Source organism: Nuphar pumila, chromosome 4 (genome assembly GCF_984573655.1).
Source record: "Nuphar pumila chromosome 4, dmNupPumi1.hap1.1, whole genome shotgun sequence".
Taxonomy (NCBI): domain Eukaryota; kingdom Viridiplantae; phylum Streptophyta; class Magnoliopsida; order Nymphaeales; family Nymphaeaceae; genus Nuphar; species Nuphar pumila.
In genome coordinates, this window is record NC_143252.1 from 16,705,485 (window position 1) to 16,777,573 (window position 72,089).

The following is a 72,089-nucleotide window of genomic DNA, read 5'->3' on the forward strand; positions in this document are numbered from 1 at the left end:
GATGACAGTGGACCGGGGTGAGCGTGGGGGACAAGGTCTCCACCCCCGCCCCCGTTTCAAAATCCGAACCTTCATCCCCGCCTTCATCCTTGCACGGGGATGGATTTCAACCTCCACCCCTGTTTCATGCCCTCCATCCCCGGTCCAAACAGGGGTGAGGCAGGGCGGAGCCCCGTTTCCCCTTAGTCTATAGTCATCCCTTAAAGGATTGGGGATGGGGCGGGGCAGGGCTAGGCGAGGATTGGGACGGGGATGGGGCGGGGCGGAGCGGGGAAAAGCTTAAGTCCATCCCCTCCTCCATCCCCGCACAGAGATAGATTTTAACCTTCATCCCCGCCTCCATCCCCGTTTCATGCCCTTCATCCCCGGTCCAAACGGGGTGAGGCGGGGAGGAGCCAGGTTGTCCCCTGGTCCACTGCCATCCCTATTTGGGGTGGTTTTCCTGTTCCCTATGGAAACAAGGCCTGATATTAACACAAAAATATATTCATACATATTTTCCAACATTTTCTTCAGAGAAACTACTTTCTAAGATATCGTGGGATTTTTTCCTTGGTGATATTTTTTTCCAATAACAAGATTTGTGAATTGTGAGTACGAAGAAAAAGCAGAAAACCAATCCGAACACACGCCTAGCTCAAGATAGGTGATGGAAACAGCCATGTATTGAGTGTATTTACTTTTCTACCTTTATATTTATCACGTGTAATCAATGAGGACTGTCACACTGAAGGGCAGTCTATTTCATAGGATGAAAATAAATCCTACCAAACACAATATTCTCAATTCGATGGAGAGATCCAACTGCCAACGAAGTCAAAGTTGCGACGACTCACATACCATGCACCTTCGTATACACGCTTCCTTTATCAACAAAGACCACACTAGCCCAGTGTAATCGTTTCATGTAGGGTTGCAAAAGTGTCAGATATGGCACTACAAATCCTTGGATTTGAGATCCCCCGTTTGGGAGGGAGTCGAATTAAGGTGTGGGCCCTACAAAGCACTCAAACGCCCTTGAAATGACGTGGCCATGTTTATAGATCTTACGTGTTATTTTGTGCTTGGTTTCACCATCCATTATGGAGATTAACATATGTTCACAATATGATCTTGAGTAAATTGTACAAAATCGGGATCTGGGTATTTATAAAAAGCCACCCAACTTCTACGGATATTATGCTTAATGAGTCAGGATCTGGTGCAATCACATGACACAAAATTTGTGCATTAATCTCCTGATTGCCCTCCATCAGGCCTTGGGCCCTACAACTGACAGGCCTGTCTGAGGAGGTGCTTAATGCACAAATATTTGTGCAATCATATTGCACCTGATCTTTTCAGGTGTTTTAATGGCTGCTTTTTCTTAATTCGTTTAAAGTATTTGCCTGGGGCACTGAATTACATTTTCCTCTTTCGTTGGTAAGATGGCTTACCATGTGCTCATTAATTGTTAAATAAATACATGAGGATATTTTAGACTTTTTGTTTGATGATTGATGGTCAGTTGAGTAATATATGTATCCATGTCTTTGAAACGAAATTGCAGGGCGATTAAACATAGCAGTTAATAAGTTGGGTAAATTTTTTTAAATAAATAACGGACAAGTGTGATGCCTTCTATAATTTATTCCATGATTCTTTTAATAGCGAAGCAGGAGTTAGGCAGATATTACCCATTCATTAAAACTAGTAAAAGTAAATAATTTACAACCGTAAGCCATTCGGATGCTAATCTTGCTTTATGTTACATTGAAAACTTAGGGGCTTGTAAAGGAAGGGCTATAGAAACTTACACGGGAAAGTGATGAACTAGCAGCCTTGACACAAACTAAACAAATATCAAATCATCGATGGAAAAGTGTCATGATCGCACAAGTGGCCTCAGTTTTTACAGCACCTACCGTTTATTTAGCTGATATTATTTTTTAAAAATCAATGCTCATTCAAATGTAAAGCCTTTCCTTTACATGAAAATGAAACAAACGAAGCTAAATGCTATAATGAAAAATAACAAGTACTTAGGCTCACTTGTGCCAGTTTGGCGCTTTCTCATCATGATAATTTGATGTTTGTTTCAATCACGGTAGGAAAGAGAGGAAAAGGAATGTCAGGTCAGCAAGTTTTTATGAAAATTACTATTCTTTTAGGAATTGGTGGTTGCCTGGTTGGTACGGGAGTTTATGCATTTGGTAAAACTTAAACTATTTTAGGGGTGGTCTTTTTTTTTGGTGAAAGATATCAGGAAGAAAGTTTTTGAATATTTTGGATCGGGTCCAACAGAAGTTGACCCTGTTTGACACAAGGCACACTAAATGATAAGCATAAGTGGGGAGGGGGTATATAAATGTGAATAGTTAAGGGTTCACATGCATGTAACTTCCACTCTTTCTGCCTTATATAAAGAGAGACATGGTTATTTGATGAGTGCAATCAAGGAGCTATCTCTCATTTGGGTTCAAGGGTCTTGCTCACCAATTGATCAGACAACCTAGGCTCATTATGGGCATCAATAGGTTGAGGAGAACGCCAAGCACTCGCATCTACGCAAGCTTTGTCTGAATTGACTATGGTAGCTTCTCATATGTTTTTGTTCTCCATGTTGGTTTTCATCGACGTTGGGTTATGGCCCCTACACTCCTCGTATCCACTGTGCATGAAGGCACGTTGGCGTTCACGTGGCACTCGCTGGAATATCGGTTTTCCCTGGTGTTTTTGTAGCCCCTACTAGCAGCCCTCGCCACCAAACACAGACATCTGCTAGCCACTCTATTGGCTGTTACAACTAACATATGGTCGACAGTAGGCCATCGGAGGCCTACGACCGCTGTTTGGTTGCAGCTGGGAGGGGGTCAACCCCATCTTGCCTAGGGCATCGATGGCTGGCCATCACCGGCGGCATCTGGGATCGACTGTCGGGGGCTGCCACTGGCAGTTGATGCAAGGGGGGTTGGGGGGGGGGGGGGGGGGGGGGGGAGGCAAAACTCCATCTTTCACAACCCTCCACCATCGCAGCTGTCGGTGATCGGACCAGGGAGCCGACAACATTCGGGACCTACCACTAGAGGCGGCCGCTGGCGGTGGTGGTTGTAACGGTAGGTGCAGGGAATGAGGAACACCATTCCCTATCGGTTGCCTTTTCGCTGCAGCCGTCGATGGACGGTGATGGCCAATGATGGCTGGTGGCCATCGACCGACGATTGCCATTGGCTGCAGAGGCCATCCGTCGATGGTGACTATAGCCGGTGGAGGTGGCCTACAAATTTTTTTTAGGGTGGGTGGTGGTTCGGGACCCAAACCGAACTTGAAATTGTTTCTTGGTTCTAGGTGGATCGGATATGCACCCATCCCAAGAAAACCCGATCCAGACTTGGATCTGTTGAGTGGATCGGGTCTGAACCCAACCTTGGGGACTCAATCCAGACTAGGACCCGTTTATGGTTTCGGGTCTAGTTTTGAAACAAATTTGATCCTAAAATTGGGTCCATCATATAGATTTGACCCAATATCCGCTTTGGGTCAGGTTATGACCAGGTTTGGATCTAGATGAGGTTTGGATTATGAGATCAAACTCGAGATCGAGATTCAGTTTGGACCGAGTTTCAATCTGGACCAGGTCTAGATCATGGGATCCAACTTGGGATCCATTTTTTAGCAAGTCAGGATTCGAATCATGTATGGATCATGAGATCTAGCCTAGGATCCATTGAGGCAAGAGTTAAATACAAACTAAATCGAATCCGTTCTCAATGGTGTACTATCATGTTCATTCTTAGTACATGCACCTTTATCAAGTGTATTGTCATGATCGTCTACCTCATTATCAAATTGTATTTTTTCTGCTGGAATATTCAAGTCAAGAGTGAATCCAATGCATGCACCCTTCTTATCATATGCATCACTAGTGCACATATTCACTTCTCCATAGCTTTCCAATGATTGAGATAAATCATCTTCTTTGCGACCAGGTGATAAGCTCACCACTGTCATAAGCAAGATATCATTTTGCGTTAGCCAGCGCATACGTTTACTATGATTTATTCAAGATGCATATAACAACGGATACCGATAAGGTTAACCAAGTCAAAGAAATGATTGAATGAATCACAGTATAAAAGCAACATTGATTTGTTATTTACTTATATTATGCATCAAGTTGTTACTTACGATGCCAATAAAAGAAACGATTTGTCGTATATGTGTGTTGACGATAGCGGTTTACGTGACAACAATTTAATTATATCTATGATGTTGTGAAGCGATTTCAATAAAAATCGCTAAATGAGCATCGATTTGAATACAAAAATCGCCACCACAAACGCGTAACAATGTATTTTTGCACGCACATATTTTATGTCTTTTGACAAATATCTTACAAATCGATACTAGAAAACACATAATATCTTACAAATCGATATACATATCGCATAATATATTATAAATTGATACAACAATTCAGCATAATAGCTTACAAATCGACACTACAAAACACATAATATCTTACAAATCGATATACATATCAAAAATTATATTATAAATCAATACAGAAATTCAGTATAATAACTTACAAATCGACACTACAAAACACATAATATCTTACAAATCGGTATACACATCGCAAAATATATTACAAATCGATATAAAAATTCATCATAATAACTTACAAATTGATATTAACAAACAAAACAATATCTCACAAATCGGTAGTATGTTACTAAAATCGTGATTTGTGATACATTGCATATACTGAGTGAATGAACGATACCGGATGGGGTATAGGCCCTTCCTCTCATCTGTAAACAAACATTCTTGTCAATAGGTCTTAGTGCCTTATAAATATTGTTAAGTTTTCATCCGTCGAAAGGACAAGATCCACCTGCAATAACAAAACAACGCTTTAATGGCACTCACGACGACATACGTTCTTCAAAAATAGCATGATGACATGGAAATGTACTCACGATGCCTTAATGACACTTGTTGGAATGTTTGCACATTATTGATTTCTTTCATACTGCCTAACAACAACAAAAAATAAAAGAAGATTGTAAAAAGAGATGGCCGCCAAATGCCCCTATGACGCCCACCAATGATCAAACTAGTCGATCGCGAACTTGAGAATGTTTTGTAACACAAGGTAGGAACGAGAAGGCGACAATGTGTTGTAACACAACCTAAAAAATGATGCGAGAACCTAGACTCGAGACAACAACAAAGGCTACTCCGGCGGCAGCAGACGACGGTAAATGGTGCATCGTCAAAGTGAGCTCCTGTTACAACAGATGGTGCAAAAGTTTACTGCTTAGAGCGAAAACAAAATGTTTGAACTTTGAAGAGTTAACATCATCCTCGATTTTATGGAGAACATTTTTATCCTTTTCTCGAACCGTCATTTTCATTTTTTGGATTGAGGGCATTTCTATTTTTTTTTCGAACCGTCGTTTCATGACGAGAATAGCAAAAAAAGGTACTTAAGTCTTTGCAACTGCACTGGAGAACAAGCAACACCCTCCCTTACTCCACCAAAAGTAGAAATCAGGGAGAGCGTCTCTCTTGGCCACCAAGTTGGCATCTGGTCTTTCAGAGTCCAATGAAGAGGTAGACCCTTTCCACATCACTTTGTCCTCCTTGTCCTCAGTGAGCATTTGGCATAGAAAATTTGTAGGTGAAATCCTGCAAGGAAAGTTGGGGGTGACAGGCCTATTATTGTCATATCTCACCAACGGCGTGGTTGGTAGTGAGGAGTGACAGGAGCTGTCACTGCACATCTCGCTGTGGTGGGACGTTGCAGGTTCAAAACCCCAGTGATATGCTGAATAATAACCGGTGGGGGGTCTGCCTAACCGCAGCTTGCCTTTAAAAAAAAATGTCATCTCTCTCACGGTATACCTGAGTTGCCGCTCATCCTCAACATACCTCTATAGGATCGACCTTCTCCAAGGATCAGTCCAAAATCTGATCAGTTTGCCATTACCAACATTCCAAGATTTCATGGCGTCCCTCAGGGGTGACTGATTAGAAACTGGCAACTGAAATGAGAGTTGGAAAGGAAGTGAGATTGTCTCCCATTTGTAGTTGACCAGGTTTCCCTGGATCCCATACTAGAGCATTTACCGCAGCTGTGATAAATGCTGGAACCTTAAGAATGGAGTCGACATAGTAGCAATTTGGAGAAGTATTGATGTCGATCTGCTACTGCACCTTGACGTTTCTCAGACTGTTGTACAACACTTCTTGAGTGCTCGCTGGAAACAGCTGGATCAAAGAACTTTGTTGGCACCATCATTAAAGGATTAATAAATGCACAATTGATCTATTATATCACATGCGTTAGGAGTCCAATAAAAAAACAGCAGCAGCATTAATGCATAAATTTAAAGTAGCAATTATGATAATTAAGTCAATATAATATTGCTTTACATATATATATATATATATATATATATATATATATATATTCCATTCTCTTCTGTTTCTATATCGTCCTAATACCTCAAAGATAATGTAAGCCGACCCTAAATTCCTGAATTTCATTGTGTTAAGCATCCATGTTGTTTAGAATGCTGGCTACGTATGGGAAGTGATGATTTGTTGGACACATCCAAATATTGAATTAAGTCAATAATGATTAAAATAATGCAAATGAATGGGAGTACCTTAAGGGTTATAGTTTAAAATAAAAAAAAAATCTTAAGCCTGTGTTTTAGGAACAAATTAGTAAGAAAAAATCCAGTCTTTTGTTCTTCCAACTATTAGTTGGGATTGCTTTTGAAGGGGATTTAGAGTCCATTCTTATTCTACATGTCATTTTACTAATCAAACACTTGAAAATAAATTTCTATATATTTTTTTCAAATATCCTATTTATCTAAACACCTTTCAATATCTCATAATATCCTACATTTCTGAATAAGTGCTGTATTTGTATACCTTCTAATTAAGACTGTGATTGGATGTCATTTTGGTCTATTTGGTTTCTTATAGTATGGATGTCAATGGGTCGGATGTAACCCAACATTTGATCGGAATATGAATCTGATTAGTTGGATTTGCTATACAATATCAGATCTGATTAGTGATTGGATTCGGGTTTGGTATTGAGTTTTGCATTCCAATCCTAACTCAAATCTGAATAAAACTCAAATTTGATTAAGTGTAAATATCGGGTTTTAAGCTAGTCAGATCTGGATTGGGTTTTATATAATTCCATCTGATTCTGAAGTTGATTTGGTTAGAACCGATTGGCTCGGACTTGATAGTAGTAATACCTAGATCTGCCCTGAGTCTGACCCATTTACATCCGTACTTATAGAACACGTCTAAGTAACCAGCTTCATGTTGTAGTAAAAGAAAGCTTTTCTCAAGTTCTTATGATTACAAATCACAATAATAAAATTTTATTTGGAAAACACAAACACATGAAAGTTAAGCTTGTGTAATTGCTTTTTCATGGGTAAGCAAGAAAAGAAGGTTCCCAATCAAAGGCTTTCCATGTCGTGCCTTATTTATACAGTTGCACTTTTGCTTCTTGTCACCTGTGATTCTATACACTGGTCAGGGTGTGAATTCTGATCAGCTTTCACAGGTCGAGGAATCATAATCACAATTGTAACCAAAACAAACTTGTATGATTATATGGATTTATATTTATTACAATCAATTGTACTTACAATAGAATTGAAATCTCATGATGCGAGTTGTTTTTGACTTAATCTAACCTGATCAGTGGTGTAGGAAACAACTCTTGGATCATATATATATAACAATCATGTCTCTATGAGTTAAGAAAAATTGATACATTCATAATTGATTTTTGAATCGCCAAAAAAATCTGGTCAGGGTCAAACACTGGAGTGCCAAGTTCGTCCATTAAATCTCAGGTTTTTGCATGCCCTCGATCCGAACGAAAGCGCCCCCGCTGCTGAACGGTTGTGTCATGGCTATTTGACAGCATTTCATGTGGGGGCCGCTGTGAGCCCATACAATGCTGACATATGATTGGTTAGTAGGGGTGTCAATCGTGTGGGGTTGGCGGGTCAGCATACCTCAACCCGAACCCGACCCATTTATTAAACGGGTCGACTGTGGCAAACACAAACCCGGCCCGTTTAATAAACGGGTAACCCGACACGACCCACCAACCCATTTAATAAATGGGTTGGGTCGGGTAAACAGGTTCTCAGGTTCGCGGGTCAGGTTGACGGGTTGGCGGGTTGACCCATCCACCTAACCCGTTTATTAAATGGGTCATCCGGGTTGGCATACCCCTAACACGAACCCGACCCGTTTAATAAACAGGTTAGGCGGGTCGACCCGTTTATTAAACGGGTTCATTTTTTCCAAACCCGAACCCGCCTAAGAGGCGGGTTGGCGGGTCGTGTCAGGTTTTGCCACGTGGTTAGTGCCGCCCCCTTTGATCTCAACTCGGTAGGAGCTGGCCAGCTCAACGAGCTGACTCCTCTCCCTCTTACTTTTCGCACAACCCCCATTGCCCCTTCATTTCCCTTTTTCTCTCCTCCTCTCTTTCCCCTTTCTCCTTTTCTTTTTTCCTTCTTCCGTCCCCCACTATCCTCTCTGACTTCCCCTCTCTCTCTCTCTCTCTGGCGTACTGCGCAACTCACTCCGTCGCGTGTCTCGTAGTTAAGGTTACGGAATCTTCAGCAGTTATTCTTCGTTTCAGTATCAGCAGGTCGGTACGCGATCGTCTGCACCAATTTAGATATTTTTCTCGTTTAATTTAGTTTTTTGTTGTTTTTGATGAGTGCATGTTATGAAGAAGATATATTTTCACGTATTTGCGTACTGCTTCCGACTGGTTGTTTTCTCGGTGAAATTCTGATCTAGATGTGGGGTTTTCGCTCGGCTTCCTTCCGTTTTTTCCTTAAAAAGCTTGTCTCATCTCTCGCGCTGTGCATTCCACTCGATTACTGCGTTTTCGTGGCCGAGATTGCTTTTTCTCTTCGTTTTAGTGTTGTCTCTGCGTGTATATATATATATATTCTGTCGGTGACCTCAAAATGATATTTTGCCTCTTTGCTGGGTTTGAGGTTGGTGAACGGTTAAAGTTTGGAGTTTTGTCATTTTTCTACCGTAATTTATGGCGTCTAAGAAACTCGTATTGGGTTTCTTTTGGTCAATGGATGGATGTGTAGGGTTAGGTTTTGGTTTCTAGCATTTCCGTCATTCTCCTCTTGATACAGTGTAAGTCCGTGCGTACATTGCTGTCCGGGTGCAGCTGGATTCTCGGCTGTCTTCTTTTTATTGATTCAGCTGCGGCGATATACTTTTCTTTTTCTTTTATTTATTTTTTTTGAAAATCATGTCTTTGTGTTGAGCTTGTGGTAAATTCAATCCTTCCTCTTGGTCGTGCTCTTTTGTTCCTCTTATCTGATCTATGCTTGAATCCTTCTAGTTGATCTTCAGAGCTCGTTGCTCTATTTTGTTTTGCATTTTTTCCTTCTTGGTTCACTTCTGCGCTTCTACAACACGCGTGGTCTGTTCTGCGTTATATTTGTCGTGTGAATCACTCAGCCACGGTCTTTTTGAGTTGTTGAAACATGAAATGTCTAGCTTTTCTGTTTGGCTGCGTCAGTTAGTTTCCGTGGGCACCTCTCATCTGAACTTTTCCATCCCTTCACTTTTATTTGTTCGTTTAATTTTTTAATTCTTGCATTGCTGAGATGATGCGAAACTTAATTTGTATTTTTGTAACTCATCATGTATTTGGAGCTTAAGTCTTTGTTTACCTCGTCTTTTTCTCTTTAAATCTTTGACAATATATGATTTTTCTTTAATTGATTTTAAAATTAGCTATTTTAGCTTACTTTTGAATTTTAGCATGAGATATCTTTTGATTTCTTATGTTTGTGAGTATGGCCTTTTAAAGTAACCATTTTTGTTTCGTTTTTCAAGAGTAGTTGGTGCTGGGAGGAAAAGAAAGAAGCTTATCCTCCAAACATGGGCTGCTTTAGCTGCTGTTCTGAAGATCCTATCCAGAAAACAGCTGATAATGGAAGCCCGTTTGCTGCAAACAATATTGCAGGTAATCAGTTTTGCTGAATGAATGTGCTATATTGTTGTAGATGTGCAAGGCTTCTTAATATCTTGTCAAGCTTCATTTGGAAGCCCCTGCTTTTCCTTTTATTTTCTGAACCTGATTTTATTCGCCAGTTTGTTTTCCTTTTGGAATTTGTGTTGAATATGGATGGTGGTACAATTTCATTCTACATAACTCGCCTCTGATTCAGAACCCTGGCGAAGCAGACACTTTGTATGATTTTTGTTCTCTCACAATGCTGTACGGTTCACATGTGAGAATTTATCTAAGTTAATTTTATGAAGATGCTTTTGGTAGATTATGTCCTGTCATAAACGGATACTTGTCCTTTCTCTGTGTCCATCAGATGTCACCTATGATGTATGTTCAGCATCTAAGAACCAGGTATAGTCACCTAAGATGTATGGATTTTGTCATTTCTATGTGTCCATCAGATGTCAAAGGACTTTGTAATGTAAAATATGTTTTGCTCAAATATATTGTCATGGGTGTTGGATAGCAGTTGCATTCCGAAATGGTTTCCCTTGTTCATTTTTGCTATTGGTATAAAACAAATATGACGAATATTACATGTTGTTTTGATGGTAGTTGCACAAAGAATAGTAGAGATTTTGCAAATCCCAAAGGCAAAAATGAAAAAAAATATCATATTGGACTATAATCAGATGATAGATTCAGTTGGTTGAGTTGCAATCGTCTTATTGAAACTATAAGAGAAGACAAACTTGCATCATAAGCTGGGTCTGTGAAGTTCTCCGCTAGAACTTGTCATATGTTCTGTTTCTAAAATATCTGGAGACTCCTTTGTTGTGGAGAATAGTTTTATACCTCGCATAACATTTTCTTCCCTCTGCCTGATTCAAGCTTGATTTTAATATATGTAAAATCTTGCCTTGTAGGAAGTTGCTTAGAACCTTATTAGACCCATATTCATATAAAACACTCAAAATAGAATGCTCACTTTTTCAGCCAATGACTACTATTTATCTCATATATCTAGTGGCTTATGGATTTGAAGATATTTACCGCCAGTCTCTGAATAAGCATCCACTAAATTTAGATAATGTTGGTTATCTTTATGTTAGTAGCAAATTTATTTATTTTGGATGGCAAGGAACCTTCCTAGGGACATGGGTCACTTAATGGGCCTGCCTCCCTATGAAGTAAACCTCAGGTAGTCTACCAACTTGCTGGCCATGTGTACTGTTTTCGGTATACCCATGCCTTACAGGGACTGACTGGAGAAAGCCGTGGGGTACATCCTAGAAGTAATGGAGTTTGATCTATCGTCCTTCAATTTGAATACTTTCACCCACCCTCTGCTAGCCAGGTGTGCTCAATGCAAGGTTGCCAGAAACGGAAACAGAAATGGGAAACGTCTTGGAAAATGAAAACGGGAAACGAAGTTTTTTAGATGCATGTGATGTTGGATTAACCACCACGATTGGCGTGGTGGTTATCCACGATGTGGATACATCCCCACATCAGGGATGATCCATCCGATAAATGTGCATGCGATTAGGGGGAACGGTTACGCAAACCGTTCCCACCGTATGCTTTATAAAGACTGGGTATCATGAGCGACCCAAGTCAAGAATATACAGAAGGGAAATACAGGTCTACTCACCGACTGCATACGGAAGCCTGGGCTCGTGGAGGGCAGCAGTCCGGCTGAGCAGAAATTCCGGCGACTAACTCCGACGACCTTCGACCTCCGTAAATGGCAGCATCAGGTACACTGTCTATTGTTTTTCTTCTGTTTTTGCTTTTGCAGGGTCACTGCCATACAGTGACGCCGTCTGGTATGCCGCCTCGCCGGACCCAACATTGGGTTATGGGCCCACACCCCGCTTCCGCCGCGGGGTGTGCTCCGGTTTTGACCAGAAACGCATGTCACCGTGGGGTGACCCTGCTGCTGGTCACCGGCGCCTGTCGCCGTTGGGCGACAGTATAATAATAATAAAAAAAAAAGTTCTTACCTCTGTTCATGGGGTTTTTTCCTGTCGGCGAGGATCCCGCCGGCGTCTTCATCTTCATCCGCCATCAGGAGGCTGCGGGAGTTGTCGCCGGCGATTTTTTAAGTCGTCGGATTTCTGAAATTTTCTGCAGCATCGGGTTTTTGGCCGGCGGATGGAAGCTTTCGCTGGAGAAGGGCGCCATCTGATGGCGGCGTTGGTCGCCGGTGAATGGTGGCGTTGGTCGCCGGCGGACGGCGGCAATGATCGCCGGCAGGCGCCGGCGTTGTTTGCCGGCAGGCGGCGGCAACACCCTGCATTTGGTTTTTGAAAAAGGGCGAAATGGATTTCTGTAAACCCTAATTCGACCCTTATTTTTGTTTTTTTTTTTTCGGGTCGGGTTCATTTTCTGAACCGGACCCGACCACCCGAAACCGATCCATAAAGTGATTCGGATCGGATCAAGGTTTCGGGTGGGGACCCGCTCGGGTCCGACCCGGATAAGGTAAACCCCGGGTCAGACCCGGATCCAGCGGTTACCGGGTCCGACCCGGATTCGGTCTTAACCGGATCCGGTTGTAACCGGGTCTAACCCGAATCAGGATTGTACCGGGTTCGACCCGGATCCGGATAACCTCGGGTCTGACCCGGATCCAGAAGGGTCCAGGCACTATTTGGCCTGAACCGGATCAGGGACTGACTCAGTCCCCTTCCGGGACCGGTTCAGAGCCGTTTTTGGCCGGTTTCTTCCAGTTTCTCACCGGTTCCGAGATGCTAAGACCCTGTTTTCTTAAATATAAGAAAATATAGGGGTTTTGGCATACGGTTATAGGGTTTTAATGAACTTTTGTTCATATTTGACCCAGTTCATAAGGTTCAGAACCGGTTCGGACCCTTGGATGGCCGGTTCGGGGCTGTTTCAGACCGGTTCAGAGTGCTTTAAGACCGGTTCGTGATACATATGACTGGTTCATTCAGTTTAAGAACCATTTCGAGGATCATATGTCTAGTCCATTCGGTTTACGGACTATTTTAAGATATAATTTTGCATATTAGCATTAAGGATAGTTAAATGAATCATTGTTTTCATGTCACCAAAGTGACTGAATACACGTGAGTCATAAATGAATTTTATACTATCATACAGTTCCTAAGCCGATATGCACATTGTACTTATATTCATGAAACGATAGACGACCCAAAGGTAGTTTTATCGTGTTTGGAATTTAAGTAGGGTAGAATAAGGTAAATGTGTCGAGATACATCACACATGAGTATCCAAAGGTACCTTGTGTTGATGGTCTATCTTCACAAGAACCTTAGTTTTACCGAATATGGTCGGTAGGCGAAGTGGTTTCGCGTGTCGGAGCTCTTACCAAAGTAGGACTCCGATGACCCCCTTCACTCGCCTGGAAAGAAGCATATCAAGGGCCTTTATTATTTTGCTTTTTTCACTAAAGTTTTAGTCTCGTATGAATGTTTCCTGATACATGTCTTTTGTCATGCAGTTTCTAGTTCTGTGATTTTAGATGGCTCTAGCTCAATTCCTTTTCTAGATGGATCTAATTTTAGTGATTGGAAAGAAACTGTTTTATTTGCATTAGGGTATATGGATCTAGATCTGGCCCTAAGGATAGATGAACCCGCTGCCCTCACTGATCAGAGTACTGCTGATCAAAAGATTGCTTTTGAGAAGTAGGAGCACTCGAATAGACTTAGCTTATTGCTTTTGCAATCTAAAGTAGCTAAGAACATTCAGAGTGCTATCCCACAATGCAGAACAGTGAGAGAATTCATGAATGCCATTGAGGCACAGTTTGTGAGTTCAAACAAGGCCAGAGCCAGTACCCTGATGTCAAAACTGATATCTATGAAATATACTGGAGGGGGAAACATTCGCCAACACATTTTGGAGATGAGAAACATAGCGTCTCAGCTGAATGACATGAAACTCACTATCTCTGATTCTTTCCTAGTGCATTTAATCCTTACATCCTTACCTTTGGAATACGGACCTTTCAAAATCTCGTACAACACACATAATGATGAATGGACATTTAATGAACTCATGTCCAAGTGTGTTGAAGAAGAAGAAAGGATGAAAGGTGAGAAGGTGCAGAGTGCACATATGGCTTCTCATACGTCCAAAGTAGGACCAAGGAAGAATGCATTTAAGAGAAATGCTAGGAAGAAGCCAACTGGGGATAAATCATCCCAAGATAAGCAATCCAACTCTGCTCCCATAAAGTGCTTCTTTTGCAAGAAGAAGGGACACATAAAGGCAGATTGCATAAAGTACAAAAAGTGGTTGGAAAAGAGAGGTAATTTGTCATTTGTTTCTCATGAATGTAATTTATTACAAATTCCTGAAAATAGCTGGTGGATTGATTCTGGTGCTACTGTTCATATTTCCAACTGTCTACAGCTGTTTCTGAGCAGAAGGGAACCAACAATGCATGAGAAAAGCATCTATTCGGGAAACAAGATGCGTTCACATGTGAAGGGTGTTGGAACCTGCAGGATTACTCTGGATACGGGCGTAGTTTTAGATCTTCATGATGTCTTTTATATTCCATCGTATAGTAGAAACTTAATTTCAATTTCAAAGTTGGATAAATTTGGATATTGTTTGAAGTTTGAAAATTCCAAATTGTTCATATTCAGAAATTCAATTGAAATTGGTTTTGCATCTGTTTATGATGGTTTATATAGATTGAATGTGAAGATCCAAACTCAGGAGTCTTTGATTTCTGAATACGCATTGGTTGAAAATAAACGTAGCATGACAGATAATAAATCTTACATGCTTTGGCATCGAAGGTTGGGTCATATCTCTGAAAAGAGAATAAAGAGACTGGTAAATGAAGGGATCTTGCAATCTCTAGATTTTACTGACAATGACCCATGTGTTGATTGCATAAAGGCTAAGCATACAAACACATATAAAGAGGGTGCCAAACGCAGTAGTGAGATATTAGAAATAGTCCATACGGATGTATGTGGACCATTTTCCCCCTGTTATACAGGCGAAAAATATTTCGTTACCTTTATTGATGACTATTCTCGGTATATGTATCTTTACTTGATTTTCGAAAAATCTGATGTTTTTCAGATGTTTAAGGAATTTAAGAAAGAAGTAGAGAAACAAACCGATAAGGTTATTAAAATAGTCAGGTCTGATAGAGGTGGCGAATATTATGGTAGATTTACTAAGATGGGGCAAAGGGAAGGACCATTAGCGCGATTTCTTAAAGAGGAAGGCATTGTGTCTCAATATACCATGCCTGGTAGTGCCTATCAGAATGGTGTAGCTGAAAGGAGAAATCGTACGCTTAAAGAAATGGTCAGGGCTATGTTGAATTATTCAACACTTCCCATAAAGTTGTGGGGTGAAGCCTTAAGGACAGTTGTGCATATTTTGAATAAGGTTCCTACGAAATCTGTGCCTAAAACTCCTTACGAGTTGTGGACAGGTAGGAAACCATCACTGTCTTATATGCACATATGGGGATGTCCTGCAGAGGCTAAACTGTATAACCCCCACATTAAAGCCTTTGATCCAAGAACAACCAGTGGATATTTCATTGGTTATCCAGAAAGATCAAAAGGGTACAAGTTTTATTGCCCATCTCACTCACCACAGATTGTTGAAACGGATAAGGCTAAATTCCTAGAAGATGGTTCAATAGGATTAAGTGCACTTCAAAGCATTGGTTTTGAGGAAATACAGGATCCAGTTTCATCACCTGTTAAGGAAAACATTGAAAGATACCACATTGTTATTCCTAATGATGGTGTGGTTGATAATTCGATTGTTAATGCACAAATCCAAAGTGAACCTATTGTGGACAATGCGGAAGAGCACGAACAGGATGATCAGGTTCCATCTGAGCCTGAGGAACGACCTGTTTGGAGATTCACAAGGATTAGGAGATCTGCCATACATCCTGATTATGTGGTGTACCTTCAGGAGCCTGGTGATTTCATAGATATGGATGATGACCCGTTGAATTTTATGGAAGCTGTTGAAAGCAAACAATCTTCGCACTGGATTGAAGCCATGAAAGAAGAGTTAGACTCTATGACTAAAAATCAAGTGTGGGATCTTGTCACGTTACCTAAAGGAGTAAATCCCGTAGGGTGTAAATGGGTCTTTAAGACCAAGAAAGACTCCAAAGGTAACATAGAGAGACATAAAGCAAGATTGGTTGCTAAAGGATTCACCCAGATGGAGGGGATTGACTATAATGAGACATTTTCTCATGTCTCAACTAAGGAGTCAATGAGGATTATTCTGGCCCTCGTAGCTCATTATGACTTAGAGCTACATCAGATGGATGTGAAAACAACGTTCCTCAACAGGGATCTGAATGAAGAGGTATACATGGAACAACCTCTTGGTTTCTCTGAAAATGATCGTTTGGTTTGTAAGCTTAACAAATCAATATATGGACTTAAACAGGCCTCCTGACAGTGGTATATTAAATTTTCCCAAGTCATTGTGACTTTCGGGTTTACAGAAAACATTATTGATCAATGTATATACCTTAAGGAAAGTGGGAGTAAGTTCATTATATTGATGTTGTATGTGGATGACATCTTACTTGCAACCAACGATATGAAGTTACTTTCAGAGACAAAACAGTTTCTTGCATCACATTTTGATATGAAAGATATGGGTGAGGCTGCTTATGTTCTTGGCATTGAGATTCGTCGAGACCGAGCAAAAGGGTTTCTAGGCCTCTCCCAAAGATCCTATATAGAAAAGGTGTTAAAGCGATATGGGATGGAGAATTATTCTCCTACTTCAACACCCATATCAAAAGGTGACAAGCTGAGCCTAAAGGATTGTCCACAGAACGATATTGACAAAGCACAGATGAGTGCTTATCCATATGCATCAGTTGTTGGCAGCTTGCAGTACGCGGAGACATGTTCTCGACCAGATATTTCTTTTGCAGTAGGGGTACTTGGCAGATTTCAGTCTAATCCAGGTTTACCCCATTGGAAGGCTGCCAAGAAAGTCTTGCGGTATTTGCAAGGGACAAAAGACTATATGTTAACGTATCATAAAGTTGACCACCTCGAGGTCATTGGCTACTCAGATGCGGATTTAGGAGGATGCCTTGATAGTAGAAAGTCTACTACTGGGTACGTCTTCTTACTTGCTGGGGGAGCGATCTCTTGGAGGAGTGAAAAGCAGACGACCACTGCTGCCCACACCATGGAGGCAGAATTCATTGCATTGTACGAGACTACTTCGCAGGCTATATGGTTAAAGAACTTCATATCACAGTTAAAGGTGGTCGATTCCATTGGGAAGCCACTGAAGGTCTATTGTGATAATGAAGCTGCTGTGTCCTTTTCGAACAACAACAAAAGTACTACGTCATGCAAGCATATGAAATTGAAGTATTTTGTTATTAAAGAAAGGACGGAGAATCATTTAGTGCATATTGTCAATATTGGTACCAAAGAGATGATCGCTGATCCTCTTACTAAAGGGCTAGCACCGGGATTATATTCCGAACATGTAATGAGGATGGGATTGTTAAACTCTTTTTGACATATGCATATAAATAAAGTGATCACTTTCAGTCTTTTGATTCTCATTATGGTTGTTGTTAATCTCATAAGGATTAAAGATTCAATTAAGGACCTTTAGAATAGAATATAAAGGCCATTCTATTCATCAAGTTAATTCCCATAAAGTTTTTTCTGGTTAAAGAATTTATCGTCGGATCAAGTGGGAGAATGTTGGATTAACCACCACGATTGGCGTGGTGGTTATCCACGATGTGGATACATCCCCACATCAGGGATGATCCATGCGATAAATGTGCATGCGATTAGGGGGAACGGTTACGCAAACCGTTCCCACCGTATGCTTTATAAAGACTGGGTATCATGAGCGACCCAAGTCAAGAATATACAGAAGGGAAATACAGGTCTACTCACCGACTGCATACGGAAGCCTGGGCTCGTGGAGGGCAGCAGTCCGGCTGAGCAGAAATTCCGGCGACTAACTCCGGCGACCTCCGACCTCCGTAAATGGCAGCATTAGGTACGCTGGCTACTGTTTTTCTTCTGTTTTTGCTTTTGCAGGGTCACTGCCATACAGTGACGCCGTCTGGTATGCCGCCTTGCCGGAAAATCCTCGTCGGACCCAACATGTGAAACGGGAAACGAGAAACGAATCAGGAAACAAATTGGGAAACAAACCGGGAAATGACTAGGGAATGCATCGAAAACGTTTAAGAAAAAGTAACATAATAAATTAATGAAACAAAAAATGAGAAACATGTATCCCACAAAGGGAAATGCTTGAGAAACACATGGGAAGCGTGGGGGAAACATGTTTCTCATAGTATGGGAAACATGTTTCCCATGATTTTTTTGGCGTTTCACAAACGTTTCAGAAACAGTGTTTCCTGTTTCAGAAATGGTTTCCCACCCTCTTATAGCATTTTCTGTAACCTTGGCTCAACCCATGGGGCCAAGTTAGTAGCAATTTTCATTTGGTCATATGTGCTTTACTTTTGAGTTTTTTGTTTTTAACTTTATGCAAGTTCATTTTAGTTCAATCATGAAATTAATTAAATGGAAAGCTTTGCAGGAAATGATGGAGCTTACCGTCCCGCAGACGCAACTCCTAAGCGTGCACAGATGCTGAAAGTTCAACCAATTGCAGTCCCTGCTATCTCAGTTGATGAATTGAAGGAGATAACAGACAGCTTTGGGGCTAAGGCCTTAATTGGAGAAGGTTCATATGGAAGAGTATATTATGGTGTTCTAAAAAGTGGCCAAGCAGCAGCTATCAAAAAATTAGATGCCAGTAAGCAGCCAGACCAAGAATTTCTTGCTCAGGTCAGTTTTCTTCCTTTAATGGGTAACTGGATTCAGAAATAAATGTTGATGTGGATATGTCATGCTCAAATTCTGGAAGCTGTCAATAGATCTCAATGGTTTCAAGGCTCAAACACGAAAATGTAATGGAGCTGGTTGGCTATTGTGTTGATGGAAGCTTTCGTGTACTGGCATATGAGTTTGCAACCATGGGATCTCTTCATGATATTCTTCACGGTATGTGATCTTCCAGCCTTGAATAGATAACATAGCAATCAATGCTGTTCGATTTGTTTGCATAGCTTGTCTTCTTCTGATTAAAGAAACACATAATAACTAGGCCATTGTTGTTGATGCTTACATGTGTGATGTGAGGTTCTATCAAATTGTAAATCAGATTGTAATACCCATTCTGTTCAGTGTGCATATATTTTTGCAATCATTAGTCTTCTCATGCGAGAAATGTGGTTACAAAATTTTGAATGCTATAATTGTGCTATGAATTTACTAGTAGCATTTCCTATCTTTTTTCAATATTTAGGTGAGTTTAGTAACAAACTCATGCAACACCCTATTAAGGAAACTATAAAGAACCTCAATGAGTTGGCTCATGCTATGTGAAACAATAAGCACCTTACATTATTGGACTAGCCACATTCACTGATATTTATGAACGCAAACTCCATTTCATAACTAGTCAGTACTGGTGATTGAAGCAAACACAATTATGTTACTGGCTTCAATTTATTGGCCCGGGAAGTATTGATTTGCTTCTGACTTCTCATGAAACAGTAGAATGTTCATTAGCTTAGAAGCATTCAAATCATTAATCCTGAACATTGTGTAAGTTTGGGGCTATGTCACATAGGTGCAGGTGCGGGTTTGGCGATGCGGCACTTTAAAAAAACTTGGGTGTGGGGGTTCAGGAGGGTATATATATAGAAAGAGAGTTTGGGTCTAGATCAATTATGGATCTAGATTCAGACCCAAACCTCTCTTTTCTCTCTCTTATTAACTCCACCTAGGGGTGTCAACGGGTCGAGTTTGGTTCGGACCCAGGTGGAACCAGACTTGGACCAGATTTCTCGGTATGGTATCGGATCTGGATCAAGGTCTAATCGGCTCTACTATAAGAGAAACTATACCCGAACCTGGACCATACTCGATAAAATAATATTTTTTTATCATTTTTATATTGAAAAATTTGGGTCTTAATCGGAACTCGAGTCGAGTCTGGGTCTGATATAAAATTTCAAAAACTATACCCGAGTCCATGTATTAATCGGACCTTCGGGTCTGGACCCAGGTCTTATTTGTCACCATACCCAGGCCATATAGGGTTTGGTCCGGGTCTGGTTCAGTTTAACTCGACCCGTTGACACCCCTAATTCCACCCCACCATCTCTCTCTCTTCCTCTCTTCGTAACCCCCACCCCTACATCTCTCTCTCGGTAACCCACCCCATCGTCTCTCTCTCCCTCTCTTCGTAACCCCCACCCTCACTCTAACACCCAAATTTTTAAATCCTGAAAATCATGATTTTTTTTTGAAATACTTTTAAATACATTTATAAAATTGCAGCGGAAAACTAAACAAGACAAAAACTTGTCGTGTTACTTTCCTGATTACATTCACATCCATACATGCCATAAATTGAAAGTTTAAACATTCATAAATTAAATAAATGTCCATACATCTCAAATTTGAAGCCCACATGCACTAAAGAAACAATGAGTTTCTTTTGCAGCTAAATGCATCCATACATTCCTATCTTTAACAACACGTACATGTCAATATTATATCAGAAAAAGACAGCATACAAAATCCCTTAACACTCACATTAATTCGCAAGACGGATACTTCGGTCTATTTATTCGCTAGAGGCCGCAAAGGCATGCTTGTGCCTTAGTACATCAATCAAATCGTGTCTCAGTAGGGGACACTTAAATTTCCTGCAGCAAACTTATTTTCAATAGTACAATACAAATTTGTAAGGCATACGCGAAAATGCACAAGATTCACAAACAATCGATAGCCGGGTCTAAAACCGGTTTCAAACTTGCGAAAACCCAACGTTGTCTGACTGTTACAGAGGTTACACAAAATTTTACAGTCATCAGACAAATCTGAATTTTTTACAGTTTGTAAAGAATTTTGTTAGCTTTCTGATGCCACAAACTGTTTGTAAAAATTCATCTGGACGAGAGAGTTTCGAGTGATTTAGTACAATCTGCACTTTTCTGTTCCGACTATCATAGAACAGAGCTCAGTCCATGAACTCAAAATTTTACAGAAGCTGTGAAATGTTGTTAGCCTTCCAATGCAACAAACCGTTCGTAAAAACTTTTCTGGACGAGGGAGATAGGAGTGATTTACCGGTCAGGTGTTAGGTCGAAAATACGTAATATCGGGGATATGCATTTGGGTGGGCCCAAAATAGGCCACTCGAATTCATATTTTTGATTTTTTTACATGAACACATTAAGAAAAACTTTAAAAACATAACTACACTACTTTAAACTAATCTATAATGGACAAATCTTGTTTTCACAGCTGTTGGGCCCGAAAACAGTCTCGTCTCCCTGAAACCTATTTCCTCATAAATAGTTTCAGTAAGTTTTGCAATAAGGCATATAAAACACATAATTTTTTTATGACATAAAATAAGAAAATCATGCTAATCATCACAGTGCATTCACATGAATATCCACTACAATCTCTAACTAAAATTTGCATGAAAACAATTACATATTACATTGATTTTCAAAAAATTACAGAATTTATTTATGAGAAAATCGATAGCATGCATACATGGTTCTTTCTCGTTTTTAATTCAATATTTCTTCTACTTTTGAGGGTGAATCGATTTCTTCTAGGGAAAGTCGAAATCAACCCCTCTCTATTAAGTCTAATATAAATTTATTACATAAATTCACGTTTTATTCTTTTGTACAAAGTTTCCCGAATTTAGAGAAATTGATTTTTAGAGGGGGTTTTCTTTCAAAAACCCTCTTCATCGAATATTTTGACAACTTTAAGCCAAACCCACGTATGGGAGGCATGGTTTAAGGTCTGTCCTTATGAAAAATCGGAATAACTCGTGCCTACGAGTTTCGATTTACGTGTAGAGAATAAAACCTCCTACCTTTTTTGGTGAAATCGGCTTCTACGGTTGTGAAAACGAAGTTCAACCACGAACCGGCCGTCCAACACATGTGACGACCACACCAACGAACTCCTTCCGTTTTTCACATGCATGTGGGTGTCCTCCTTATTGGGCCAAGAGAGGATGCACAAGGAATTCATAGGAGAAATGGGGAGGAAAAGAGGGAAATAAGGGATTAAAGGGGAGAATAGGAGCAAAAGAGAGAAAAATCACAAAATTGCAAATAGGGGGACCCGTGAGCCCCTCTCGTGTTTATATGGACCTAAGAATCTCATCCCTTGATCTAAACCAAGGGTTTTTTTCTAAATCCCAAAACTTTTATATTTTTTTTTCCTTTTTTTTTGTTGACACATTTTAGCTAACTTAGGCTATAACATTTATTATATATATATATGATATAGTATACATATTATGTAACATACATAAGGCTATACACATGGGCTGGTTGACCTCCGTGGGGTTGGCCTCTTTCTAAAAATGAATTTTCAAACTTGCTTGCTTGGCAAGCAAGTATGACTATTCCTTATATTTATTATCTTTTTTTTTCTTTCCTTTTTCCTTGAGTTACTACATATATTTTTCTCTTTGGTCTAGCCATCCCCTTTCTAGAATCATCTAGGAGGGGACGCCCCTCTTTAAGGAGTCTAAACTTCAAAAAAAGGCAAGTTTTGACTTTTCAAGGCTTGCCTTGATTTTTTATAAGTTTCATTCTAACTTGATTTTAAAGTTTTATTTTATTTTTATCATTTTAAAGTTTAAAATGGAGTGCCACGTAGAATGTGACAGCCCACCTATGGACTCCTGTACTTTTATAAATTTTAGTTTAATTGTAAAATAAATTCCTAATTAATTCACTTGAAATTGAAATTCAATTCTTTCATAACTAAAATATGAAATTAAGTAAAATGACACTAAATGAAATGTAAATTAAGTTCAAATGTAAGTATGTGTCCTCTATTGGGATTTCAAAAAAAAAAAAAAAAAAAAAAATATATATATATATATATATATATATATATATATATATATTCATTTTTTTCTAAAGATAATTCGAATTCTTCAAAGATAATTTTGAAGAAAGGGAATCCACTAGGGTCGATGAGACCCTTGGGCGTGTGAGTGTATTTCGTACATTTAAGAAATTTTCTAAGTTCTACGTACCCTATAACACAATGCTTAACTCAAATTATCATTTTTATTTATCACACAATAAGGAAATTACGAAAATTTACGAAAATTTCTCAAAAAAATGTGGGTATTACGTCCAAACCCCCTTAAAAAAATTTCGTCCTCAAAATTTGGTTAAGGTTACGTACTGAATAGGTGTGGATGTTTCGCTCTCATCTCTGCTTCGGGCTCCCATGTACACTCTTCAAGCTCATGGTGTTGCCATCGAACCTTCACTAACGGAATCGTCTTATGTCGTAGCACCTGCTCTCGTTGACCTATTATCTCAATCAGGCATTCCTCGAATGTGAGATCCTTTTGCACCTCTACATCGTCATACTTAATGATATGCATCGGATCTGACACTTACCTCCTTAACATCGACATGTGAAAAAAATCGTGGATGTTTGAGAAATGAAGCGGGAGTGCTAGTCTATACGCTGTGCCTCTAATCTTCTCGAGGATGAGGAAAGGTCTTACATACCTCAGACTTAACTTTCCTTTCTTGCTGAACTGAAACACACTCTTGGTTGACGATACTCTGACGAAAACATGATCTCCCACTATGAATGCGACTTCTCGGTGCTTCAGATCCACGTAGCTCTTCTGACGGCTTTAAGCGGTTAGAAATCTCTTATAAATCGATTACACCTGATCCGTATAGTGCTCCAAAACTGTTGGTGACTCGATAGCTTGATCACCAACCTCGCTCCAACAAACTGGGGATCTACAAGGTCGTCCGTACAATGCCTTATAAGGAGCCATGCCGATACTCGAGTGATGGCTATTGTTGTAGGCGAATTCAGTTAGCTTTAGATGTTTACTCCAGTCACCCTTTCACTCTAAAGCACAAGATCACAACATATCCTCTAAGGTTTGGATAGTCCTCTCCGATTGTCCATCCGTCTGTGGGTGAAATGCCGTACTGAACTTAAACTTTGTCCCCAAAGTTTTCAGAAGTTGCCCCCAAAACTTTGATGTAAATCTCAGATCTCTGTCTGAAATGATCGAGATAGGCACTCTGTGTAACCTGACGATCTCGTCGACGTACAAATCCGCCAAACTCTCTAGTGTCTGATTTGTCCTGGTCGATAAGAAGTGTGCCGACTTCGTAAGGCGATCCACTATAACCTAAATGGTGTCGTACAAGTGTCGTGTCTTGGGCAGACCTACCATGAAATCCATGGTAATGTTCTCCTACTTTCACTTCAAAATCTCTATCGTCTGCTACATGCTGCTAAGTCTCTGATGCTTTATCTTGACTTGATGGCAGACCAAGTATCTTGATACGTATTCGGCAATGTCTCTCTTTATGCCATTCCACCAGTAGTTTCTCTGAACGTCCTTATACATCTTTGTGCTACCCAGAGTTTCTCTAAAGGTCCTTATACATCTTTGTGCTACCCGGATGTATAGTAAACCTGGTCCGATGCGCCTCGTCTAGTAGCTATTTCTTCAATTGTGGATCCTCTGGTACCCAAAGCCTTTGATTATACTAGATGCTTCTATCTTCTACCAGATGTAGAGCTTTCTCATCCTACTTTTACACTGCAATCATCTTCGTGAAGCCTGGGTCATCCTTTTGCTGAGCGATGATCTGATTCATAAGCTCAGTCCTCACGGCTAAGTTGGCAATCTGGATACGACTTAAGTCTGTGGTGAAATGTCTCCTGTCGATCAGGTCCTCAAGTAATTTCTACTTTGCTTAAAGCATCTACCACTACGTTGGCCTTCTCTTGGTGGTAAGATATAGAGAAGTCATAGTCCTTTAAGAACTCTGACCACCGTTTTTGCCTCATGTTGAGATTTTTCTGCGAGAAAATATATTTGAGGCTTTTACGATCGGAGAAAATCTTAAACTGCTCTCCATACAAGTAGTGCCGTCAAACCTTGAGTTTAAAGACCACTACTGCTAGCTCCAGGTCATATGTAGGGTAATTCCGCTTATACTCTTTTAGTTTGCGCGAAGCGTACAATATGACTTTACCATGCTGCATCAACACGCATCCCAATCCAGTACCCGATGCGTAGCCTTTATGTCCTGAAGGCAAGGTGAGTACTGAGGCTGTAGTAAGCCTCTTCTTCAGCTCCTGGAAGCTTTCTTTGCATTGCTGAGCCCACCGATTTTATTCCTTTGCGAAACAACTTTGTCATTAGTGTCGCGATCTTCGAGAAGTCCTGAATAAATCTTCGGTAGTATCCTGCAAGTCCAAGGAAACTACGAATGTCCGATACACTCTTAGGTTGTTTCAAGTATAAGACCGATTCCACCTAATTCCAAACACAAGATTCAAACAGATTAAGATGTCGATCCAAGAAAAGCTTTTCTTAAAACATAATTGTTAAGGTGCAATACCTCACCTCCGTCTTTGGAAATTACGTGACCAAAAAACATGACCTGCTCCAACCAGAATTCGTACTTAAAGAACTTCGCATACAACTAATGCTGTCTAAGTGTCTCGAGAACAATCCTCAAGTGTTCCCTGTGGTCTTCCATGCTCTTTGAGTAGATCAGTATGTCGTCGATGAATACGATCACGAATAAATCTAGGTAAGGCCGAAAGATCCGATTCATTAGATCTATGAATGTCGCCGGAACATTGGTTAGCCTAAAGGGCATTACCAAGAACTCGTAATGCCCATACCGCGTCCTTAAAGCTGTCTTCTGCATATCTGACTCCTTGATCCTTAATTGGTGGTAACCCAATCGAAGATATATTTTGGAGAAGACTTTGGCATCTCAAAGTTGATTGAACAAGTCATCGATCAGTGGAAGAGGATACTTGTTCTTGATCGTTACCTGGTTCAACATGCGATAGTCAATGCACAATCGCTTTGACTCGTCTTTCTTCTTGACGAACAATACGAGAGTACCCCACGGTGAAACGCTCAACTTAATAAAACCTTTGTTCATCAGTTCTTGCAGTTTCTTCTTTAGTTCCTCCAACTCCGTAGGGGCTATGCGATACAGAGCTCTAGATATTGGGGCCGTATCAGGCACCAACTCTATGGCGAAATCAACCTCTCTTGTAGCGATATGCCTGACAAGTCGTCTGGGCGGACATCTGCGAACTCTCGAACCACGTCAAAGTCCTTCATCGGGGTCGTACTGGGGTCTATCAAAGAAACACTTGGCTAGGAAGGCCTCACAACCGTTCTCCATGCATCATTGCGTCTTTATCGCTGAAATCATTTGTCATTTGCTTTCCTTTTTACTCGCCTTATACTCAAGAACAGGCTGATCAGAGCGAGTAAATTGAATACGTCGCTTACAACATCATACAAGCATAGTGCTCGTACATCTAGTATATGTCGAGAATTACATCGTAGCCCACCATGTCCAATGATATCAGATTGGCAGAGAGGTTCTGCCTTGAGATTATTACTTTTATATCGGGTAAAAAGGTACGAGCGATGGATCTGTCGTTCGATGGTGTGATAATTTCCAAAATGTAGCCCAAAGTGATCAGAGTTATGTCAAGTAGCTTTGCAAACCGAGTGGATACAAAAGAGTGTGGCGCTCGTATCGAATAAAACCTTAGCATCAAATTTTGCGATAGAGAGTACCTTTGATGATGCTCACATCTTCTTGCAACTCCTCTGCAGAAGTCACATAAACTCGGCTGGTAGCTCTCCTCTGTCTCCGAGCCTGGGATTGCTGCTGGCGTTGCTGGAGTTGTTGTTGTTGCTGTGCTCGAGGTGTGGTATTTGCTTTTGCCTTCGCGAGACACTTGGGACAGTTTCAAACAATGTGTCCTATCTCTCCACATTGTAGGCACGCTCTTGTGAGTCTGTAGCAGACTGTTGCATGCGCCTTTTTGCAGACAGGGCACACCGTGGTAGTCTACTGTGGCTGGCTTGTGCCACCTTGCTGCACCTTAGCCTTCTTCACGGGCGGTGCTCTGCTCGTCTCAGCTGTGAGCCTAGGGGCTTTGTTTCTATTGCCCTTCGACCTGTCAAATCTCTTAGGTTGAGTCTTCCTAGAAGACTCCCAGTCGTCTTGTGACACGAGAATCATTGTTATTAATTGTTTGGGAAAGTCTTAGGATTATAAAAAAAAATTATTTTATTTTCCCACCTGAAGTACAATGGTCATCTCGATAGCCTGGTTGAGGTTCTGAGGTCGGCTAGTCAGCAATCGAGTCCTCAACCCGTCTCACAATTTATGAACGTACTTCTTTGCCCGTGCCTCGTTTGTTGCGTAGGTGTGTGGGCAATACTTCTTCAGGTGTCAGAATTGGGTAGTATACTCCACTACCTATGTTTTCCTATTAGAGATCCAAAAAATCCTGCATCTTGTGATCCCGAGCATAATAAGGAAAATAGGTATCGAGAAACATCTCCGAAAACTCCTCCAAAGTCACCGTCTGTCGCTCCTCTTGTGCGTATCGCACCTCTTGTGTGGTCTCCCACCAACTCTTAGTGTCGCTCTGGAGTCGGTAGGTGGCGAAAGTGACTTGCCTCTCAGCAGGAACTTCAAAGATATTAAAGATCTTGCTGATAGCGCGAACCCACTCCTTTGCTTCGTTTGGGTCCTCCTTTTCAGTGAAGGCTGGAGGATTCAGTTGCATAAAGCGTTTGTAAGGCACTCTATGACTCACAGCGCTAGTCGCTCCATTTCCATCAGGGTGATGGCTGCTACCATTGCCATTACTTCCGTTATCCACGAGGTTCAGGCATCTGGCAGTAAGCATGACGAAGGCTTCCAAGAGGAAGTCCCTCTGGGCAGTCCAACCGAAAGGCTATCGTGAAGACATATACAATAAAATTTAATTTGAATCAACTTTTAGGTTCTGCATAAATAAATTTTTTGTTCTAATGACCCTATTAGGCATCTATGTTATGATTTTTGCATAATTCATAAAATCTACATAATTCAAACAATCATTTTCATATCAAAGCATAAAAACACAAAAAGTAGAATATACTCACAACGATATTGGTCATTTGGACATGATTTGAGCCAATCTTTCCTTCTGCTCTAATACCAAGTTGTAACACCCCAATTTTTAAATCCAGGAAATCTTGGAATTTTTTTTTGAAATACTTTTATAAAATTGCAGCGGAAAACTAAACGGGACAAAAAATTACCGTGTTACTTTCTCGATTACATTAATATCCATACATGCCATAAATTGAAAGTTTAAACATTCATGAATTAAATAAATGTTCATACATCTCAGATTTAAAGCCTACATGCACTAAGGAAACAATGAGTTTCTTTTACAGCTAAATGCATCTACACATTCCTATCTTTAAGAGCATGTACATGTCAATATTATATAAGAAAAGACCGCATGCAAAATCTTTTAACATTCGCCTTAATTCGCAAGACAGACACTTCACTCCATTTATTCGCTAGAGGCCGCAAAGGCATACTTTTGCCTTAACACATCAATCAAATCGTGTCTCAGTCGGAGACACTTAAATTCTCTGCAACAAACTTATTTTCAACAATCCATAACAGTACAATACAAGTTCGTAAGGCATACACGAAAATGCACAAGATTCACAAACAATCGATAGCCGGGTCTAAAACCGGTTTCAAATTTGCGAAAACCTAACTCTGTCTGATTATTACAGAGGTTACAAAAATTTTTACACTCGTAGGACAGATCTCTGCATGAATTTTTCACAGTTTGTAAAGAATTTTGTCAGCTTTCCGATGCCACAAACCGTTTGTAAAAATTCATTCGGACTAGTAAGTTATGAACGATTTAGTGCAAACCTGCACTTTTTTGTTCCGACTATTATAAAACAGTGCTCAGTCCATGAACAAAGCTCAAAATTTCATGAAGCTGTGAAATGTTAGCTTTCCAATGCAACAAACCGTTCATAAAAACTCCTCCGAACGAGGGAGATACGTGCGGTTTACCGATCGGGTGTTAGGTCGAAAATATGTAATATCAGGGATATACATTCGAGTGGGTCCAAAATAGGCCACTCAAATTCATAGTTTCGATTTTTTTTACATGAACACATTAAGAATTTTTTTTAAAACATAACTAGACTACTTTAAACCAATCTACAATGGACAAATCTTGTTTTTGCAGTTGTTGGGCCAGAAAACAAACCCGTCTCCTCGAAACTTATTTTCTCAGAAATAGTTTCGGAAGTTTTGCAATAAGGCATATAAAACACGTAATTTTTTCATGACATAAAATAAGAAAATCATGCTAATCATAACAGTGCATTCACATGAATATCCACTACAATCTCTAACTAAAATTTGCATGAAAACAATTACATATTACATGGATTTTTCAAAAATTACTGAATTTATTTTTGAGAAAATCGATAGCATGCATACATGGTTCTTTCTTGTTTTTAATTCAATATTTCAGATACTTTTTGGGGTGAATCGATTTCTTCTAGGGGAAGCTGAAATCAACCCTTTTCTATTAAGCCTAATATAAATTTATTACATAAATTCACGTTTTATTCTTTTGTCCAAAGTTTGAATCGGGTTCTCAAACCCAAATTTAGAGAAATCGATTTTTAGAGGGGGTTTTCTTTCGAAGAATAAGAATAAGAAGAAAGTACCTCTCTCTTCTTCCTCTCCTCCTTCCTGCCTCTCACCGGCATAAAAAAAAAGGAAAAAATTTCGAACAAAAATGACTCGCACCTGCATCGCCTTGACGCTAGTGTGGCGGCCTATTAGCCAAGTCCCGTGATATAGGTTTGGGGTGTTAGGTTTAGATGCTAAATCTGTTTGTCACTTCCTGAAAGGGAAGGAGGTGAATGGTAAAAACAGTGTATCCAAAATTTTCTCTAGACAAATTCCATATAGGTACCTAAAAATGGATTAATTCATTATCTGATCTGTTCTATGTCTACTATATCGATATTATATAAATGATAGAGAGACAGAATAATCAGGAACATTAGGAAAACCCAGGTGACTTTTATCTTAGCACTTAGTTCGTTGATTCCGTTATTCAAAAGATGACAAACACAAGAGTACATCATGTACCACAATCGTAACCAATGTTATGAAAAGCGTTGAGGCGTAGCGAGGCGCTCCACCAAAATCTGAGGCGAGGCGTAAGCCTCGAGGCGCAAAGCGTAAGCCTCAAAAAAATTTTTTTTTATTAAAACTTAAAAAAAACTATAAAAATTATCTAAAATTATAAATAAATAAGAAATGCTTTATTGATGAAGTAACAACCAACAAAAAATAAAAAATCTCAAATTTGCAGATTTTCATATCAGGTGTATTTGCAGATTTTCATTAAAAACAAAAACACGTAGATACCGCGATTTCAACATATTATATCTTTTTCACTGTCAAACACGCGTATCAAAATTTTCCCCAATGCTGGAAATGCATATCAGGTGTATTTGCAGATTTCCAGCAAAAGCAAAAACACGCAGCTGCAGTGATCGTATCCATTAACATACAAAAAACTTAACCATCTAATGAAACATAAAACACAAACATTTTTTAATGTAACACCATGTTTCTGTACATAAAAGAAAATGCAGGACCCCTAGCAGATACACGACGGAATGTATTTGGCACAGAATCATCCTGACAAAAATAAATAAAATCACGCCTCATAGCAAAGTGCACTAATCTTTTGTTTTTCTTTTATTTTCAGATGCATATTGAGAATGCCGATCACATTCAGAGGTGTATTGAAAACGCAGAACACCTTTGGATGTGTATTGAAAACGCAAAGCATACTCGGAAGCATCTTGAAAACGCAGAGCACATTCAGAGGTGTATTGAAAACGCAGAACACATTAACTGAAAACAAAAAGAATAAATTAGAATAGTTGAATGCATTTTCTGTGCATGAACTACGGCAAAAAGAGAGACAAAATCTATGCATTTTTTTGTATCACGCGAGAGACGAGAGAAGAGACAAGAAGAAGAAGAGGAGAACGAGAGAGCAAAAAAAAATCCATACCTGTTTCAGGGCTCCACCATGCGAGAGAGAATGTTGTGAGCCTGTGAGAGCCGTGAGGGAGAGAAGGTTGTGAGAAAAAAACAGAGATAGGGGTGAAAAAAAAAATAAAAACACATAAAGGGGTCGTAGGGCTTTCTTTAAGCCCTAATTTTTTGGTCGAATGAGGGTTTTGACCCTCATTTGACCAAATAAATCGAGGTGTGTACGCCTCAGTCCGAGGCGCGCCTCGCCTCAAGGCGTGCGCCTCAAGGCCTATGAGGCGCACACCTCAAGGGTATTGCGTTTCAAGCCTGCACCTCAAGGCACAAAGGCCCTCGCCTTGAGGCGAGGCGCGCTTTTTGCGCCTTGAGGCCCGTTTTTAATAACACTGATCGTAACAAACATGCATGCTAGCATACACACACACACACATATGCTTACCACATACACAGCAACAATTCAAGTATCTTACCCACTGCACCTGTACCTCTGCACCTATGTCCTTGTGATGTAGGTGGAGACAAAGGTAAAGAGTGTGCACTGTGCAAGCTATGTCATGGCAAAGGAAGGTGACATTGACATTTCAAAATTCATTGGTGATGAGAAATACCATCATTGATCTAAAAATTCTGGGTAAAAAACCAGGGGATAGCTGGTTCATCTTTCATCCAAAGAGCTACTGACTTTGGGTTTAACAATGTATGTCACTTTCTTAGGTTTATCTGGGCAAGTGAAAATGGACCGAGAAGTAGTGTTATTTTTTTATTGATCTGGTAAGATACAAGATTTTGAATAAGAAAACAGTCACTTGAAGTGTCATTTGTTTGTGTGCAAAAGTTGTAAAGCAAAAGTTTAAAAACGGCTATAAATAATTTGTTCAAAAAGCATACACTGAAGAATAATGAATGGGACCACAGAATTCATCTTAGCCATGAATAATGAAGAGAAATACAGTGAAAATGGATTGGAATGTGGTCTATTTCTGTTTCACAACTTGCAGGTACATGAAAATGCTAAGACAACCATAATCTGATATTTTACTGGTTGCATGTGTTGTTGGTGTTTAACTTACAGCAGTTAACGATGCAGCCATAAGGCGCGTGCATACAAGAATGGAGGTTGTGCTGTCATGACTTCTTCAGTAAAAATAGCCTTATTTTGTTAGCTTCATTCCTCAAGTGTAAGGTGTTAACTTGGTTTTCTGTGACTCATAGTAAGATTTTGGCTTTTCTGAATTGCCTAAAGAAAGAAAGGGCAGAATGGTTGGAACTTCCAATGTACACATGATACAAGTCTGTGCATACGGGTTGTTCATTGACAAAATAAAACCAAAGGAATGTTAAACGATTGAATGTCACAAAATGGCCATCTGGAAAGGATAATAAAAATAAAATCAGAGCTGATGTTAATTGTTAACATTTTGTGATACATGGCTAAATATTTTCCAACTTGCAAATACAAGGACTTAAAAAAACATGGTGTGCAAGGATGAGAACATCATAGCTGTGCTACGTAGATGGTGCAAAAGTACAGAAGATGATGCAAAAATGCTTGGTACAGGAGAAGAATTCCTTAAAACTAGGATATAAGGACATGTCCATATGCCTATTGTGTGTTCACAAAATTTGAAGAATAAGAACATAAAATTGCCATTGTAAAAAAATGATTGTTGATCTGCAAGCAGCAGTTCAATGGATTATGGTACATGGGTCAAGAATTAGTTCAAGGAATGAAATATCTATTGAGTTTGGATGGGATTTAGTTGCTTGTTGTTGACCATGTTCAGCACAATCAACATGGGACATGAGCAAATAAGAACATCCCTGGGACATAGAATTAGCATGTGGATGATGTAATTGCTGTTGCTATGAAATTTATTCTTGATTGTGCAGCCTTAAACTGATTGAATGAGCTATAGCTAAACTGACGGAGATTGGAGCAGGATTTGGATAGAAGATATGATCCAGTTTATTGCTCTTAGCATTCTGCTTTCTGTGCTGTTGATCTTTACAAGAAATGATCCATATTGCTTCTAATTAGCTTTTGTTTCTATTGTTCTGTAGAAGAATTTGGTGATAGAAAGATGTGCTGTTCTGTCTAGACAAGCCAATACAAATGCGAAGAATTTTTTTATGAACTTTTTAATCTGTTAACTTTTTTCTATGGGAGAAGCATCATCTTAGTCCCTCTATGGTGTTTTGGTTCCTTTTATTTATTGTCGTTGAACTTTTAGTAGAATTATATGTTGAGTTGTGTTGGATATTTCAAAGTATGTATGATGAACAATGAGTTTGATATGTAAAATGATGGCATAATGTAGGACGCAAAGGTGTCAAAGGTGCTCAACCTGGTCCAGTCTTAAGTTGGGCACAACGAGTGAAAATTGCTGTAGGTGCTGCAAAAGGACTTGAATATTTACATGAAAAAGCGCAGCCTCATATTATTCATCGCGACATAAAGTCCAGCAATGTTCTGTTATTTGATGATGATACAGCTAAGATAGCTGACTTTGACCTATCAAACCAAGCACCTGATAATGCAGCAAGGCTTCATTCAACTCGTGTGTTAGGGACTTTTGGATATCATGCTCCTGAGTAAGTTCTTCCCTGAGTTGGCTTTCTAAATATGATCTGAAGCAGTAAAGTCTTGTCAATATTTGAATTGAAATGTCCAGCATGTTTGTATCTGGAGCTATGTCACATGGGTGCTTGTGCGGCAGGGGCAAAAATGTAATATATATATATATATATATATATATATATATATATATATAGAGAGAGAGAGAGAGAGAGAGAGAGAGAGAGAGAGGGTCCGGGGTTTCCCCCCGGCGCGGGTCCCGCTGCGCGGTCAGGGGGCGGGGGTCCAGGGGGCCCGCCCCTGGCGGGGGTATAGGGGGGCAGCGCCGCCACCCCCCCCCCCCCCCTCCCCAAGATTTTTTTAAAAAAATTCCACAGCCCATTTCATAGGGCAAATTTTAAAAAAAAAATCCAAAAAATGGACCGAAATGTCCCTGGGTGCGGTCAACGCACCCAGGGTCGGGTTGGCCGCACCCGCGTCGAGTCGCGTCGACGCGGGTGCGGCACCCTGCTAGCCGAATCCCTGTGACATAGATCTGGAGTTTACTTGTGTTGGGTGTATGATAGACAAGTAATGCACTTTATCAGATAAATAGCTGACAGCTTCACTCTCTGTTCTTTCTTCATGGTGATGTCTCGTTACTGTTTTATTTTTTAAAGAAAGTTTTGAATTTCCCTTCAAAAATAGCTGACAGCTACAAATTTGCATAATAAACTGATTCGTGGTGTTCGTTATGCCTCCATCTATGTTTTCTCTTATACAGCTTTAACAGTGCTTTTTCCTGAACTGCTTCGACATTTGGCTACTTTAAGCTCCTCTTACCACATGAAACTTATCATGTGCTTTTGGTTTTTCTCAATTGTGTTATCCATGAAAATACTGTCCACACTGATGACTTGATTATGTTTGTGTATTGTTGGACGTGTCAGGAGAAATTGCTTTTTCTTACAAACATGATCCCTATATCATGTTACATTTGAAGCAATTTGATCAATATGATTCCAGAAATAGGCGGTGTAAACAGTTGGTTTGCGTATTACTTGGCTTGGCCTACGAAATTGGCTAGAGCCTAAATATTTATTAAAATGGCCTCTGCCAGGACAAGATACAAGAAGACTCAGAATTTTGTCAGAAGAGGGAAACGTTCAATGCAGCCACAAGGCTTTTGCAAAACAATTTGGTCTCTTTGAGGCTTTCGGCTGCTTGGAGCCCCTGTATAATGCTGACATAGATAACCATAGGTTAATATTTGGTGTTATTGAAGGCACCCATTATATGGAATTATTGAGCTGGAAATCATAGGTTCAAGCTTTATCAACTCAATCCACATATATGTGTTCCGGAAGATTTGTTTGCTAAGGATCAAACCTTGGATCGTGTTATTTCAATCAAAAATATGTTTTTTTTGAGGCATGAAATTTTAGCGCATTGTGGACCATTAATTTTTAAAGCCCTTAAAAAAACTGCTTATGTGTCACAATCATATTATTCAAAGCTCATTTCCCATTAAACAAACATTGTAGATCACATCCATAAGTTTTAATTTACAAAAAAATCTAAAACCTATAATTTTCAGCTCAATGGTTCCATATAATTTGGTGCCTTCAATAGCACCAAATATTAACCCGATAATCATAGGGCCCTTAAAACCAATTCTTCTGTTAGATTAAGGGGTATAATGGTTTCATGATATTTGTACAATTTTCAAAGCAAGACAATGAGATGGTTCAAATGAGTTTCAAAAAAATCGACAAATAATATGTATGGATTTAAATATTCGGTTTCAAGTATATGAAACGAGGTCCACAAGACAAACATGTATGCCATTCTTCCTTGACAATCAAGTCAATGCATAAGAAATACTGGACCTGGATCCAAGACTCTGTAATTTCAACCCATGGTATATTGCATTGATCCATATTAGGGTTTCTCTGAAAAATTAATTTTTATAAACACAAGTTTTTGTGTTCTAAATGTTTTTCCTCCAAGATAACAGACTTTTATGCTATTTTGAAAAGGATGGAGTTTATGTTTTTTTTATGTTAAGATGAAGAAGCAAGAAAAGAGAAGAGAACAAGAAAATTTATTACTCAGCAAAATGAACAAAAAATACATCAGGAGACGTCTCTCTTGGTTACACTACAAGACAAAATTAGTTGGCTATCTAACTTCCTACCAAAATATAAAAAATGCCACTCATAAATAATCCTATATACAAGCATTAGTGAGGGTGAGCCTTTGAAGACTTTTGTGGTTTTGATCTGCTTCCTGCTGGTTACTGTGCTTTTATCAAAATTACAGTGCATGTGACTTTGTCTTATTAGTTTATTCTACCAACCATCCAATGATATCACGGTTTCACAATGCCAAGTGACCTTGATTCTTGTTTGACTTATCTTTTGAAGTTAAGCTTGCTTGAGTCAACTGTGAACTCAACTCCTGATTGGGTTGACACGCCAGTGGGTTAGTTTTACTTGGACCTAACAATGTGCATGATTTCATTACTTTTTTCCCCCATTTTATAGTGATATTGGTTAGTAATTTTTTTTTCTCCATCAGACAATCATCTCTTGATAGATTGGTTGAGGGCAACATATTAGCTACCATGAACATGTTCGTTGTTTCTTGGCCATGTCATGACTCATAACTTGAGTTTTGTGTATTATTGCAGATATGCTATGACTGGGCAGCTGAGTTCAAAAAGTGATGTTTATAGCTTTGGGGTTGTCCTCCTCGAGCTCTTAACAGGCCGCAAACCCGTTGATCACACACTTCCAAGGGGACAACAGAGTCTTGTGACATGGGTAATGATCTCTCATCTTAACCATGCTTAGAAATCCTTCAGTTGCTTGCTCGTGTTTTATGTGCTTGTCAGAGAGTGTGCTGACTGCTATACACTTGTTATGATCTTTTTCAGGCAACACCTAGACTTAGTGAAGACAAGGTCAGACAATGTGTGGACTCTAGGCTGGGAGGGGACTACCCTCCTAAAGCAGTAGCAAAGGTTTTTTGCCTTTTCCTTCATTTCTTACAGGTCATTGCATATGTTATTATAGGTGAACGCAACATTTTCAGTATCCCATCTGCCTTTCTGCCCAAATCCCTTCACCATTATTCCTAGTTTAACGCATAAAACTGAGTTGAGATTCAGTAGCATTCAAACCAGGTCCTTCATGATGTGTGATGCCTGCACGACTCCCATGCGGACTTTGTGCTGGTTTGGATCCCACGGGATCTTTTATATCGATCTGCTCTTTTTAGTACTTGGAATCAGCCCTCCAGGTTGATAGTTTCTGTAATTTGTTGTGCATGCAGATGGCTGCAGTAGCTGCTCTGTGCGTACAGTATGAGGCAGACTTTCGGCCAAACATGAGCATTGTAGTAAAGGCTCTTCAACCTCTACTAAATGCTCGACCAGGGCCATCCGGTGAAGCTACGAACTTGTGAATTTTTCTTCCTGCTTCCTGATTTCTGATCCTGTTCAGGCAATGTTATCATTGGGATTGTTGATGATTTGGGTGATTTGTAGATTGGTGTATCATTCTGCGGACTCCTGTTGGAAAAAAAATGAAAGGACCTTTATGAATCTAAAATTTTGTCATCCTCCCGAGGACAACGAACATCTCTTTCTCTCTCTCTCGGGTGAGGGTAAACACGTTTGACAGAAACCAACAGAATTCAACTACAGAAGTAGAACCAGATCAACTGATTGCTCTCCGTTGAGCACTCTCCTTAACGAGGCCATTACATCCTCTATTACCCACTTTCAAGCTGAATCCAAAATGTTCAGATCCCATCTTAGGGCTCTGTTTGGTGGGTGAGCTCTGGAGAGGATAAAGGTGATGTTGAGTTTTGGTGAAAATCTTTTGAGGTGCTGTTTGGAAAAAGGCGGCTATTGTGGATCGAACTTTAGGATTTATTTCTTGTTTAAGGGTATCCGCAAATCTGTTAACGTCTCATGAGATTCAGACTCATTCAAATAATGCAAATTAGAGAATATAGCATGGCTAACCAAACTTCAGAAAAATGAGTGGTGAGAAACGGGCTCTTATTAGTTTTTTTTTTTTGAAATGCATGCTGGGGTTAGGCCGACCTCTACCAGTTAAATAACTATACCATTGGGTTTTGAACCTGCAACGTGCCAACACAAGGTAACGTGCACTAGCTGTTCCTACCAGACAAGCTGAGCCCGGAGTCCCTGTTGGTGGGTTCTCTTTAATCTTTGCAAATGAAAGTCGGTTTTTCATTCAAGTGAGAATCAAAATCCTTGAACATGGTTGGGTTTCTAATTCCATTTTAGTAGTACATCATCAATGGACAAGACTGTTAGCTATTTATTGGAGATGCAAGAATAATGGATTTTTTTCTACGGACTCTAATACTAAGATTAATAAAAAATAACCTATCCTATAATAACCCAAAAACTTTTTATCGCACTATGATTAATAAAGAATAAGCATTCCATGATAAAAATGGAGTAAAGATAACTATGCATTTTTATCTGCATGAGGTGTAAGACACCATAAGGTTATAGGATGAAAATCTATGGAATGATTCATCAATTTGTAGTAGATCTATAGCTCATAGGAGGGGTTGTGGGCCCTCTTGTGATGATTTGGGTGATTTGTAGATTGGTGTATGATTCATCAATCTGTAGTAGATCTATAGCGCTAATTGTCTGAAACCATTTGAAAAAGGGGCGAGGCCTGAGCCCTGGGTGGTTACGATAATGTTGAGATTGGCACAGCGGAAGTCAAACAGGATGTAAAACTATATTGATTAACTAATATTTTATTTAATAAATCAAAATTACTATGTTAATTTTAATATAATAGGACGTTCTAGATTTGCTTAAAAAGTTTGAATACCAAATCATTAGTTTCCATGTTCAACTAGATCACTAAAACATAATTTTGAAAATCTGAATGCCCTTTCTTTAGCTTTACTCCTAGCATAGATCCTACCTAATAGGAAATGAGCGCGCCCTCTAGTTTTGCAGGCATGGCTATTCAGAAAGAACCGCAGCAATTCCCCAATCCTAACTAAGTAGTTCCTTCTAAATGCAATGAAATTAGGAAACTTAAAGAAGCAAGTTTGACTGCAATACTACTTCAAAAACCCTTGCCTTAAAGGACCAAGAAACAATAATAGAATTAATGAAAATGATTGTAAAAGCACCACGATTTTCATGTCAAAGAATAATGAGTTTTCCTTTAGGTGAATAGAAAATATTAATGTTAAGAATAATACACAAATAAATACATTGATAACACTAGTGAACATGGGATCACCAATTTACAATGATAAAGTGATATTAATTCTCAAAATATATGTAAAATAAATTTATTGACTTATGTTTTATGAAATGGGCAAAATAATATTATTAAAATCTACAGAAATATTCTGTTAAGAACCTGACAGTTCGACTAAGATATAAAGAGAATTAGATTCTGATCACAAAAGACAGTATAGATACAATTTTATGAATCCAACGAATCATAAAATATGAAAAACAGATATCGGAACAATAAGATATACAATTAGAAAGATGACTGCCAGAAATAAACTGAATAATATATAGTTTGAAACTAACAAAAAAATTCCCAAGCTATTTCGGTCATGAAATATCGTTTTTTTGAGAGAAAAAGCAAATATATTTATTTATATATACGTTTTCTTAGTACAGAAATTGATTCGTTACATGCTTTGTTATGAATGACAGGTTGTAATCCTGGACCAATAAAACATAACATAAAACCCGAGCCCACTTAGATTACAAATCCACAACCAAAATGTTTTTTTCCGTTACCTCCTGATTTCAGCTTAGTCGTCTCTCTAACTCCATTTTAATCCTGATCTGGACCAACTTTAAATTTGGGGGAGCCGCATCCAATATTATCTCATCCCGATGCATCCAGATATGTCTCCATGTGATCAATACCCAGCACCTCCACACACAATCCCCCTTACCACCTACTCAGTGCTGTCGAGTATATGAATAAATCACGTGGATGGCAATACTAATTCAATTGATCATGATTCCATTCCACACCTTGAACCATTTACATTCAACAAGTAGTGCTTTGTGATTTCTATGGCTCTTTTACACAGCCAACACTTGCTTTTGCTTTCGAGGCGAAAACATATATTGTAATGCCCTCAAAATTTTAACCTTAATTATTGTTTAAATATTGAAATTTAGAGACGATTTTTTTTTTATAAGTATAAATAAACCAGCTCTTATATTGCGAAAGCGATTTTAAAAAACGGTTAAAACTTTGGGTGGTGTTACACTAAAGATAATAATCAAATCAAAATGTATGAGATATACATATGTTAAACCACGTACAATATAAGACTGAAATATGAAGAATTTTAATTTTATTTCAAATCAGAGTATAAAAATAATAGTTCAGTCTTTACATGATCAAGTACTTAAAATAAAAAGATTATGTCTACCAAGATCGCAAGGTAAGAATGGACCTTCGAAAATACAGCTCGACCAATCCTTCGCTCAAACTACTCATCATACTTTATCTGCATTACCTGTTTCTCATAAAACAGAGTCAGACTCGCTAAAGTCTGGTAGAACAACCCAAACTCAAACTTAAAGAAAACATATCAAGCATCTAAAGGTAAAAATATGATATATTATTAATCAATCATCAAGTGACAGACAAGGAAACAACATCTCATAAGTCATCCATTTAAGCATTTAAATATAAGGCATTTAAAAACATTTTATCACTTAATATTTCATTCAACATGAACTCACATCATAAAGCATAATTCATATGCATTCAAGATATACAAATTATCGCTTGAATATATACATGCATCTAAGACATTCAGGTCATTGCAGCATTTTTATATGCATTCATAATTCTTATAAACAATAGGTCAAATTATATTTGAGCATCTAGTGTGAAACACATACACGTACTTTCTAAATAATTTCGTTAGATATTCATGATACACATCAATCATGATATATAGGTGTGATATATTCACTCAGACAATCATAATGCAATCATTTGCAATAAAACTATTTAGGCATGAAATATCATTTACCTAATAAGTCAACCTAGTCATTTGTAGGCATGGTATGTCATTTACCTATATGCTAACATAAGCGTCGCAATCATAACCTCATATCAAGATCTAAAATCAATAAGGATCTGATTCTTACATTTGAGTTTAAAATATAATCATGCTACAACAGAAAACCTAAATTTATAGAATCATAATTGGCAATCTCAACCAACTCAGAGAATCATCATAATTCATCATAATATTTCATTTAATCATATAAATATTCACAAGATCCACACTGGATCATCTGGTCTGGGAAATGTACAACCTCACAAGGAGTTACCGTCATAGACGAATAGTCTGTCTGGTCTTGAATAATGCACTTCCTCACAAGAATATATTATTTTCGTGGGCTACCTGCTCTTGGATAATGCACTTTCTCACAAAGACTTACTATTCTAGCCGGATTACCTGATCTGGTCATGCCTACCCTCACAAAGAATCATTTGGGAACAATTCCTCAATGGGTACCATATCCAATGAAAACTATTGTCATACATGCATCAATATAACTGATCACTCTAAGAGTCTATAGCCACCAACATGAGCACAAGTATGTATACAATCAAAATGCAACACATCACTCATCACTTCATATGGCATCTAAAATCATAAGATCATACATTTAATCAATAAGGTTACATGAACCATAGTTCACTATTGAACTTGAACATTTATCACATGCATTCATAATTTTATATTACGTGGCATTTAAATCATATCATACATGAGCATATTACCCTACACATCATATTATTGGTACAAGAAACATTGAATTTCGTAAATTAAACCTCAAAACATGTATAAATAAAATATGAGTTCTATGCATGCATACATGAATATGCACATTTCATAATACGAAGCAACTAAACCTCAACACATATAATTCCTACGTAGTTTGAGTTATGCACGCAGATTTCAAGTCATATATGCATTGTTTCACAATATGAATCAATATGCAAAGCAAGTATTTCATGCATAATGTGTCTTACACACACACACACACATATATATATATATAACATTTACATAAGCCATGATTCATTCATAAGAGCATGGAACATATCAGTCCATGCATAACGATATTTATATGATCCTATCATGAACATGATTCTATCGTTCATGCTTTTGTGCATGATTATACAATTATTATTTCACACTAACATTCAATATGGTCATATCAAATACATTAATTTATGCAACATTCATTCACACAAATGCATACTCAAACATGTACCTACAACAAACACTCTATATTCTGCTATCTAAAATAATGACGAGCATGATTTCTGAACTACGATAAGAAAATTACTTCTATTCGCATATATTCAAATCATGCTCAACATGATCTCTGAACTACAATCACAATAGTCCTAGATATCCACAACTAAGTGGTGTATGTGAGCAGTAAAGTATTGCATACAATAAAAATAAATTTATTGGGTGATGTATTTACACCATGTACTTACCACGAGCATTTACTCGATTTGCATTTCATATTGCATTGCGTTCCATGCACACTGGCTTATAGTCATTGTGATACTTAGCATAAGTATCACATTTTTCGTATATCATGAACTCAAATCAGTAAAACACATTGGGCAACTTATGCATACATAACAACCTTAGATATCCACAACTAAGTATGGTGTGTGCACATAACTTGTATTTGCAATTCATTTAAATATTTAGCGCAATAACATTATGCTTATATAATTAGTGCCTAAACATGCTCTCTACAAGTTCAGTTAAGGTATCTTACCTTAGTAATATGAAGAACAATGAATCAAAACTCAAAAGACCGAGGGGTTTTAAAGTTTGCAAAGACCGTACCCAAGCAATATAACGAACCCTTCGTGTGTAATCGCAAATGTCAAAAACTTTAAAAATACCAATTATACCAAGATTAGCCAAAAATGATAAATTACCCTATAAATCATTATCAAGAGCCACATAATACATAAATACATTAATAATTTATAAACTCCATCAAAAATATATTTAAATATAATATATATATATATATATATATATATATATATATATATATATATATATATATAAATAGTGATTTATAGCCCGAAATAGTTTTATGAATATAAATTATGCCCAGATTGGCCAGAAATGAACAAATGAACATGTAATATATCAATAAATAAAATTCAAAAGCTAGAAACACATTTCTAATTTGGAGATAAAAAATGACTTCTTTATTTATTAATAATCCTTAAAAATTGTGGGGTTTACATATATGCTGGAGGTTATCAATTCTTGTTTTGCCATGAAGCACCAATCACCCAAACTGCAAAGATTGTGGAGGCAAATCAGCTTCCCATAAGCTACATTCTAGAAGCCATGTGACTGATCACACACCTTGCATACTATAACGCGATGCCACCGTGAACACACCATACTTTTCATGCTCCCACCACAACCCATCTTCTCTATATGAGAGCTACACCGCTGCTAACAGATTCGTCAAACCTTGCAATTGCCGATTGGTGGTATTGCTGTGACCAGAGAACGACCTACATTAGGACTGCCCAAGAATTTAATGTTAGATATTTTATGTGGGCCTACATATGTAATTAGTCACTTATTATAAACTGTCTAAGGTGAACGCCCATTTAAAGTGATCTTATACAGTTGGGCCATATGACATCTTATAAAGTGTGGTTATAATAATGTGTAGATACTTTATGTGCCCAAATATATCAATTTCTAATTTTATGATGGGCTAAATTGAAAAGAAGACTATAGGGTGGTTACAATTAAGTTATAGTCCCCAAAACCATATATAATGGTTATTCTCTTTTTCCAACTCATCAAGAAAGAAATTGTTCCTCTCACATTAAATTTGGAGAAGAAGGAAATGCCACCTATAGAGGTTTTGGAAGATCTAACCCCATCAAGATCTACCGGTGCAATAATGGATTCGGGTATGCTTTCAAATTATGCTTTATTTATTTTTTATCTTTTTAATGATTTAGCATAAACAAATTTAGGGACGAATAAAGATGTTTTCCCTAAATCAAATTACAACAATTGGTATTAGAGCCTCTTATTCTTGTTGAATCGTTAAAATATTTGATTTTGCCATAATACATTTCTTTTGGGTTGCCGGAATCCCATCAGATTCGGTTTTTCCCCCTTGACTATTGGCATTAAGGGTTGTTTATAAAAAAAAATTTATTTTTATTACTGCCACAATAGGCAGCGTCGTTGGAGGGCTGTTGGGACCGACGACCAACCCCAAGGTTTCTGAGTTCGTCCTGGTTGTGACATCATCTTATGTTAACATGCCCATCGTATCGTCGATCAACTATCCCTCACCATGCCACCTGTTCTCTTGCTGATACAAAAAAACTTCGAGTATGGTTGCTGTAGAGATACCTTTGCAGCCCAAACATCTCTAAAACAAATAGACAACAAAATATTAAGATTTAGATTGTGAATAAAATTTGAAATCTTATGAGTCCAATTATATAAATCTCACCTCAATCTGATATCAAAACATTGAGATATGGCTTCTAGAAGACAATTGTGTTTCTTAATGCAAAACAACAATGTGCAAGTTATTTTTTGGTATCATGACCCTCTTTGCTTGATGTTATTGTCTGCTTTGTAATCAAACCTGAATAGAAGCACGAAAAATAAGAGAAAATGACCCACAAATATAGCAATTGATGAACAAGCTCGATCATGGTTCAATCAGACACGAGCTTTGGGTGTCCACCTAAAGTAGGGGGAGATCCTAGATCGATAAAGGAAAAACCTTTACCACCTCTAAAGCATCCTAATGTTTTTATCCCGTTTCACCTTAATCCCTCCTTAGGTAAGATCTAATTTGAGCAAAATAGTATATATATATATATATATATATATATATATATATATATTCCTCATCATAAGAGACCCTAAAATAGTCTAAAGAAATGAAAGAATTACTTGATCTCACATGTAATGGATCAAAATATAAAAGCATAGATAACTTTGGATTCAATTGGTCTAAAAATCATGTGCACCTGGATTTGTGTTTAGAAAAATAAAATTCTATGAAATCAAACAAATTTAGAAAACATTTGGCATAAAAAACTTAATGGCTAGATCCAAAGCTCTCATTCTAACCAGAACCATGAGTGGATGTTGATCTTGGATCACCTAGTACCATGTCATGCAATTAATTCAACCATGATTAGCATTGTAATGCCTTGAGATTTCTAACTTGGAAAATTTATGAAAAATTTAAAATTTTCTTTAGCGATGTAAAACAGAGTTATAGCGCAGCGAAAAAATCAATTTAGTTGGCCTAGGTTAGTAAATCTTTAGGAGGGTTACAAGAGAAAGGTGAACTTCGTAGGCCTAGATCCAACTCTCTCTCATAGGGTTTGGATCCCGATATAACAATGAGGATTCTATTCAGAATCCAACCCCTTAGTTTTTCAAACAAATCAGAGTAATTTAAATGCACAAAAATAATATAAATTAATTTAGGCAAAAACATGTATATCATTCCAAAATGAATAAGACAAGGTTTATAATCCAGAGTTTATGAATAATAACATGCTTATCAAAATATCCACAAAATGAAGCAAAAAATATCAAAATGAATTGAGCCTAGAAGTCTTGGTCTGTCGTCCCCACCTCGCATCTCAGCATGTGTTGGGAAGCTGTCACTGCTCACCTGCACCCTATAAAAAGGGTTAGACTAGTAAAATCCTGGTAGATATATACACCAAAGAACTACATAACATTCAGACATATATTCTCATCCAAATGATACATCACATCAGTTTAGGTATCTAATAACAAAACAATTATGGAACATTTCTAAGAGCAACATGCTAACATTCAGTATGACGTTAGTCATAAGACATCTTACTTGAAGCTCATAGTCTTGCATACAGCTTACTCAAAGTTCGTACGTGCTAAGAAACATTAATCAATATAAACTAACTCAATATGTTTTTAATACAAAGTTGTGTAATCAGTAAGGTCTTTGTTTCTCTTAGTTACAGTTCCTTGGGTACATGAAGACACATATGGTAGTAGGAGAGAACACTTTAGGTGTTTATTATTTTATGTATTTTAGATTTTTTGAAAGTCTACTTGCCCTTGAATTCCAAATCGGACGGTCTGTGGCCGAGAGATAGCTCCCGCAGAGGACCAATAAGAATTAGGATGCATCTTGAACTAACTGCAGTAGTTAGGCACTGTCACCTAGGACACATTGATAGCTCTGACCTCCTAACCCTCAAGTGCATGGAGACCAGTTGGGATATCGTGCTCTCATAAGTCATCAAGAAGATAAATGAACCTATCAGGAGCTATTTGAGGTTTGTACTGCCTATCCTCTCCAAGATAGTGCATGCTGACATAATGGTTATGAGGGTTGTCCATCTTATAACCATCTGTTTATTGCTCTGGTGCCTTAAACCATTCGAGCGACTGATTGGTGAAGGTGTCATTATTTATTTATTTAGGTATGCATGTTTAACATGTGTGTCTTTGCACTTAGAAAGGTCCTTCATAACCCTCAAACTCGTTGTAGAGCCATAAATAGTACATGCATGCCTTACATGTCTTACAATACCCAGACATATGCCACACCCTATAGTTGTCAGGACCTCATTCTGGTTCCTTCAACCACAGACTCCACATGAGCTATATCCAGTTTGTACATAGCCGAGTATGCATATAAATCCTTTACCCAGGGTCATATTATCATATACTTGCATGCAGGGTCAAGAGAGTTGTCTTTCATCGTAGGAGTCAACCTATCAAACTCCAGAGTTGATTCACGTAGTTCTGCTTCCTTCAAAAAAGATATTTTGTAAGTATTTAAGTCTTAGACTCAGTAAGAGTTGACCCCCCAGAAAGCTGGGGTTGACCCTTTATCAAGGGTCAAAAGTATGCTTAGCTTTTACAAACATCAATAGAACTTAGCAGGGTCCACTTTTTAAAACAAAAGTTCTTAAACAGAATCTTTGTCTATTTTATGAATAATTTAAGTATAAAAATACATGCATAAACATCACATAATTTGATGTAAATTCATATAAGAATACCTATTTTGAAGAGCGTGCAAATCCAAAGAGGCAAAAAAAAAACTAAAATATCGCCAGAGAAATTTTCCTCCAAATAAGACGAGAACCTCCAGTGATTCTCATGAGTGTGCGGCTGAATTGGGTGAACAACGATTTTGGGTGAAGGGGAAACCGGGTTAGCCTAGAGGGGAATTGGCTAGGGCAAAAGGGTGAACTGAGCTAGGACCAAGTGGACTAGGGCCATTTATAAGAACATGTTAACATTCAGTATGACCTCAGTCATAAGACATCTTACTTGAAGCTCATAGTCTTGCATACAACTTACTCAAAGCTCATACGTGCTAAGCAACATTAATCAGTTTAGACTAACTGAACATGTTTTCAATATAAAGTTGTGTGATCAGTAAGGTCTTTGCTTCTCTTAGTTACAGTTCCTTGGGTACATGAAGACACATGGTAGTAGGAGAGAACACTTTGGGTGTTTATTATTTTATGTATTTTAGATTTTTTAAATGTCTACTTGTCTCTGACTTCCAAATTGGATGGTATGTAGTCGAGAGATATCTCCCACAGAGGACCAATAAGAATTAGGATGCATCCTGAATTAACTGCAATAGTTAGACACTATCACCTAGGACATATTAATAGCTCCGACCTCCTAACCCTCGAGTGCATGGAGACCAGCTAGGACACCGTGCTCTCATAAGTCATCAAGAAGATAAATGAACCTATCAGGGGATATTCGAGGTTTGTATTGCCTCTCCTCGTCAAGATAGTGCATGCTGACATAATGGTTATGAGGGTTGTCTATCTCATAACCATTTGTTTATTGCTCTAGTGCCTTGAACCATTCGAGTGACTCATCGATGAAGGTATCATTATTTATTTATTTAAGTATGCATGTTTAACATGTGCATCTTTGCACTCAGAAAGGTCCTTCGTAGCCCCCCAACTCATTGCAGAACCATAAATAGTACATGCATGCTTTACATGTCTTACAATAACCAGACATATGCCACACCCTACAGTTGTCAGGACCTTAGTCTGGTTCCTTTAACCACCGACTCCACATGAGCTATATTATGTTTGTGCATAGCCTAGTATGCATATAAATCCTTTACCCGGGGTCATATCATCATATACTTGCATCCAGAGTCAAGAGAGTTGTCTTTCATCATAGGAGTCAACCTATCAAACTCTAGAGTTGACACATGTAGTTCTTGGGTTGACTCTTTCTTTAAAAAAGATATTTTGTAAGTCTTAGATTAAGTAAGATTTGACCCCCTAGGAAGCTAGGGTTGACCCCATATCAAGGGTCAAAAGTTCGCTTAGCTTTTACAAACATTAATAGAACTTAGCAGAGGTCCACTTTTTAAAACAGAAGTTCTTAAACTGAATCTTTGCCTATTTTATGAATAATTTAAGTATAAAAATACATGCATAAATATCACATAATTTGCTGTAAATTCATATAAGAATATCTACCTTGAAGAGCATGCTAATCCAAAAAGGCAAAAATTTCAAAATATCCCGAGGGAATTTTTCCTCCAAATAAGACGCGAACCTCCGACGATTCTCATGAGTGTGCGGCTGAACCGGTTGAACAACGATTTTGGGTGAAGGGGAAACCAGGTTAGCCTAGAGGGAAACCAGATCACTAGGTGAAATTGAGTCAGCCTAGAGGGAAACCGAGTCAATGTAAAGGAAACCGAGTCACTAGGGGGGCTAGGGCCAAAGGGTGAATCGAGCTAGGATCAAGTGGACTAGGGCCAAGAGAACCAGCTAGGATCAAGTGAGCTACGACCAAGGCAACCAGCTAGGACCAAGTGAGCTACGACCAAGTGGGTTACAGCCAAAGGAACAGGCTAGGGCCAAGGGAAATGTGTTAACCACCAAAGGGGTGGTGCAAGGAGGGGAGTGACTAAGAGATAAGAGGAGAGGATGGAAGAAGATGGCTAAAATGAACTTAAGGGGGAGGAGATGCCTTCTATTTATAAGGGAGTAGAGGCCCAAGTGCTTAGCCAAGTGTTTGCTTGGGACTTACATTTGACAAGCCTCATGCAAACCATGGGCTAAACCATGAGTTGAAAAGGGAGTGTGGTAGAGTGAGTCGGGATCTTGGATCAGATTCAGATGCAGATGCAGTCTAATTGGTCCACATCAAACTAGTGTGGTTAGGTTTTAAGGCTAGTTTCACTAACTATGCCTTAAACTAATTAGTAAAACTATGTCATATATATATATATATATATATATATATATATATATATATATATATATTTCAAAAAATTTAAGGTCTTTCAAAAAAAATTCAAAATAATTTTTAAAAATTGCCCAAAAATGGTTGACTGGGGCTTGGATGACTATGACCACTAGGTCATATCTGTCCCTGAATTTCTCTGAAATTATTGTTATACCCTTAAAACTTGTCCAGCATGTTCCAAATGCATTTCAACTTTGATTTTGACAAAATCAAGACCGTTCTTAAAATTTTGGTACGACGTGTTCGAAACTTATAAAATAGGCCTTCAAAATTATGATTTTGCTCTTGATGTTGGGCATGTTTTGAGCTCCCACGAACTCCGATTTCGATGTGAACGTCATCGTGCACTCAAATTACAAAAGATAGGTCATAAAAAATATCCATTCTATTTACAATTGATTAGAAATACTGAAAAATTATCGGTTATTACAGGCATAGAGCGAAGTTCACACTCAATCCATCCATTCAAGCTGTGCTAGAGATTTTAGAGTGTTTTAATTCACCAGCTAATCTCTTCAAGGTCACAATAATACCCAAGGTAATTGAAAGGTTAGTGATGGGTCTCAGTGCAGTGTTCTCACGTGCCATGGCTTTTTCAGGTTCAAGAGCGGATTTTCAGTAAACTAGCTGTGAGTAAAATATGTTAGTGGGCACCTCAAATCCACGAACTCTTACTGCTTAATATAATATACTACAGTTAAAAAAAAATGCAGTGCGTTAATGTTGAGGTTGAGGTTTTGTTACTAAGCATTTATATTGCCCTAGCATTCTGTCTTGGACACAAAAAACTGTACGTGCCGATCAATTGATGAGTTCATCCGAAATGTACACAAATTATTAAAAACACAATTTTATCTGCGGATCATAATTCATTCAATTTACATCATGCATTGATACTCATGAAATTTGCAAAATAAAAATGTATTCATTTAATTCATGAAAATACATCAAATCAAGGCCTGCAAGGTCATAAAAAATAACAGGTGCCATCAATTTGACTCAACAAGCTGAACTGGATCAGCCAATAATTTGGCCAAATACTTAGACATGATAGTTGAGGTCGTTGCCTACTTTCAGATCTTTTAAATGGGTGAAGGCAAAGTCCTAGGGCCCTAAGTCCCCAGGATTTCAGGGTCACCAGAAACTCTACTTAGATGTGGGAAACTCATTTCTTAGAAAACCATTTTCAGAACTTATGGGAATTTCTAAAAATGCATGAAAAATCAATTTCTCATTGAGTGAGAAACCCATTTTACTTCACATGGAAAACATGCCTACTTTATATGAGAAACTTATTTCCCTTATTTTGAAAACACATTTTCCGTATGTTTTTTGCATGTTTTCTTTAAATAAGATTTTTTTTCAATAAAAAGTTAAAGTATACGTGTCATTCAAAGTTTTAATTATTTATTCAAAAAACTAACTTTTGTATATATTTTTAATATTAAAAAGAATTGAAAATTTAATGCAACTGCATTATTTTTTCATATTTATCGATTTTATCTAAACATATGTTGCATTTAAGTACTTCATTTATGATGTTGAATATTATTAAAAGTAGGGAAATTTTCAAATAACCACCAAACTTTTTTGTCTAAGATTTTGCCTGAGTTAAGCAAATGACACCAAGTTAGTTAATTCCATAACTTTTATTAATTATCCATTACAAGGACCATTCTATACATACATCTTTTGCAAATTAAAGGTCTGGTTATTAGGAAACTTGCCCTGCCCTCATTAGCAATACTTCTCATCTTCCTAATCCATCATTTTCCTGGGAGACCTTGTCTTGTAGTGTAGGGCGCCCAATTTGGAGTAGAATTTGGAAATCATGAATCTATGGTTGTGCTTGATCAGTATACTGCAAGTGCCAACAAAGGGCCCTGACGCTTCTTCTACAAGTGCCAAACGTTTACGCTGGTTCAGTAGTGTTTCTCAATTGCATGTTCTAATATCAGAAAACTACATTGAGAGGGCAGCAACTGATTCTCTCCACCAATTGGATGAGACCCATGGTCCACCTCTCTATACTGGATAAGCCCACCATGCTGGCTCAAACAATTTTTAGTGGGACAGGCGAACTTTCCCTTGTCCCACAAAAAACTGGCTTCCATTTGATCAACGATGTTGACATAGACAAATTGTCCAGATCATAGCTGAACAAAAAGACCCAATGATCACATCCCCTTCACTGTAAACACATCCAACTACATCATGCCCAAGCAACTTGAGACTCAAGCTGAGCTCTATACAGTACAAAGATGGATCCACAAACCGGACCATACGAAGGTGATAGCCCTGTAGATTCGTTCCCATGGTTCAGTTTGTAAAATGGTAATATGCACTTGTCTTCATATTGGATTTGGAGGAAAATCAGAGGGACCAGCATGGAAATAGGCATTGCAAAAGGAGAAAACAAAAGGTATATTAGCCACGCAGTGACTACAGAGCGTCAATCCCTCTTTGGCCGAAACCCCTGAATCTGGTTACCCCTAGATAAATATCAAAAAACAAAAAAGTTGAGATTATGAGAAGAAAACACTATTACTTTGCACATTGCAGCAAGGACATTGAGCCTTAGTTACATAACATCATTTCTTTTTTTTTCAATGCTGATTATGTAAATGGAGCAGTTTATTTTGACCGTTGACAAACACACCAACTCAGATAAAGGAGCAAATTCATTTACTTTAGTTAACATAACAGGCCAATAATCAAGGTCTCCAAAGAAACTGAGAAATTCTGTACACGAAGTTCAAGGCAACTAGGGAAACAAGGGAAAAAAATCACCATCCACAATAGCTTCTTTGTTTTCACCATCCTTTACAACAAAAAATAATATAAGAATTTCCCCAGCTGTTGAGCTCAATATCGGGTCAGTAGTGCCTCTTGCAAATCCTCAGAAATAAGCCCATCACAACAAGGAAAAAAAAACAAAAAAAGAAAAAAGGTGAATTACAGGGTCCTTAACTGTTGACCAATTAATCACTTCAATGCTTTCATTCTTCTACTCTGTGATCGAGAATCTGCAGTCATTTCTATCAGTGCCAGAAGTGTCCCTCAGAACCTTCAATCTATATGCTTCCTGGTTGGCTTAGCCGCCTTCGATCCTGTAACCACAGAATTCACGTCAGATTTTCACCCTTTTTCATATTTGTCCTGGTACAGATACAGATTGAAAACTTGGCAAGCATACATATCGAATATGAAATGTGTTTTGAAAACTGAGCTTACCACCAATATCTAATAATGCAAATAAACTATAATCAAGGTCAACCTGGTTTTGATAAATGCAGAAACAGAAACAAGAAATCCCATTTGATGTAGATTGCAGAAGCTACATAACTACCCAGGTATGGTTACAGATATAAAACTATCGTAAGAATAATGAAATACTGGAAAATCCAAGATTCAGAAGAGGTTATGGGAAAAGCAATAGTCAGAGTAAATCCAACATGCATCAGCTAGAGCAGGTGTCAAAAGTTGGCTGCGCCAGCAATACAGTCCTTGACCTGCGCTGCGCCAAAGCACTTGGTGCATTTATCCTGCAACCCCTTCGCATGCAACTTGCTGAGAAATATGTCCATTTATAAGTATAAAAACAAATCTCTCTCTCTCTCTCTCTCTCTCTCAGGCTGGGAAATCAGGCGAGCAGCTTGTGGCTTGGCTTGGCTTGGTTCGGCTCGCCATGAGCTCGTTCATATTTGGTTACTGTAGCTAGTCAGCTGAGCCACGAGCAGCTCGTTAACCATAAACAAGTTGAGCATGAACAAAGGGTGCTTGTCAGTTTGGCTCATGTAAGCTCGGAAGAATATAACATATGGAATTTAAGTGCAATATTTATCACAAAAGGCAGTTTTATACAGCTGGTTAGAGTATATTGCATGTGAGAGGCAGGTCTGAAGTTCAAATCCCATCGTTGACAACTTTGAATTTTAAAGAATTTTTTTCTCTTACGTGAGCCAGCACGTGGCTCGGCTCAGGTTGTCTAATTACGAGCACGAGCTGAGACTGAGCTGAGTTAAATGGTAAACAAGCCGAGCCCGAGTTCGACACGTTTACCAGCTCTCTCTCTCTCTCTCTCTCTCTCTCTCGCAAACACACCATCCACATCATTAACCGTGCCCTGCCACTAATTGGAACTGCCATACGAGACACTGACAAGACAATTTTATTGACCAGTAGGACATGGGGTTACATTTCCATAATTATTTAAGTAGATACAAACTATATAAAATAGTACACAATAAAATACATATGCCTATCTAAGAGTAGAACATCCTAAAGCACAAGTACAAATTAGCAAATCAAAATTCCATGTCGTGTGCATGTTTGGACTAAAGTGTGTCACTCCACACCCAGTGTCCGGGTCCACATTGAGTCGTGTTTTGGTCAACATCATTCAACAAGGCTAAGTGATGTATCTGTGTGACAGCTGGAGGACCAGTCACTGGATAAATGTGTTAAACCCGCCAACGGTTGTCATAATCTCCAAAATATTTAGTGCCTTTTATCTTTTTCTCTGGTTGCCTATTTCAAGTCAAAATTCTTTCAGGTGCTTCTCAAATCATCTTTCTACATTGCTCATTAAAAGCTGTTACAATGTTACATCAATGTCCTGTATTGCTATTGACTTTGTCCATGTTATGACTATCGTTATCTACTAAACTTTGATCACATACTTTACATTGTCCTTAAGTCAGTTCGTCCCTAAGAAGCTTTGCTCCCTAATTGACATAACTTTTCATGTCTCCTTTAACCGAAGATTTATCTCACAAACTTGCCATCCGAATGCTATTTATACAATAACACTGCCTTCATGCATTGCACACTTGATTATTCCCTACCAACTTGCTGATTGATCCACCATTCTACCTACAGATTCTTTTCTTCTGTTTAACAGGCATATGTATGATGAGTTGATGATACTTCCCCTAAGCGAACATCACTGCTCTTGATCAGCACATGCCATCCATGCCATATTTGTAGCATCTGATATTGTTCGTCTTCACTCTTTACCCTCTTCCATGAAGGCATTCTTCTGATAATTTCTGCAAGGCACCAACTTGACATGATACCAGCCATGTCTTGAATTGGTCCCTCCTGATCCATCCCTAAACTCCCAAGAAGAACAGAATTTTATGGCCCTTATTTCACGAAAGTCAACAGTTTGACTTTAATGTATAAACATTATCAAACCAAAGTCAAGTGGCCATTTAATGTAATGAATACAAGCACAGGACCCATAAACAGCCAATGACAAGATTTGTATACTATAAGGCGCCTTATGAGATATGCCTAACTCATACCAATTCTTAGCAACAAGGATGGATGTTGCCACTTTTAAGAGCTTACTGCCTAATCTGATTATAGTATTGTTCATTTCATGATCATTTCCTTAACATTTTTACACTAAGTGTTTCACTCTTCTTGTGGCTGAAATAGCATAAATAATCAGACCCAACAAAGGAAGGCCAGTACACTCCATAATTCTTGATAGCACCTATCAATTCTCTAGTTCCAATTAGAAAAGAATGATCAAAATACTTAATAGAACACCAAGAATTTAGTCTTCAAGACTAAATTAACCACAGTTTATAGCAAGAAGCTTCAGAAGGGGAAGAAGAATTATAGAATTATAGAAATACTCCAATGACTTTGTGGATCCATTAGTCCAACCTTGCCAAAACCCAAAACCAACCACTGTCAGAATATTGTTGTAATCAATGTGCAAGATACATGCATGCACACACACCTCATCTTGAAGAGATACATCTAAGAACAGCACTTACTAGTAATGCAGAAAATCACTAATCCTTTCTTGTTCTTTAGTTTCTTTTGCTAGAGGATTGAGGGTTAGGCAAGACACTAACTAAGGATAGCCTGTGACTTGTGGGTGACTAGGTGCCTAGAGATCATGACATGCAGAGATAGAATCAGTTGATATATAGAGACTTTGGCACAATGGACATGCCTGGGTCAGGGTAGCAGCTCAAAAAAAAAGGAACCCATGTAAGTACGTGTAATTATTGCAGATTATGAATAGAGAACTACTATAACTATTTTGATATGTATTTGTTAGTTGCTAAATAGAAGAAAAGAGAAAATCAGATAACCACCTGTAGATTCATGAGAAATAATCATGATGATCAGGATAATTGTGAAAATTATAATAATAACAAATAATAATACAGAACAACCATGAAGAAAATTCATGTGGACTATTTGATGTTCGTGTATCCATGGTGCATTTGTCACACTACTTCCACTAAAACAATTTAGGCATTCATTTTAAATGGTAAGGCAACATCAGATTATCATTCATGGTTCCTCCTATTTATTAAGTTCCACATGATGAGAATGGGTATGGCACAAACCTGACGCAGGGGGAACTCCTCTGCTTCAAGCATGCGGACTACTTGGCCCATCTTTGGTCTCTTGTCAGAATCAGGATCAACACACCGCAATGCAATCAAAAGAGCCTGCTTAAGGGCTAGTGTTGGTGGCCTGGTCTCTATGTTTGGGTCCACCACTTCTTCGAAGCGCCTACTCCCCACCATCACTTTAAGCCAATCCACAAGATTAACCTACGAGAACACACTCCACATATGATACTATCCAATGAAAGGAAAAGAATCACGCAGGTTTCTTATTTTTGTACATGCATCCGAGGTGTAAAAGATACTCTAGAAGACAAAATAGCAGTAGTGTTATTCAGATACACAAAACAGTAATTAGAAAGGTATTCACTAGTGATTCCCCAAAATTGTCAGTCTGATACAAGGTAATTGATAAAGACAGTACTAACAACTAAAACTGTGAACTCATGAAATATGTGTTAATTTCATCAGACAATCTTGACCTCTAATAAGACTTCAAAACATGAGGTGAATGAGCCATTAAATGTGTTCAAACCCATAATTAAAGTCAATCCAGTTGGCCATTCAAGGAAAAACTTACAATTGGTTCAAAATTAGCTGTCACAAATGATGATGAATTTTCAGTAAATCCCAGAAAATATCTGGTTCCATATATTTCCCTTAGCTGAAAAGTTAAAATGCAACTTATCAATACCTCATTTGCAGGACGGCCATAGTCAACAGGATCTCTACCCGTGATGGCCTCTAGCAACACCACACCAAAGCTATAAATGTCACTTTTCTCATTCAGGAGTCCTGTATTTGCATACTCTGGAGCCACGTATCTGGAGGAAAAAGCAGAAGAAAACATAGTAACAGAAATAACAGCTATAAAGTAGTGAATACTAAAAGCAAAACTAATCATGAGAAAAAGGGTTATGGGAGTCTACCCGAATGTCCCCATCACTCGAGTTGTGATATGGCTCTTCCCAGCACCTAGAAGCTTTGCAAGTCCAAAATCAGATACCTTTGCATTGAATTCTTCATCAATTAAGATGTTGCTAGATTTAATATCTCGGTGCACAACCTTTGGCTCAATAGCCTCATGCAAGTATGCAAGCCTGCAAAAATAGCAAAAAGGAAATGAAGAGACACCTTTAAACATCAGTAATGCAAAAGTTGAATAGAAATATAGCTGACAGATTGCAAACTCTATTGCCCAATTAAAACAACACACACACACACACACACACACACACACACACACACACACACACACATATAACTTCCAAGTTAACTTTGACAATCAGAAACCATATCTCAATTGCAAAATATGGTTTTTGCTTCTTCTTTTTTCAGGAAAGAACATCCTTAACCATGTTCCATTGAATGAATAATCAGTTTCAAGCACTATTTCTGAATGGACTTACGCTTTAGCAGTACCAAGTATGACCTTCATACGGGCCTCCCAAGTAAGAAAGCCTCTCTGGCGCATAGCTCCATGCAGCCACTGCTCTAGGTTTCCATTGTTGACATATTCATATACCAGCATCCTGAGAAAACCGTATGGATATAAATGAAAAGTCAAATTGGAATCTTGAAATGGACATGCAATTGAGTAAGAGTGCTACTCCTGGTGAAGTGATTCGTCTGATATATGTTGCAAATCAGAAATTGGCAACTTGGGATAAGAAAATGTGATGGAACTTGGAAACAATTCCATTGTGGAAAGGGAGAAGGAGAGTGAGACGTCTTATTTTTAAGATCAAGTACCTGTGAATTCCTTCTACACAGTATCCAAGAAGCCGGACTAGATTTTTGTGTCTCACATGACCAATCGCTTCCACTTCCACTCTGAATTCCTTTTCTGCTTGACCTCTACAAAAAGGTCAACATGAAACTTTGAAAAGAGAAACAAAAGTGAAATTGAGGGCCAATTATAGATCTTGAGCAATGATTATAGGGAATACATAATTGTGTTTATTTAGGTAAATAAAGGCTTTTTCAACAGACCATCAGGAAGCCATTAATTCGGTGAATCAAAGCTAAGGAAAAGAAAATCTTGCAACAAAGAGATAATATTGACTTACAAGTTGTTCAGGAGTTTCTTTACAGCAACTGGAGTTCCATTGATCAGCTGAGCACTGTAGACAACACCATAGCCACCCTCTCCGAGCACATTATCTTTAGAAAAGCGATTCGTTGCAAGTTCTAAGTCTCTCAAAGTAAACCAATGGCCCCAACCCAGATGGGAGAATTCTGGCAGCCCATTTAAAGGTGATGGAGCAGTGATAGGGTACGACGAAGCACCTCTGTAAATAGTAGCGGTCCCCAAGCTCCCCTCATCACCAGACTGTGATGCACAATCTTTGTCTATGTGATGAAATGAGCCTGATTGGCTGCTACCATCCTCATTTTTCAGTTTACTAACGCCAACATGGACCATGACCTTATCAGATTCCTTGTCAATGGATTTGTCATGGATGGTTAGAAGAATCCCATCGCGAGGAGTAAAATCATGAGCAGCTACTTGCTCCACTCTCACCTCCTTGATTTCTTTCGAGACCGTAGGTATCTGGCTTTGCGGGAATTTATCCACCGGCCTCCTCGACTTCCTCCGAGAAGTAAGCCAGATAGACAGGACAACAAGGATCAACACAATGAAGACCCCAACAGCAACGCCAATTAGAACCCAAACTTTAAGGCCTAGAACACGCGTCTTTTGAGACAGTTGATCATTGAGTGTTCCGCCAGACGACATTTTCCTAGTCGCCAAGGTACCAAACAATGTTATTCAAGAATCCCAAGATCATTTATCAATAGTAAATAACATGACAATACAATAGATACGTAATTACTAATGCCAGAAAACTGAACCACCAAAAGAGGTACATAAACAGACCACAAGGCAAGCCATCTACAATGATGATAAATGTTAAAGAACATCAAAAGATTTGCAGTCAAATATGCACCAGCTTGATAAATAGATCTCTGGTGCCACAGGTAGAGCATAAACCCATACTGAAACTGCAGAGACATATTGTTATCGAGGAAATAACAATTATCGTTTGGAGACAAAGCAGGCACATTGAACTCCATTCCACCTATTTTCCTCCTTTTAACATTTTCAAAGAAGATGGAATCCGTTTTCTTCTTTTTTCTTTTCCCCTTCAGGCTACAAGGTTTGTGGATCCCCTCAAATTGATCGATTTATATGGCCTATCATGACCCATTTCAACAAATCAAACTTTCTACTGGACCCCAAATTTCTCCAGCACAGGAACACCCATCATTGAAAAACAAGCTAAAGAGTAGGAAGACAACCAATATCATATGTAAGAGAATGTCACAGAGAATAAAATTAGGAACAAATCAATATCACAATCAGTAGACAATTTACAGAATCACACTCTTTATACCAAAAGGATAATGGAAGAATGTGAAGAAAAGAAAATAGAAGATGTCAAATTCTTCATTCTTTTTTCCTCCAGCATTACCTGGTTTGCTTGATCTCCCACCAAAATGCTCGACTGAAAACCAAACACTTGGAGACAAAAGCTTGGATCAGGATTCCCACTCAGAAAACAACCCCGGAACAGGCTGAAATAAAACCAACACAGCAACTCCAAAGCAACCCCATTGCCAAGAAACCCCTCAGGGGGTGGGTGGTAGTTCAGGTGGAGCTTTTGCAAAAACCTCAATGTGGGCCAAGTGGGTGCCTGAATCTATGCTGTGGTGCTGGACCCTTGTTCCCCACAAAAGCCCAAATACTGATCCCAAATCCAGCACTGCACCAACAATCCTTGTGACTTGCAGGTATAGATAAAGGGTCATGGAGGGTTGGAAAGACTTGGGGGGAAGAAAAAAAAAAGGGAGGGGGGGGGGGGAATGTATGGAGTTATCAGTGGTAGGCACAATGACCCCTCCCCGCCTTAGGATTGGAACAGTAAAACTGTAAAACACAAGCATGAAGGTGGAGTTATGGATGTCCCCAGAGAATAAATAAAAATATGGTTTTGATTAGTTCAAAAGATGGCTGATTAGCAGAAACCCAGAAACAATGGGTTGATTCACTGGGCAGTTTTTTGTTTTTTTGTTCCTTTTACTAGTTTTGTTGGGTCAATCAGACAGCAAAACTGCAAAAGAGCAAAATATGAATTAGTAAAAGGGAAAATGTGTTCGATTTAGTCAAACAGTCCTATGAGACAGACTGGATACCAAATCCATGATTTAATTAATCAAATTACTTACTGCCCTTGTTTTTTTTCTTTTTTACATGTCGCCTGTAGGCTTGTTTGTTATCCTTATTTATATATCACCCTTAGGGGGTGTCAACTGGTAGGGTTTGATTCGGATCCAGGAGAAACCAGACTTGGATCAGATTTTTGAGTATCGGGTCTGATCAGGTTCACTATAAGAAAAATCATACCCATATGAACTACACGAACCAAACCTGGATCATAACCGGTAAACCACATTTTTATCATTTTTACATTGAAAAATTACAGGTTTTATAGAAACTCAGGTCGAGTCTGGGTCTGGTATAAAATTTCACAAACTATACCCAGATCCATGTATTAATCGGACCTTTGGGCCTGAGCCCGGGTCTTAATCAGGTCTTCTTATTTATCACCATACTCGGACCCTATAAGGTTTGGTTCGGGTCGGGTCGGGTCAGGTCGGGTCAGGTCCGAGTAAATCAGGCTCGTTGACACCCCTAATCAGCCTTCCTGTTGCAGTTTTCTCTTCTCAAACAAAAAATTGTTTTTACATGAGCATCCTCACGTAGGGCTAAGAAACAAGACTGACCTTCGGCTCAGCTCAGGAATTAGGTTTGGTGAACCGAGCTACGAGACAGCTTATTTAGGTATCCAAGTCAAGTGTGAACAGAGGAAATTAGACTTGGTTTAACTCGTTAAAGCTTGTATTATATATTATTTTATACATGTATTTACTATATATATAAAATTAAATTCTAAAAAACATTTCACTTAAAAAACAAATATCTTTTTGGAAAACGAGCCACCTTTGTGAATGGCTTGTAACGAGCTTGTGCTCCACTCTGACTAGCTCACGAGACAAACAGAAGCGAGGGCTTTTCCTTAATTAGACGTGCTCGAACAGGCCTAGCTCAACTCGTTCAGCTTGTTTACCACCTTAAAAATAGGTCATGTCCTTTGGTGGTGGGCCTGATAGTGGGCCCAACATGTTAATGCTGTGCCATCCACAAAGTCCAGTGAATCTTATGGATGGAGATAATGCTGTGCCCGGCTTCATTGGTTATTATGGTTGATAGTATCGTATCAGTACATGCCACATGCGACGTCCATCGCTAAGATGGATGGTGTCAAAAATTTTGGTGCATGAACCATATTCTGAGCAAACAAGAGGGTAGTAAACAAAATACAAGCAAACCTGGTTGAACTCTTTGCACAAGTTGGTAGTTCGGTAGGAGGTTGTGTTCATTGAGTGTCATCACGCATGCTAGAAGCAAGCTATACAAAATTGCCTTTTCTCACAAGGGCATTATTGTTTGATCAAGATGGACTCGGAGGAATTAGATGTGATAGATGTCCATAACTCTGTCCATATCACAGCTGGTGCAAGTATTTTGTCTTGAATAGGGTTGCAATGTGAGCCGGATCCAAGTCAATCCAAAAAGAAGAAGAAGAAAGGCAAGAAAAAGCTGAAAGACTACTAGCTTTATGATATGTTTGGATTTAATTTAGATTTATTTACTTTGAATTGTGTTCTAATTTTTGGATCTATCTAAGATCCATTATAGAACTAAGATTTTCTTTCAAGAACAAATACATTATTTTGAAGGAAACCATGTTTTTCATCCTTTTTTTTTTTTGCTAAACCTAGACCCTCGCTAATAAAAAAACAAATTTGCATAAATTGGTATCAGAGTAACACCTCAATCGATTATTCGTGATGTCAAAAAGTGAATGGGGGGGAAGCTATTGAAGCACGTATGGATGGTATGGATCGTGACTGATGTATGTGATGTAAAACAACAAATTAGCGAGATGAGGCAAGACATAACATCATTGATAGATATGTTCAAAGCTCAGTTCGAAGTCTCACAGACAGACTAGATCTACATTAAGGATCTTGGATTGTCTGTCAAGCAGCAAAGATATTGTTTTGGTCCAATCCGACGAATCGGTGCCCAACAAGATGACTGTAAGTGGTGGAAACCCTAACTTGCAGACTTGCCTCAACGATTGCATCGAAAGACATACCACAACAACAGGGAACCATTGGCAACCAGCGGGTTTCCACCAGTGACTCCACATTTGGAAGGGGCCCTAGCGGTTCAAAGAGCCGGTGGCAACGGTGTTGGTGTCGGAATCCCTTTCTCATTAGGGTTCCACCCTTATGGGCTGCTCTCGACCCGCCATGCCACCATTGTCGAACAACCCGGGCCCGACGACTATTTGCTGCCTGACCCAGGCCGATGGGAAGTGCCTAGGCTGGCTGGGTGATCCGATGGGGTAAACCCGTGGGAGCTTGACGGAGGGGGAGTAACCAGCCTCTTAGTCTGGTGGGCCAACGGCCGACAAGCGGGATGACCACCGATTGGGGATTGACCGGCGAGCCACCGTCGGCCTTCCCTGTCCGACGACAACCGTGGTCATTGGCCACTGACCCCATCGAAACATCCCACCCGCAGGCTAGTTTGGGGGTTTCGACATTTCTGTCTCATGCAGGTGGGGTCTTCCCACCCGGTTCGTCGGGTTGAAGTGGAGAGGTTGGTTCCTCAGGGACCAGTTCATTCTAGAAACCGGGTTGCAACAGGCACGAATCGGGTTTCAGGAACTAATTCTTGGGAACCTGAACCTGATTCGACCCATATATGGGATCCAGAACCTATTTTGGGGGTTTTGGATCTAGTTCCTCCCCAAAACCCAGTCAATCCAACTTAGATCAACCTAGTATCTATTCCAAACCCACGGGGTTGGATCCAACACTCAAATTTCAACCTATTTCCCCAGGCCTAGACCCAAGTTGGACCTTATTGGACCCAGACAAAACCCTAGTTTGTACCTGGGTTGGGTCAAAGTCAAACCCAATATCATTTGGGAAATGGATCAGGTCTAAACTCTGCTAAGGGCCATGCCACAAATCTTGTTCTCAATATTTAATTGGCAAGGAAAACATCACGGTAATTTAGAAAATGTTTTTTCAAAGTGATATAAAAAGATCTTAGGACATTTAAAAAGTATGGAATAACAAAAAATAAAGAAAAGTTGGAAAATGATAAATCATGTTATATTAAAAAAAGTGATAAATTAAGTTTCTTGCAATATCATGATTTTCCTGCTTTGTGAATTTATCACATGAAGCTGTTGTTAACAATCTACTTTCAGATTATCAATACATTAAGGACCAGTTGCACTCCAGTTAAATTGGTATTTCATGTTCTTATTTTCTCATTTTTGTTTAACTTTTGTTTCTTGCCATTAATTTTTCCCATAGCTAGCGCGTGAAAATCAAAAAATTGGAATTGACTTTGGTATAGTGGCGTGTTATGACTCATTATCTTAGTTTGTCACTACGCCTATGTCACCTGCTAACTAAAATGATTCAAGAAAAAATTGTAAATAAAAACTTTAGAACAAAACCGGACCTTTGGATGGTAAAACGGCTCTGTCTTAGACAACTACTTTGAAAATAACAGAGAGAGAGAGAGAGAGAGAGAGAGAGAGAGAGAGAGAGGAACTGAAGGAGGGTAGTCGTCGCTTAAAGCTTCAAAAGGACTCAGCCAATTTATATATGAAAAGTGATTGCATCAAGTGAATGCCTTAAAGCAAAGCCATTCTATCGTAGGACACACATTTCATTTCGAAATATATATATATATATATATATATATATATATATAGAGAGAGAGAGAGAGAGAGAGAGAGAGAGAGAGCTAAATAGGTTTTAAAAACCAAGTGACGTCAGAAATGGCACTATTAAAAAAACATGTAGTGTCTTTCAAAAGAAAAATGTAGTAGGAATATTTATGATCGTTTTTCTCACCATGTAGGGTTGGAAACAGTTCGGGTTGTGTTAGATGTTGCCAATACCAGATCTGAGTAATAATCATAAATTGACTATTTGGAGTCAGATTACCATGTAATCCGATGTGAATATCTCTCAGAACTGGATATCCATTGGATTCGGTTAAAAAATCCTAAACCAAATCTGAGTAATTCGATTGAGTTTCCTTTACTGAATCTGACTAATTGGAGTTAAATTCGGGTAGGATGTCGGACAATATCTCCCTATACCACGCATTGCATCTCTAGAGGGATATCTTAATAACATCAATAAGATTAGGGGGTTTGTGGGGTCAACCATTGGTACCCTTGATTAAGTTACCGGGAGCATCTTTTTCTTGGAGAATCATGATCATTTGACTTGATTTTAATTTAATTAGGGGGTGATGTTATTATAATTGTGCTAATCAATAAGTCATCCGTGGCTGTTTCTGTACTTAGAACAGAATAAGAAATTTCAAGTAGCAGTAATCAACAAGCCATGTCTCTTTTTGGTAATTAGAAAAGACGAGAGAGTTTATGACACTCCCTTGCTTTGGAAGCACACCTACAGTTTATTAATATGATCATTAATCAGTTGAATTAACAAGCATCCACACATAAGGGTAGGGTATGGAGGAAATATCCCAAGAGCTCATTGGGCTTGGTGATTACTTGTCCCTGCTTGATTGGCTACTGAGCCTGGGTCCAATTAGACTCGGTGAATAAACTGCATGACCACTTAAAGATACAATTGGGCTGGTCCAGTCCGGATGAATTACCAAATATTTGAGTGCCAGGTCTGAGCCCGGCTGCATCATAAACTGGCCGGGATATTAGGGATGTCAATGGGTCTGATTTAACCCGACATCTGGCCCAAATCCAAATTCGAGCGATTAGTTGGATTTGGTTGCCAAATTTGCACACAGATCTGATTAATAATCAGATTCAGGTTTGGTATTTTGTTTTGCATTCAAACCCGAATCTGAATCCGACTAAAACCCAAATCCAAATAAGTGCAAATGTTGAGTTTTAAGCTAGTCGGATCTGGATTCAGTTTTATCTGATTCCATCCTACTCCAAATCCGATTAGGTAGAAAATAGATAATGCCTAGATCCAACCCTAGTCTCACCCATTTGCATTTGATTCACTCTATGGGTCCAGATACCCATTAATAGTCTGATCTATATCCGTTCCTAGTTAAATGAATCAACCACAAGGCCCAAGACTAGAGATGCCAATGTCCAATATCTGACTGATTCTGATTCCGTTTTGTAGCATTTGGTAAGCCAAAATCATATCTGATAGTAATCGGATGCAGACATGGTTTTGATTTTTTGCTACTGAATCTGGGAAATATCCCAATTGGTCACATATCTGAAACCATTTATATGTAAACAAACAGACCTGGTATGAGCTTTTCAGCATCCAAATCTGAATCCAAATTCGAATCTGTTTAGCCAACATCCGGTTAGTTGAATGTGGTGTTGGCCACATCGAATCCGAATCGGAATCGCTAACCTTACCCAGAACCTCTCAATCCAAATGTGCTTGAGATAATCATTTTTGTCTTGAGTCAAGGCCATCCAAGATTTCAGGTTGAGTATTATCCACATGAAGGGTTCAATGAAGACAAATGCACTAGCCCATGAAATCTTTATAGCTCAACGATTCATGAGTTTCAAGTAAAAATGGAGGCCACAATACCGCCATTTATTTGTTCAACTAATAAGGTAGATATATGGATACGATCATATGACAGCTAGGTGTTGAACTTTGGAGTTTTGTCAGCCTAATATTTGTGTTGGACCGCTCCACGTAAGTCCATACTCAGGACCCTTTTTTTACTCGGAGAAACTGCACCGGGCGCAGAGACCTAGCCGCACTGGCTCATCCTTTCGTACTTATAGTTGTCATCCTGTCAGCGTAAAACTCCGAGGGCTTACTCCTCGACCCCAGGGAGTCACCAAGCTTCGGCTTATGCAGGGGAGTGATGCTCATGAGATTTGAACCTAGACTGCCCGTCAAACGGTCTACACCCCATCCCACTATTCCAAACCTCTTGGGTCCATACTCAGGACCCTTGCACCTTACTCCACACCTCTTACTTTTCTCTATATGAGAAAAGACTGACTAGCTAAACCAACTTAATGCACCTTACAAAAAATTATAATTAAAAAAAAAAGACCAACTTTTTTCTCGGATAATCAAGAAAAACCACCTCACTCAGTCGCAAGGTCCTTAGTGTAAAAACCCCAGGTCTTTTTAACATTGAATCAGTATAATAGACAAGTACTTGGCTTTCTAAATCTGTGGAAACTTTTTAGCCTGGTTTAGGTTGCTTAATGTTTGCGAGAACCATATGAGATAAGCATCTTTATCTTAATGACCAATGTTAATTCAAGGATTTTAAGGGGGTGTTATCTTAGAACCTTAAATATATTTTTAATGAATTGCACATAAAATTTAACAAGTTTTGCATATTTTGCCCGTTTGGTAAGTTTTTGTTGGCTCACATGTGCAAGTTGGCATGTTTATTTCGAGACTAAAATGTAGATGAGATAAAATTAGGTTGATTTTATTCAAAAAGCATTCTAATGAAAACCTATTTCTACCAAAACCCTCATCCTCTAAAACCTAAGCTTTTAGGGCCTAATGTGACTCAGGTAGTACCAATTAGTGTTTTCCATCTAGAAAGACGAAGCTTCAGCTTAATGCTTAATAGCCACTAGTGGACAGGCCTAACTGGCTTGGCAAAACAAAGCAGAGTTATATCTTTGTGTGTGTGTGTGCGCGCGCATGCGTGAATGCACACACATACATGCGTGGGAGAGTGGGGGGAAGGGGGGATGCCGGGAGGGGATTGTGTCTGTGTTCTTTCTTCGTGTGTGCACGTGCCTCTCTCTCTCTCTCTCTCTCTCTCTCTCTCTCTCTCTCTCTCTATATATATATATATATATATATATATATATATATATATATATGAAAACCTACAAAATACAAAACCTATTGAATGAAACATGATAGTGGATTTTCGATATTTTTCTTTTGAAATTCCGACCCCATAGATATGTTCAGCATGATTGATTTACTAGAAATTGATACTTGAATCATGCAATTTGGATGAAAAAATGGTATTAGGAGCCTAAAAATTTTATGAAAATTATAAGCTGTTGATTTTTGAAACCTTATAAAAACCTATCCATGCATCGGAATCAAATGTTCCTAAAAAGTGATTCCTATAAAAATTGGCATATCGATCACATCTGTACAATCAGAATTTTGAAAAACCATTAGAAGTTCATGAAAATCCAATAGCATGTTTTATTTAGTAGGTTTTCATTTTCCACACACACACACACACACACATATATATATATATATAAAGAGAGAGAGAGAGAGAGAGCACGCTAAACCCTGTTTCAAACGGGGTATAGGTGGTGTTTGTAACATACTCACTTATCCAGATAAACATGGCAAGGTGGGATATTCTATTATGTGGCAAGACAAGATTTCCCCTCTTATCCTGTTTATCAGGATAAATGGGTGCATCCTAGGGAGTTACGCTTTAATTAACCTGATAATCCTAATAAACCGGGTTTCTTCGAAACGAGGTGTTGCCTTGAGACACCAGTTGGTATGTTATGTTACCTCACCATTGTTGGGCATATTATTAAGAACATATTCACCTAACTTATTCGGTGGTAGTCTAGCGATCATAGTAGTAAGAAGGGGGGGGAGTGAAAGATTAGTGGTCATGAGATGCAAGGTGTTTCCTTGTTTTTTTTTTTTTAGAGAGAAAGGTAAGCGCCACCACCACCACCACTACCACCACCACCACCACCACTACCACCACCACCATGCATTGTACAATAGTGTGTCGTCTTAATCATGTAGGTTTCGCAATTGAAAATTGACAAACGGTAAGGCAATGGGAATTTAGGTGGTGGAGATGCATGGTGTCAGTGTGGTGTGGCAGGTGGTCTGGTACCAAGTACCAATCACCCTTGCTCTTAGGGATATCGCTAAGCTTCCTCTCTCTCATGTGTGTGGACGCGTTTTGATGAATAGACCGTTATTCTTCAGATTTTCGTCTTAAAAAAATGATTATTTCTCTAGACACACTAGCGAACATGGTCAGGGATGTACATGGGAATGAGTGGGCCCGACGTGTTTGTTTGGAAGGTCCAATACCACACCCCTTTTGATAATTCCAATCCCAGCCCAACCACATGGATACGAAATACAAAACCATTCGATCCCAACGATAATCTGCATTATATATATGTACAGGGACACTAGAATATGTTAAAACCCAGATTTTATACAGGGACACTAGAATATGTTAAAACTCAGTTTTTTATGGGTTTTTTTAGAAACACACTTGGATCATCCGATTATGATGGGTAAGAATGATTAAAAAACAATGCCTCAAAAAATTTAAGCATCCAAAAGTCGCATTTTTTATAAAAAAAAATACTTGATCTAGCAAACGGATCATGCTGAATGCATCTGCATGATTGGATTTGCAAAAAAAAAATGTCAGAAATGCGTAGTTCAAACTCCAGTTCACATATTTTCAATTAACATATTCTAGTGACAGTATATATATATATATATATATATATATATATATATATATATATATATATATATATATATATATATATATATATATATATATGAGAACTAGAAATATGGGCATTTTCAAACACCTTTTTGCAAATTCAACCATGTGGATGCGCTTGGCATGGTGAATTTGCTAGGAATCAACCATTGGATAGTGTATTTTTGATGAAAAAATATAATTTTTAAATGCTTGAATATTTTATGAAGATTATGAGCCATTGATCTTAAAACCTTAAAAAAAATTGTTTGTTCATCAAAATCAGATAATTCAAGAGCTGGTTCTTATAAAACCAAACATGTAGATCACATTCCGTAGACACTCAATTTTTCCAAAATGCCTAAAAACCTCGAAAAGACCCTTTTTCCTACCTTGGGACGGCATACCTGAGGTGTTGACCAGACCCTGGGTCTTGTCCGGAGTTAGTACACTAGGTGTCATCCCCCTGTCCAGGCCAATGTCCCCCTGGAGAAGCTATCGTTCTCCTAGGACATTTTGTTAAGCCCTGGGATAGGGTGTCCTGCTTGTCCCAGGTATGGGACGACATAGGTTGTGTTGTCTCACTCCCACCTATCCTGGAAGGTAGAGACATCTACTCATTCCTGTCTTGGATGGCAGATCAGTCTGTCTAGGATGGCACAATCGACAACATAGTCTGTTGTGCCATCCCAGGAGATCTTGTCATGCGATGGCACAGTCTGTTGTGTCGTCATGTCCTCGGATAGCACATTCAGTGTCATCTGTTGGATCATTTTTCAGATCACACAGTTTCACAATCGTCATCATGATATAAAACACGAAATAAATCAAGAAATATAACAGTGTAAATAACATGATTAACAAACGACCGAAACAGTAACAGGGAGCAAGCATGGCATTTTCCGCATCAGACCAAAATCCAGACGACAGCATAAGATTAAACAGATGCATAGAACATAAAGAAAACAACAGGAACATGTTTAGTTTATGTAATAGGCTAAGGCGTACGAAGGTACTCCCCTTAGAGAAGATTCGCCCCCACATTACTGTGCAAATCAGGGTCCGACGTCCTTCCCCCAGGATACAATAGCCACGACGAACCGAACGGTGCACTCCGGCGGATCGTCCTTCGAAAACAGCCTCTTCGAACCAAAGTTGCAGAACCACTCTTTCGGAAAAACTCACAGGAAAGAGAGAGAGAGTAACAGGGGAGATGGGAAATCGAAGAACTCTCCTTCAGAAAATCGCCTGTCTCAGCATCTCTGTAACCCCACCCCTGACCACGCTTTTATAACCCACGAACGGTTATGAAACGTGGAAGGAGCCCGTTACGGAATCCGAGGGGACGTGATCCGTTAACGGACTTTGAAAGATCGAGATCTGTTACGGAATCCGAAGTTCCATAACGGGCACGGAATCCGAGGAGTCGTGACCCGTTATCCATTCTCATAACCCGTTACCGAATCCAAAGAAACTTTGGGTAAAAAGATACTTGTCTTGATATGGCCCTAAAGGGCCAATTACCCGAACCCGACCCGACCCGGCCCGGCTCGGCACGGCGGGCGGGCGCGCGCGCGCGCGTGTGTGTGTGGTGGTCATCCCACTCCCTTGTTCTCAGGAACAAGTGTATGAGTTCACTAATTGCTTATAAAGCTCTCAGAAAACTCATGCAAAAGCAATATGGGACTATTCCACCTCATCAAGACCTCTATCTTAAACACCTCATTCCTTCTTTGAATTTCTCTCCATTCTTTCTTACACCTAACATTCCCCCACAAATTCAAAGAATGAAGCAGGAGGAAACAAAAGTGCCAAAAAAGACATTATGCAACAAGACATATCATGCTTTCAGCAATGGTACCTTCCGGTTTGAACCACTACCTTAGTTGACTAACTTTTACCCCCACAGGAACGAAGTGAACTGAAGTCTTGAACTTGAACCTTTGGTGTAGGAGTGTCCATCAGCAACAACATGATAAAGGTTCTGGTTGTAATCTTTAGGGGCGGCGCGTTAATGGCCATGCGCCCGAATCCTGTTTCATGAGTGACTTCAGGAATAACCCAATTCCTTGAACTGCGGCCACACAGTCACACTCACATAGGTGGGCTTCTCCAAAGATGCACTGCTAACATCTCGCCTTGAAGACTTTGAACCCATTCAGAGTTTTAACTCTTCCTTAACTTGCAGCTACAGCACCTTTCCAGAGTAAACAGAGGAACATACACAGATACAAAGTATCATCTTTAGTAAGGTGCTAACCAGTTCACCCTACAACTTGTTATTACCACATTGAACCTACTTTGTGGGATCTCCACTCAGATAGGTTGGGTTGCTACTGTAGATGAACTACTGATGGGTTTCAGTCCCATCCCCTATCTGGATTTTAGGACTAAAGACTTATCTAGTCCTTTCGTTAATGGGTCAGCTGTGTTTTCTTTGGATCCAACATAGTCCACAGCAACCACTAACTGAGACACCAGTTCCCTTACAGATTTTATCCTGACTTGGATGTGTCTCCTCTGCTTTTGGTTATATTTTGTGCTTTTAATCTTTGCAATAGTGGCTATATTGTCACAATGCACAGATATCGCAGGAATTGGCTTGCACATTAAAGGAAGTTCCTCAAGAAGTCCCTTTAACCATTCAGCTTCCAATCCAGTGACATCTAAAGCACAGAGTTCAGCCTCAAAAGTAGACCGAGACAAGATGGTCTGCTTTACTGATCTCCAGGCGACTGCGCCGCCACCCAAGGTAAATACATACCCTGTCATGCCATAACTGCCAGAGTTCATGGCTATCCAGCTCGCAACACTATATCCCTCAAGAACTGCAGGGAATCTCTTGTAATGCAAACTCAAAGAAATGGTTCCTTTCAGGTATCTAAGTACCCTGTCCAATGCCTTCCAATGAGTGCGATTTGGACAACTTGTGTATCTACTTAATTTTGTCACGGAGAACGAAATATCCGGTCTCGTGCAATTTGCAAGATACATCAAACTTCCAATAATCTGGGAATACCTCAATTGAGACACAGGAACACCAGTCGTATTCTTATGAAGAGGGATAGAAGGGTCATATGGAGTTGCTACAGATCTTCCTTGGTTATAACCAAATTTCACAAGTACTTTCTCGACAAAGTGAGATTGAGAAATGGTTAACCCTTCAGCTGAACGAGTCAGCTTTAAGCCTAAGATCACGCTTGCAACACCCATATCCTTCATATCAAATTTACTACTAAGAAACGACTTTGTCTCATTAACAATTCCCATATTGGAACCAAACAGTAGAATATCATCTATATACAGGCATAAAATAATACAACCATCACTTTTAACTTTACAATAAACACACTTATCAGATTCATTGACAACAAAGCCAAATGATAATATAATATTATCAAACTTCTCATGCCATTGTTTAGGGACTTGTTTCAGTCCATATAATGACTTAACAAGTCTACAAACTTTATCTTCATTACCAGGAGCCACATAACCCTCAGGTTGATCCATATAGATCTCTTCTTCATGATCGCCATGCAAGAAAGCGGTCTTCACGTCCATTTGATGGACCGAGAGATCATAAATGGAAGCCAGTGCAATAAGCACCCTAATAGTGGTCATCCGGGTAACCGGAGAATAGGTATCAAAGTAATCTATTCCCTCCTTTTGTCTGAACCCCTTGGCAACCAGTCTCGCCTTGTACTTGTCAATAGATCCATCTGGTTTCAACTTCTTCTTAAAGATCCACTTGCACCCAATTGTAGAACTACCACGAGGGAGGTCAACCAGTTCCCAAGTACCATTAGAGATAATGGAGTCCATTTCACTCTTGATGGCGTCTTTCCAATGCTTTGCTTCAGGTGAAGCCATTGCATCTCGGAAAGTGGGAGGATCATCTTCGATAAGGTAAGTGATAAAGTCACTTCCCAAATCCTTGGTCTCTTGCTCCTTCTAGGTTCAACCACTTCCTCAGACTCATCGGGTCTAGGATGGGAACAAGATGGTTCTACCCCCACATCTGTCATCAT

The 72,089-nt window shown here is 38.9% G+C and overlaps 2 protein-coding genes across 5 annotated transcripts; one reads left to right on the plus strand and one right to left on the minus strand.

The window, feature by feature from the left end:
* The first annotated feature begins 8,530 nt into the window (after positions 1 to 8,530).
* Positions 8,531 to 37,253, plus strand: LOC149839516 (pto-interacting protein 1-like). 4 transcript variants are annotated; one of them, XM_090004156.1, is made up of 8 exons: positions 8,531 to 8,693; positions 9,913 to 10,042; positions 18,629 to 18,879; positions 18,969 to 19,095; positions 33,404 to 33,677; positions 36,332 to 36,464; positions 36,578 to 36,694; positions 36,976 to 37,253. In XM_090004156.1, the coding sequence occupies exons 2-8, from the start codon at positions 9,958 to 9,960 to the stop codon at positions 37,105 to 37,107; spliced, it is 1,119 nt and encodes a 372-aa protein (XP_089860282.1). In that variant the 5' UTR covers positions 8,531 to 8,693; positions 9,913 to 9,957; the 3' UTR covers positions 37,108 to 37,253. The 4 variants fall into 4 exon arrangements, with proteins under 4 accessions (XP_089860282.1, XP_089860281.1, XP_089860283.1 ...); XM_090004155.1 differs by having other exon boundaries at positions 8,531 to 8,689; XM_090004157.1 differs by having other exon boundaries at positions 8,531 to 8,689; positions 9,918 to 10,042.
* Positions 37,254 to 51,728: 14,475 nt separating this feature from the next.
* On the minus strand, positions 51,729 to 58,182 carry LOC149839517 (putative receptor-like protein kinase At2g42960). Its single transcript, XM_090004159.1, has 7 exons — positions 57,512 to 58,182; positions 57,195 to 57,299; positions 56,852 to 56,974; positions 56,372 to 56,542; positions 56,137 to 56,266; positions 55,440 to 55,649; positions 51,729 to 52,172 (listed from the first exon to the last, which is right to left on the minus strand). The coding sequence occupies exons 1-7, from the start codon at positions 58,180 to 58,182 to the stop codon at positions 52,137 to 52,139; spliced, it is 1,446 nt and encodes a 481-aa protein (XP_089860285.1). The 3' UTR covers positions 51,729 to 52,136.
* Positions 58,183 to 72,089: the final 13,907 nt, after the last annotated feature.

Excerpts from the sequence above, each read along its gene's own strand:
- LOC149839516 (XM_090004156.1), top strand. The coding sequence starts at position 9,958 with ATGGGCTGCTTTAGCTGCTGTTCTGAAGATCCTATCCAGAAAACAGCT. Across the intron at positions 10,043-18,628 it reads TGCTGCAAACAATATTGCAG|GAAATGATGGAGCTTACCGT; the intron begins GTAATCAGTTTT and ends AAAGCTTTGCAG. Across the intron at positions 33,678-36,331 it reads TTTGGATATCATGCTCCTGA|ATATGCTATGACTGGGCAGC; the intron begins GTAAGTTCTTCC and ends GTATTATTGCAG.
- LOC149839517 (XM_090004159.1), bottom strand. The coding sequence starts at position 58,182 with ATGTCGTCTGGCGGAACACTCAATGATCAACTGTCTCAAAAGACGCGT. Across the intron at positions 56,975-57,194 it reads TGTGTAGAAGGAATTCACAG|GATGCTGGTATATGAATATG; the intron begins GTACTTGATCTT and ends CGGTTTTCTCAG. Across the intron at positions 56,543-56,851 it reads ATACTTGGTACTGCTAAAGC|GCTTGCATACTTGCATGAGG; the intron begins GTAAGTCCATTC and ends CTATTTTTGCAG.